General features: G+C 34.5%; 1 long non-coding RNA gene across 1 annotated transcript; it reads right to left on the reverse strand.

Annotated features, from left to right (window-relative positions):
• Positions 1-14,027: 14,027 nt before the first annotated feature.
• Positions 14,028-45,531, reverse strand: LOC123384968. Its single transcript, XR_006596836.1, has 3 exons — positions 45,238-45,531; positions 44,107-44,169; positions 14,028-15,811 (listed from the first exon to the last, which is right to left on the reverse strand). It is a non-coding gene; the product is annotated as an uncharacterized LOC123384968 (long non-coding RNA).
• Between the last annotated feature and the right edge of the window lie 26,558 nt (positions 45,532-72,089).

The following is a 72,089-nucleotide window of genomic DNA, read 5'->3' on the forward strand; positions in this document are numbered from 1 at the left end:
TTTTTGCTTTTACTTTTCTTACTAATGGGAATACGCAGGGTTCACATGAACAAAACCTATGTGGTTGGGAAAAATAATTAACCTATTTTTGCTTCGATGCTGTTTCCATCTGTAGAAACAATCTTGCATGGAACTGAAATTATTGTCTCAATTTGCTAAAAAGCAATCTTAATCACTTTCCAAGCTTTGACTTCTATATTTGCATTTTCATGAATGTATATTAACTTATTGTTGTGTATAAAAGTACATATTTGTGGATTAACTTTATCAAATTTACGTGTTTGTGATGTCCCAGTGAGCATAAAACCTAGTAACTTGGTTGCATCTGTTCACATAATTGATTTCTGTATTCATAGGGATTCTGAAACACTAAGCACATGAGCAGTTATCATTAAGGCAGTCTCACAGACCTCTGAATGTTGTGTTCCAATGACCCATAAACTGTTAAAAGAGAATATGAAGAAAGACTTACCAGCGGCTTTGAATATCATGAATAGCTGTTATTTTTTTTTTTTTCTGTGAGCCATGGAAATGAATCACTGTATATTTGCACCAGAGCATTCACTTCCATTGAAAAATTATGTATTTTATCAAGGGGGAAAATATTATTTGAAGATTTAAAATTCACATTTATTTTAGCAACTGTTCACACACTTCAATAAATGATAGTTTCATTAAGTATAAATATTAAATATATGTATAATTTTTTTTTATAACCCAGCTTTCACCTTTGTATTTATATAATCACACTCATTTGTGCTGGGGCATGGGCAAAGGCAATTTTCTACAAATTATTCTAATAAACCACTGGATTGATATCCACTGGTATCAAATACCAGATGGATAATTGCTTACAGGTGTTTCCTCATAGAATAATTCTACATAGCAATAAAAATATCCATTTCTGTTATTCTATATTTCCCAAAGTGTCTCAAAGTTAGTAGTTATACATTAATAGGAATTTCAGTGATAAAAGTTTTTATGCCCTCATAAATTTTCCAAATTAAAAAAGGATTAAGGCCATATGGAGTGATTCCTGGCTTCAGGCTATTCAAAATTTTCCACTTATTTTTCTGTTCAGATATAGAGGAAGAGAAAGGATGATGGGATTATTTAGGTTGGGCACTGTGTCCTAGATTTCCTGTGACAATCTTTTGGAGATCTTAGAAGAAGACTACTGTTGCCAGTTTTTACTGGAGCCCAAAGCAAGAGAACATTCTTCAGCAGGCCCAGGTAGCAATGCAGAACTCTGTCAAGCTGACTTAATACTCAACAGATACAATGTCCCTTGTATTTTCTGTAGTATGTATGTTTGGTGTGCAGAGCTTCTGGAAAGCTACAATAAAATAGAATTCTCCAGATAACTATTCTCTTCCTGAGAGTCCCACGCTTGATGTTGAGCCAGGTAAAAACTAAGCTTCTGAACTTGTGTTGCCAAAAAGCCATGCAATCTGAGCTTCACCCCATGAACTGACTCATCAAGCTAAAATATGGAGTATATACAGCAGCACTCCAATACTATGTGAAAGTAAAACACAGATTAAAGTAGATTCTGTTGGCATAGTCAAGTGCCTGAAGCACAGATAATACCCACTGCCTTTGCATTGCCACCTTTCCCTCAACCATCCCTATTGGCCTCGTGTGTCTTCCTATGTACAAATGTCTGAGGAATGCTGACACCATGCATGGAACATTATCCCCCTACTCAGTGATGATCCTAAAGCAGAATGAGCAGGACTGTGAAATATATACCTGGTTGTTTATAATTAGAGTTGACCAGAACTATGGATCCACTTAAATCCATGGACAGTCACTAATGTTTAGCCTAGACGGCAAGGGTGTTGGAAGAACAAAACTGAGGGAACAGTGACAATAGACACGGAGAAAGAAGGGTAAAGATGGGCCTTTAGTAATGGGAACAAGGTATAAGGATGACCAGCAAAGGACATGCCCTGCAGATGAGGCTCTTAATAATAATAAGGTGAGAAATATGATTCAAACTCTTTGATATCAGTTGGTCTCTTTCCCCACCCCAGTGTTCCTCAATATGATCATTGACAAAGTGGTGACAGTGGCAGGACTGAAATTGAAATCATGCATGGGCTAACAATACAGGCTTCTGCACATCATGACATCTGGTCCTTTGATTGCTGATGGCCCCACTTTCAAAAAACAGAAACCAAAAGTAATCATCTTGTATGACACAATTTACCAGAGCCTAGCAATAGGCTAATTACATTGGACTCCATCTTGGAGGGTGTTGAAGGAAATGCTTCACAGCATGGCAACTGTTCTTCAAGAATATCTTTCAAGGATATTTTCACAGCAAATACCCTTGAAAGCTAAAGATAGCATTTTCTTCTGGGTCAGAGGGCAGACTTGTTTCCTAGCCAACAAAACAAATATAAAAGACTTCCTCCAGGGCAAATATTGGGCTGTTTTTCTCAGTCCCCTTTAAAGCTCATTGTTCTCTGGATTTAACAAAGATCTCTGTGCATAGCATTCAAGTGGGCTCATTCTGATTCAAATGTGTGAGACTTGAGGGGCAAGGGAAAAGGATATAAACATTAAGCCTTTGCTCCCATTCATGCTAAGAGTAATAAACTGTCTAAATCTATCTAGACTCAGATTGTTTATTGATAGAGTCTCTAGAGGTGTGGCAAGAAAATCTACAATCTCCCTGCTGCTTGGAGATAGTTTCGATAGATAGAGAACATCTTCTCACTGAAATAAACTTTTGTTATGCACTGCTTGCAATTCTTCTCCCAGCACTATTCCTGCAATTACTGAGTCCATCCATTATTTGTCCTCATGCTTCTCTGTGATACTGCTTCTAAAGAGTGTAGCCAAAGAAAGAGGCTCATACGCACCAATGGTCCGTCACCTTTTAAAAAAATGGCAGCTAAAATTATGCAATTAGCTACTACAGATTCAGAAACAGAATTAGTTGAATGACATTTTACCAAAGCACATCCTGGGTACTATAAAAGCCCTAAACTAGCAACCAATATATGGTACTATTTGTCCCATAAAAGCCAGAACACACAGGTCTGGGAACCAAAGGCTTGGAAGAAGACATGGCTTCTTTTCCCTAGTACCCAAAAGTCTCTCTTTTTCATTTTACTCCTAAAAACTTAGGGCTTTGTTGGGTTAGAGGTCCTTTTTACTGAGGAAGAAAAATTTCTACTTCAAGACAAAACATTGTTTGCATTAAACTGAAAATTAAGAATTCCACCTAGGGGCACTTGGGCGACTCATTTGGTTGAGCATCTGACTTTGGCTCAGGTCATGATCTCTTGGTTCCTGAGTTGGAACCCCACAACGAGCTCACTGCTGTCAGTGCAGAGCCCACTTAGAATCCTCTGCCCCCCTCTCTCTGCCCTTCCCCTGCTTGTGTTCTCTCTCAAAAATTAAATATAAACATTTAGGGGTGCCTGGGTGGCTCAGACATTTTAAGTGTTCAACTTCGGCTCAGGGCAGATCTTGCGGTTCCTGAGTTCAAGCCCCATGTCAGGATCTCTGCTGACATCTCAGAGCCTGGAGCTTGCTTTGGATCCTGTGTCTCCCTCTCTCTCTGCCCTTCCCCTGCTCACTCTCTCTCTCTCTCCCTCTCTCCCAATAAATACATAAATACATAAATAAATATATTTTTTTAATTAAAAAAATAATAATTCCACCCAGCCACTTTAAACTAATCTACTGAATCAAGACAAGAACGGGATTTTTTCAGGGGGTGATCATTTCTTAATATTTCATTTCCTAGAGTAAAAATTATAGCAGATTGTATTAACTGCTTATGGCTAGCTTTTATCTTTAGTCACTTCTTCAAAAAGGGAAAAGTGATGAGTGGAATAAATTCTTAGCTTCCACCAAATCAAGAGACTCATGAGGGAATCTCCTCCTTGGACCAGGATTCTTTCAGTGCTTTCTCTGACAGATAGTAGAAGTTGGGCATGTTTTGCTGATCTAAGTCTTCCAGTATTCTTAAATAAGAAGCAATCCTGTTTCTCCATGGTTTATTTATTATTACGGTCTATTTGAAAGAAATTTGGATGTATTTTTTATTGTTTTTTTTTAATTTTTTTTTTTTAACATTTATTCATTTATGAGAGACAGAGAGCGCAAGCAGGGTAGGGGCAGAGAGAGAGGGAGACAGAGAACTGAAGCAGGCTCCAGGCTCCAAGCTGTCAGCACAGAGCCCCACGTGGGGCTCGAACTCACAAGCTGTGAGATCATGACCTGAGCCGAAGTCAGATGCTTAACCGACGGAGCCACCCAGGCGCCCCATAGTTTTTTATTGGTTTAACTGATTTGAATTATTTGGGGTTTCCCCAGGAGAAGACTGCGATATGAGGATTTTCATAAAATTGGTTTATTTATAAGGTGTTCCCAGGAAACATTAGGAGAGAACAGGAGAAATGAAGGAATAGAAGCCAATACAGGGTGCCTTATTAAGCAAGTTACTACCATGAACAAATGCTTTGTTCACAAATCCTGCTTTGAAACTAAGGTACTCCGTTTAGAGCACACAGCTGAGTTAAGTCACGCAAGGGGCCTGTGATATATACTGTCAATTCCTATCAGTCACTGATTGAGAGCTGCTACCAGGGGCATTATAATTCATTGGCACTTCCATGTGACATGGGCATACCAGATTGCAGAGGCAGAGAACACCCTCAGAGAAAGAGGCACTGAAAGGGGGTAGTTTTAAGTCACTCTGAAAAGGACAAAAAAGTGAAATACTGACAGGACATTCGCAGTGCAGAAACAACATCTCCCACACACTTTATTTGCTTAGTGAGACAAAATTTATTAATGCTAACATATACTCTGTTTAATAATTCCAGATCAGAACAAAATGACTGTTTTTTGTTGTTGTTGTTTTGTTTCCTCAAACTTCTTTTCTATCCTCATCATTTATGGTAAAATAGTAAAAAAAAAAAAAATCTAAATTCTCCCATGAAGGTTACAAGAGCTAGATTACTATATCATATCAAATAAGGTCAATGAGATAATTATATGGGAAAGTGCTCTATAATGTTTGAGTGCAATAATGATTTCAGTTAATTAATTCCACAAATTCACTCACATTTAAAGATCAAATAGCACCGAATTTCTTAACAGAAAAGAGCTAGAAAATTAAACAAGTAAACGGATTTATTTTTATATATAATGTTTTAAGATAAAAAGTATTTCTTGAATAAACCCATCCATAATATGGAACATATTTTATTTCATTCTCAAACATATTTAAATTTTTAATACCTCACATTTCACACCAGAATATAAGATAAAACCCATTCTTCCATGTTGAGTGTACCTTATAAATATGTAAGGACATTTAGCAGTGCTTTAAATGTAGTATAAATGTTGCATATTTTAGCCTAAATAAATTGTAAAACTTGAAATGTAATGAAATTTTGTAGAAGAGAAAGTTTTTGCATCATGAAAGAATAATAATGAGGAAATACAGCAGAAGTAAAATTAATTGGCAATGAATACTTATTTAAAAAATATACCTGGTTAATACAAATACATAATAAAATAATTGTAAAAGGTTTAGGTATTATGGATTATCTATAATAGTTGCAGTTTTGCTGAATTATGTCTTTAATAATCAATGTATTTGCTATAACATGGACACCAATGATTATATACAGTAGCAGGACCTATACATTCCAAAGGTTCTATCCTTTCCAATAAATATATATTTCATTCTTATTGTATTAACCTTAATTAAATTAAACTTAATATTAACCATGCCATTTAAAATATGCCTGTTATTTATCTTTGGCCTTTTTACTACTTAAAATATAGTTATAAACTTCAGAGATCAGTGACTACAAACTTATGATGAGAAAAATAATCATGATGAGTACACTGCTCAATCAAATTGAAAAATAGAAAATAGCTTTATGAATTTGTATTGAAAATAAAATACATATTCTGAAAATTGAAACTTTTAATGTAGATTTAGAAACTGGATAACTTATCCCAAATTTTATTTTCTTAAATTTTTTTAATGTTTATTCGTTTTTTAGCGAGAGAGAGAGAGAGAGTAAGCAAGCAGGGAAGGGGCAGGGAGAGAGGAAGACACAGAATCCGAAGCAGGCTCCAGGCTCCACACTGTCAGCACAGAGCCCGATGTGGGGTTCGAACCCACAAACTGTAAGATGATGACCTGAGCTGAAGTTGGATGCTTAATCAACTGAGCCACCCAGGCACCCCCAAAAATTTATTTTCTAAAATTGCAGCTTAAGATATGTGTGTATGACTATATTCAGTTAATATAAATATATTATCTATTATATAAATTATACAAAAATATATCTTTAATAACATCATTAAATCTCCTTGCATGTGAGGCATATGTAAAAGATTGTATGGACATCTTTAAAACAACTTTATGATGGCCAAAATGAAGTTTAAATGCTACAGGGCTATTTTTTTCTTTTTAATGATTGTTTATTTTTGAGAAAGGCAGAGCAGGAGCTGGGGAGGACCAGAGAGAGGGAGACAAAGGATCTGAAGTGGGCTCTATGCTGACAGCAGAAAGCCCAACATGGGGCTTGAACTCAAGAACCGTGAGATCATGACCTGAGCTGAAGTCAGATGCTTAACCAATTATCCACCCAGGCACCTCTACAATGCTTTTTTTTTTTTTTAATGTACATCAAAATAACAAAATATTGATTTTATACTAAATATCTTTATATTTGAATAACTTAATTTTCTAAATATCTCCAATTTCTACATTTTGCATACATTTATATAAAAATATATTGATTATAAAAGTAAATAATTATAAAAAGGATTTTTTGGCATCAAAGTTGAAAACCTTAAAAATTTCATTAAAATACGGGTGCGTGCGTGGCTCAGTTGGATAAGGTCTGACTTCAGCCCAGGTCAAGGTCTCAAGGTTCATAAGTTGGAGCCCCTCACTGGGGCTCTGTGCTGGCAGCTCAGAGCCTGGAGCCTGCTTCAGATTCTGTACCTTCCTCTCTCTCTGCCCCACCCCCATTTGTGTTCTCTTTCTGTCTCTCAAAAATGAATAAACATTAAAATTTTTTCAATTTCACCAAAATATGAAATGTTTTACTATAAATAAAACCTAATGAATTCTAAGTAAAAAATACTTGGCTCTTACCTGCTGCAATTTTTATCATTAATGCATTCCATAAATTCTCAATAACACTGCTCTGTGATATCAGGAATGCTGTTTGGGGAATTCTTATTGAAAAGAGAAAGGATATACAAAAGAAGAAAAATATAAGGGAAAAAATCTATTAATGTTCAAACCAGGTGATGGAGAAATATACCTTCCAAATAATCACAGAAATATTTGCAATATACTGAGCAGTTAAAAAAGGGAGAAAGTGAAAGGTTCCATGGTTAGTGATTCACAGCAAACGAGGGAAAAGCCAAAAGCCAATGTAAGAAAATGTAATTACAAAATCTCAAACAGAACACCTTAATACCCTTCCTCTGCCCCATGCACACCACCACCACCCCTACCAGGTAAGATTGGTTTTAAATAGAGATTAGGGAGAGCTGTGGATGTTTATTTTGTTCCATAATGACCAAAGACATCATATTTTGAACAAGGCTTCAAGCCAAGATCTATTAGGCATATAAAACAAGAGAACATCTGCACTGTACATAAGATAAATTCATGCCACCCTATGCTAATGACATTCACTGGCCAGTAAATGAAACCTTGAAACTCTGATGACCTTCAGTAACAAAGTTTGCTAGTATTAGTGAAAGTGTTTTCACTAGGGAACATCTAGCATTTAAAAAAAAAAACAATCACATGGGGGTACCTGGGTGGCTCAGTTGGTTAAGTTCCAACTATTGGTTTGAGCTTAGGTCATTATCTCATGGTTTGTGAGTTCGAGCCCTACATCAGGCTCCGTGCTCATAGGGCAGAGCCCGCTTGGGACTCTCTGTCTCTCTCTCTCTCTCTCTCTCTCTCTCTCTGCCCCTCCCTCACTCACTTTCTGTCTTTCCCTCAAAGATAAAAACAAAAAACTTAAAAAAAAATTTTTTAATCACCAAATTTTCTAGTCACTAGATAACCTTTAAATCATTCTATGTGTCTCGAATATAGAATAATTACAGATAATATTTCAAAAGTATAAAGTGATGACTTAGCTCAAAAATGTAAAGAACATAAATTGAAAAGCAAGCAATAATTATAAACAAATTTTAAATATTAAAAGGAGTTACTTGGGTTAAAAACAAGTAAGTTTTATAAAAGGAAATCCAATAAAAGTAGTTTAGGGAAGTAAAACCATGGGCTGTGGGGGCTGGTGTCTGGTTCTGAATGTAGGCAGAGGAGCTCTGGAAGGGTGACAAGAACTAACTTTAATCCAATCGGGAAGAGACCAAGAACTGCTACTGGGAAATCAGGTGCTCCTCCACATATGACAGTAACTATAAAAGATAGCTCTCATTTTTGTCTTTCAGAATCTGAGCTACATTCTTATATATTGGGGAAATCTCCAAGGATGACTGTGGAAGATCAAATACCACTTCCTATCCTGGAAGCTGGAAATGCAAAATAATTGGGTTCTCAGTATAGCTTGCAGGTCTGGTAAAGATTTGTTGACCTGGACTCTTCCAATCACACACACTCATGACAGATTTGAGATTAATGTTCAACCTACCTGCATCTTTGCCCATAAATTCTGCTATTTTTTTCTTCCCTGTCTCTATACATGAACTGTTGGCTCTAACCAAGTTCTCACCTTCTATTTTTACACCAGGTCACACACATAGTTGCTAACACAAGAATACTGCTCCAGCAATGCTAACACAGATCCCCCGTGTCACCAATTTTTGTCTCCTACTTGGATCATTATTACATGAAATGAGAGCCTTATTTAATTACGTATCACCTTTTCAAGCTTCAGTCTTGATTCTCGACTACCCTTTAAATGAAGTCGTTGATTTGCTTGAACACAAGGACTATAAATTCTCTCCAATTTCTCTTGACTCGGTTTCAATCAGGATTTTTTTCTCACGCCACTCCACTGAAACCATTCTTGTTCAAGGCCTTTGGATCTCACCTCTAGCTACATTTTCTTACTTGGTTACTTCATTTAGTTCCTTGGCTTTTACATCTACCTACATGCTGTTCTTTCCCAAGCCTGGATCTCCATCCACCCTTTGTGACAGAAATGGGTACACACACTCTTATTATATCTCTCTACTTGTACATCAAATAGGCATCACACATTTAACGAGCACAAGACTGAACCTCTTAAAATCACTCTTCATAATTTAGAGCAACTCCACCTTTCCAGTTGCTCAGGACACATGCTTCAGAATCATCTGACTCTTCAATACAGATATTACACCTCATTCAGCAGCAAATGCTGACAATTCTACCTTCAAAATATATTTTTGACCTGAATACTTCTCTCCCTCTATTGTATTGGAATGGCCACTTCACCACTTTCACTCTTGTTTCCTCTCAGTATTCTTTATTTGGCAGCCAGAGGGATTGTGCTAAACACACAAGTCTTTTCACTCCTCTGATTAAAACCCTCAAATACTGTCTTAGCCCTTTCAAGGAAAGAGCCAAATCTTTAACATGGCCTACAATTCCTCAAGCAGTCTAGACTCTCTACATGGATAACTTCATTTCTCCTTTATTTTCTCATGAAAATTTTATCCAATATCATCTCACGGGAAGACTAAAGTTTTCACTGCAGCAGCCTAACAGCCACACTCCTGGATTTATTTACCTCTATAGCAGTTATCTATGTACCTAAGTTTGCTTATGGTCTATTTCTCCCTTTTAGAATGCAAGTTCCAGAAGATCAGAGGTCGTTGTTTTGATCTGTCATATTCCTAATATTCAAAAACATTCTGTAATATAGTCATTTGTTGATACACTTATATTAAACAAATGAAGGAATGACTGGGATTAAGAATGAAAGCTAAGAACACAAAGATTCTTCCCAGTGTTAATGTGCCTATAGGTTAAGCGGAGTAGCAGGAGTGGTGGCTGTGGTCGTTAAAAGATGTAGTTTTCACCAGAGCAGTGACAGTCCATAATCCATCGGGTAATTGTGAATAGCCTGAGGCCTTGTGGAAGCAAACCTAGGTGGACAAGCTGCGGTCTCTGGTATGCAACCTGGTTTCTATTCCTGCACCTGGATTTTAAACCTCCCTACAATTTTAAGCTACGTGTATATTCTAATATAATTGTGATAGTCCATTTGTCTTGTCAGCTTGTCTAGGCCATGACCCTTAGTTTTTGGTCAAATGCCAATCTGGATGTTGCTGAGAAGGTATTCTTTTTAGATGTGGTGAATGTTTAAATCAGTACACTGAGTCAAGCAGTTTATCCTCCAAATGTGGATGGGTCTCACCCAATCAACTGAAGGCCTTAAGAGCAAAGCCTGAGGCTTCTTGAGGAAGAAGGAATTTTGCCTTCAGACTAGAGCTACATCAGCAGCACCCCTACCTGTATATCCAGTCAGCTTGTTTCCCCTACAGATTTCAGAGTAGCCAGGCAGCACTCACAAATAAGAGAGAGAGTGTGTGTGCATAGATACGCTTTACATTTTATTTGCCTGGAGAGTTCTATGTTTTTGTTTCTCTGCATACTTTTTAAAATTTGTTTTATTTAAATTCACATTAGTTAACATAGAGTGCAGCTCAGTTTCAGGAATAGAACGTAGTGATTCATCTCTTACATATGTTCCCCAGTGCTTACCCCAGAAAGTGCCCTCCTTAAAGCCCATCACCCATTTAACCTATCCCCCTACCCACCTCCCCTCCAGCAACCGTCAGTTTGTTCTCTGTATTTAAGAGTCTCTTATGGCTTGCCTCCCTCTGTGTTTTTATTTTTCCTTCCCTTCTCCTATGTTCTATTCTATTGGTGCTATTTCCCTCAAGAATTCTAATACAATATTCCTTCCCAGAAGTCAGGTAGCATTGGTTTCAGTTGTTCACCTATAAAAGGCTTGATATAAAAATTAGTACAGACAAGTGTCAGGAACTAGAACCAGAGAGAATTCAAGAAGAGGGAATTTGTGATCAAGCAGTTTGATTTGGCTCAAATGCCACGATATTATATGTCTAATTGTGTGTGGGGGGGGATTTTTTTTCAGTAAATGTCATCAAGGAGCTAAACACTTAACTATAATGTCATCAGTGACCACTATTTATGAAATGCCTATTATAGGCACTTTGGGAACCAAGTGACCACTACCAAAGATTACTATCAAGGCCATGAAGAGTTAGAAGACTGTTGCAGGAAAAGAATATTTATAAAAGTGCTTTTGAGTTAAAGAGAATGACAAACTCAGGTGTCTAAACGTTTGCCTCAGGCACTAGTGTTTAAAAGAACATCAAAATAAATTCTCCTCACACCTGGAATACTGAGCCAGAATTTAGCATCAGTTGAATTCACATCATTTAAAACTTTAGGAAATAAAGAATAAGGCAATGATTTAGAAACACCAGAACTCCATAAATTGAGATGGAAATACATGAGGGTATTCAAAAACCAAAGACATACATGATTAAGGAGATTTTCTTACCAGTTTTTTTTTTTTTTTTCTACTGCATAATGATGGTGCCTTAGCCTCAGTAATCATTCTGCCTAATTGTCTATTGAGTGTGTTAGGTTGCAAAAAGTTAAGTTCACCTCCACTACTTCTCATGTATACAGATCTGTAACTAAACTTTGATATCAGCATAGATCAGTGTGTAAATTACAAGTTAAAATTTAATAAAGAAAAAAATTTTACCGAAAAATGAAAACATTTTGGGGCACCCGGGTGGCTCAGTTGGTTAAGCGTCTGACTTCGGCTCAGGTCATGATCTCACAGTTCGTGGGTTTGAGCCCCACAATGGGCTCTGTGCTGACAGGTCAGAGCCTGGAGCCTGTTTCAGATTCTGTGTCTCCCTCTCTCTCTGACCCTGCCCCACTCATGCTCTGTCTCTCTCTGTCTCAAAAATAAATAAACATTAAAAAATTTTTTTTTAAAAATAAAAACACTTGGGGCGCCTGGGTGGCGCAGTCGGTTAAGCGTCCGACTTCAGCCAGGTCACGATCTCACGGTCTGTGAGTTCGAGCCCCGCGTCGGGCTCTGGGCTGATGGCTCAGAGCCTGGAGCCTGTTTCCGATTCTGTGTCTCCCTCTCTCTCTGCCCCTCGCCCGTTCATGCTCTGTCTCTCTCTCTCTCTCTCTCTGTCCCAAAAGTAAATAAACGTTGAAAAAAAAATAAAAAAAAAAAAAATGAAAACACTTAATAAAGAGGAAAAATGTGGGCAACACAACTACAAATTGATTCTGAGACTGAGAACTTAGGAGATAAATACTTTTATCTGTTATATGTACCAGTATGAGTGTACTTTTCTGAAAATTGGAATTTAATATGCTAGTATTGTACGGAAGGCAAGGATTTCGTATTTGCTGGATTAGTTCTGTAAATGTGGACTCAATGACTGCCCCTATACATAAAGTCAACAGAAATTCCTTAGAAATTTGTGAAGGAAGGATGTTAATGCCTCAGGGAGGTTAGGCTGTTACAGTAAATGTATCATTTTAAAATTGCTACAGTACCCTCTACTGTTATCTGCATATAAAGATCTGCAGGGGGTATATGAAAATGTTTCAATTTTTCTGTAAACTTAAAAACATTCAGAAACCATAAAGTATATTAATGTTTTTAAAAACATGAGTTGTCACTACACACCCATCAGAATGGCTAAAGTAAATAGGAACAACATCAAATGCTGGCAAGTTTGTTGACAAAATGGATCCCTCATACATTGCTCTCGGGAATGTAAAATGGTAGAGCTTTCCTGAAAAACAGTTTGGAGTTTCTTTTAAAAAATTAAACTTGCAAATACCATGCATCTCAGTCATTGAGCTCTTAGACATTCATTCTAGAGAAACAAAGTCAGTCACACAAAGTCCTCTACTTGAGTGTTTATAGCAACTTTCTTCATAGTAGCCCCAAGCTGGCAACAGCCAGATATGCTTCTCTGGGTGACTAGTTAAACTGTGGTATATCTACTCATGGAATACTACTCAGTGGTGATACACAAAACAACTTGAATAGGAAAAAGTCAAATCCAAAAGGCTCCTCCATATGTTGCTTCTGGAGACAAATCAAAGAGACATTCATAAAGGCTTTGGAATGCCAAACTGTCCTCTCCTTAGTCCTGATGTCCATGTGGAAGAAGTCATAACAAAATTTCTAAACCTTCCCAAGATAGCTGGGGGTGGTAATGGAAACAAGGTGAAGACCAATTGAATATGGTCTACGTCTACTCCTTACTTATTTAACCTCTCCTCTGTCCCTCAATTCCAACTACACCTGACTCCTCACTGTTTCTCAAACACGCCACTAAAGTCTTAGTTCAGGGTGTTGGCATTTGCCATTTTATTTCGCACCCCTCCCCTACAAGCACAGTCTCATTTCCCACATGGCTTTCTTTCTCACCTCTTCAAGTCTTGCTTTAAATGCCAAATTTTCAGTGAGATCTTCCCTGTACATCTTATTTAAAATTACACCACACGCTCCCTATATTTCTCACCACCTTCTTTGGGTTTGTTTTTTGTTTGTTTGTTTTATTTTCAAAGCATATATAGTAACTTTCTGATACGCTCTGGATTTTACTCTTTTTGAGTTCTTCAAAAGGAACGTGAACTCTATGAGAACAGGTTTTTTTGTCTATTTTGTTCACTATTGAATGTGTCTAGAATAGAGCCTGGCATATAGTAGCATTCAATAAATAATTGATAAATTAATTTTTAAAAATCTAGAGAACATTGAAAATCATACCATGAGATAGCTTCATCATCTCTGATTAGCACTTTGTGGCTGTGAGACTGGTATGGGATAGCCAGTTGAAATGAGCCCTTTTCCGTGAAGATAGCTGAGTTCAGAGTGGCAAAAGTCAGATAGAAACAATGCCATTAGAGAAAAGGTAAAATTACCATAACAGACAGCTCTTTAGTACTATCAGAGTGATTTAATCTACTGATACTACAGGGCAAAAATAGATGGAAGCCAGTTTGTGAACAACAAACAACAAAATTAACAACCATAAACCACTCAAGATAATGTAAACACAGGTTTGACTTGAGCCAATACAATAGATAACCCTGTCCCACCATTTGAATTATTTGCTGAGTTAATCCTCAGTCCCAGAGAGAGCCCAGGTAAAGCTGAAACACTTGAGGAAGGGCCCTATAATAGTAATGTAAAAACAATATGCTGTATGTCACTGCAAAGCTTCAGCCAAATATCCTGAGGCTATTTAGCTAGGTGTTTATGTTTTAACATTAAGGAAACACCCTAATTTTTCAGAGATTATGAAAAAATACTCTTAAATCAATGTTAGTTTCTGGATACTTGAAATTCCTCTGTGATTTACTAGATAGAAGTAACTTTCTAAAAGTGTTAGAGTTTTGACCCAAGTCCATCTCATAGTAGGCTTGGTAGTCTGTAGAAGCCAGTCACAGGATACACCTCCTCTGCAATGTGCGTAGTCAGAGTAGATAGACTTAGGAAGTAGCAAAATCCCTACAATGGTTACCTTCGTACCTAACGATGCTAAGATTTTAAAGTAGGAATCAATCGCTAAGTGGAAACTCCCAGTTCTCCATTACTACCAAAAAGGCAAATCAATGTGATGGAGCCAGTAATTCTGCAAAGATACCAGTGGTGCAAATTATCACATTTCACTGCTCTCCAACTTGGCTCCTACATAACTTATATAAACGATGGAGGGTAAGGGAGGGTTATTTTACTGTGTTCAAGTGTTTACTTTAATCTCATTTTTATTCAAATATTATCTCTGTTATCTTTACTTGAATTGTAAATGCTCAGTCTCACTTGACCACATTCCATCCTATCTCACACACTTTTTTTTTTTTAACTTTTAATGTTTATTTTATTTTTGAGAGAGACAGAGCACTAGCAGTGGAGGGGCAGAGATGGAGACACAGAATCTGAAGCAGTCTCTAAGCTCTGAGCTGTCAGGACAGAGCCGGACATGGTGCTCTAACTCACCAGTCCTGAGATCATGACCTGAGCCGATACTGGACGCCCAACCAACTGAGCCACACAGGTGCCCCTCACACACTGACTTTTTAACCAAGTATTTTACTGAATGTACTTGTCAAGATCAATAATGGACTCTAAGTTGCTAAAAGGAATGGTCACTTTTCAGTAGTTTTGATAATTGTTGATCACTGCAACCTTGAAACATATATTTACTTATTTTTCCTGATACTACAGTTTCTTGATTTTCTACTACCCTATTGGAAATTCTCTTTGTCTCCCCCTAGGCCGCTGAAATTTGGTGTGTTCCTAGAATAAGTCCTCAAACTTCTCTCTATACTTCAATCTAAGTGGCATTATCTACTTTGATTAATTATTCTTGCATATTCTGGTAATTCCTAAATTTGTAATCCCAATTCTAATCTCAAATTAGGCATGTACAAAACTAATTTATAGCAACTCAAAATAAGAAGAAATGAACATTGTTTAGAGATCTTGGAGTTTCAACCACCAGCAGTTTATTAACTTTGGCTCTTCTCTCTTTTGAGAAACAACTAAATGTGATTTTGATTTATGTGATATAATTACATTTGTTGGATAGAAGAATCAAACATGATGTTTAAACAGAAAATGGGTGAGTACGACGCCAGAGAGACAGAGCTCAAGTGTAATGGCCATCATTTTTTTGACCAACAGAGTTTGTTATATTTTTACATCAATTGACTCTTTTTCCTCTGATAAAAAAGATCTTCCAAGCAGTTTTAATATGACACCTAAGGGTGGGAAAGAGAATCACATTACATCCTTAAAATTATTTAATGGTTCAATGGGATATTGATATAAGTGATATAAAGAAAAGCTTTTAAAACCAATTCTGATGTAGTATTCTGAAATTTCTCCAAAATTCTCAGAATGCTGGAGATACTTTTGCTCCTTTTCATTTCAAAAGCAAGCTGTTGTTTTATTTTTTAACCACGTGATCATTTTCGTATATGTTCATGTGTGCTTATTTGTGGGCATTTTTAAAGAAAATATTCTATACAAATACAACATATAATGTGCATAATCGATTGTACAACTTAAACTTTGCTAAAGTCAATACATCCATATCACCAGCACCATTTAGTGACAGAAAATTCCCCAAATCTCAAGAGTTCTCCTTGTGACCACTATAATCATAATGGGTTATGGAGGGGTTCAATAAAGAATTCATCCACTCAGGGTTAACACTTCCCTTGATAAACCATGGGTAAGTTTTCTCTGGTTTTGAAATTTAAATGGAATCATATTACATGTCTGGCTTCTTTGCTCAACATTTTGTGATAGTGAATTTGTTGTACAGTTCTGTTAAACTATTATTGAATTTTTATTACATATTTAACTTTTTCAGTATATTAGTTTCCTATTATGATTGTGAATTTGTCCATTTATTTTATTAACTCTCTAAGTTTTATTTATTTAAAACTGCTATTCAGGGGGTGCCTGGGTGGCTCAGTCAGTTAAGCATCTGACCCTGGATTTTGGCTCAGGTCATGATCTCACAGTTAGTGAGATAGAGCACAGCTTTGGGCTGTGCACTGTCAGCATGGAGCCTGCTTGCAATTCTCTCTCTTCCTCTCTCTCTGCCCCTCCCTCGTTTGTGCTCTCTTTCTCTCAAAATAAACTTAATAAAGTAAAATATTTTTACATATTTAAATATTTAATAAACATGTTTTTAAATATCCCTTATAACAATCCAGTCTTTTAAGTGGTATGTTTAATCCCATTATTTTTATGATTCATTTACTGACAAGTTTGTTTTTATATCCTATTACATCAATTTTTATTTTAATTTTTCAGTATTTTTTTTTTGCTCCTTCATTGCCTTCTTTTGACTTGAGAATATATGTTATGATTTTTCTCCACTAACTTATTAGAGTATTTTACTGTTTTTTCAATGGTGACCTTGGACTTACAACATAAATTTTTGACCTATACAGTATAACAAAAACATTTACTTTTATGACTTCTCTAATACTATTAAAACCATGAACACAAAAATCCAATTGCCTTTCTCTTCCAGTTTATGTTATTGTTTCCATATATGTATGTATTTCTACATACATTTTTAAACCAGCACTTATATATATCACAGGTGTGAGATAATATGTTTAATTATGTATACAGTAATTTTTATCACACATAATTACCTTTTCTTTGTTCTTCATTCTTTGTCTCTCCCTCAATCCTTCTATCATTTTATCTCTTCCTGTAAATTTCTTTTTAGTATAATGTATATGTTTAGTGTTCTGTTGGTCTACTTGTTACAGATTATTTCAAAGTTTGTTTGCATGAAATTATTTCATCTTCCATTTTGAAAGGGATTTTAAAAGATATTTTGAGGACTATAAAAAGGTCACGCTATTTTATTCATATTAATACCTTTCTTGTTTAGATATCAGTCTTACTGTCACCTTTCAGAACATATTATGCATTGCTTCTCCTGCTGTTTTAGAATTTTTCTCTATTTGATCAAATTGGTCTAAGCAATTTCATTAAGAAGTGTTCAAGCATGGGCTATTTTTTATTTTTATTTCAGCCTGGAAAATAATTTCTTCCAATAAATCTTCTAATTATTCTTTCCCTTTCCAGTCTGTGCCTAATTCTGATTCTACTATGTTAGAGCTGTTAAATATATTCTCTATTTTCTGTTTTTTTTTTTTCTTTCCGTTTAGACATTTCTAGCAACCTAAATTCTAGTTTGCTTTCCTGAGACTCTGGTATTCCTAACCCCTTTATTGAGTGATTCAACTGCAGTTATTTTTCAGTTTTAAAGATTTTTATTTCCATTCTTATTTCTAGAATCCAATTCTCTGGTAAAATTATCCTTTTGCCTATTTTCTACAAATTTTCCTATATTATCCTGAAAGTGTTAATCAAAGTTATATAAAGTTTTTATCTGCTTATGCAAATGTCTACATCACCTCTAGGTCTACTTCTATTATAAGTTTTTACTTGAGGGGCACCTACCTGGGTGGCTCAGTTGGTTACACATCTGACTTCAGCTCAGGTCATGATCTCTCAGTTCACGAGTTCAAGCCCTGCGTCAGTCTCTGTGATGACTGATCAGGGCCTGCAGCTTGCTTTGGATTCTGTCTCCCTCTCTCTTCCCCTCCCCTGCTAGCACTCTGTCTCTGTCTCAAAACTGAATAAGCATTATTTTTTTTTTAATAAAAAATTTAAAAAAATAGGTTTTCACTTGGAATTGCATAATCCTGTCTTTGGCATAGCTAGTGAGTTTTGACTGAACAGCTTGAATAATGGAAGTCATACATACAAAGTGTTAAGGATCTAGATAATGATCTTTAAAAAGGAGTAACACTGGCAGAAATACTGGGTGTTGTTTAACTTAATCCTATCAGAGATGGATGGGATTCAGAACAGCTTTATCAGGGTAGAGTCTGTATTTCATTTATACTTCTAAGTGTAAGCCCTGCAAAAATTTTGACTCTTTTCCACATATATTTTTCTTGCACATCACCCTCAGTTTGCAAATCTTCGATCTATTTGAATCAACAAAACAAAACTACTAAAACTCTTTTTCTTTACAGAGGCTGTTTGGCTTATCCCAGGACCTCCTTCAGGAAAAGCAACTTTAGAAGATATTTCAACTCTCTATAGGTCTTTTCTTTCTAAAATATTGGCCTTTCTATTCCCCCTTTGTTTCTGAAACTCCTAGCTGTCTTTATATATTAAATCTGTATTTTAGATGGGGCACCTGGGTAGCCTAGTCAGTTAGGCATCTGACTCTTGCTTTTGGCTCAGGTCATGATCTCATGGTTTGATCCCCCTCATTGGGCTCTGCGCTGACATCATGGAGGGTGCTTGGGATTCTCTTTCTCTCTGTCTCTCTCCTCTCTCCCTCCCACCCTCTCCCTGTACCTCCCCCACTCATGCACATGCACCATCTCTCTCAAAATAAACTTAAAAAAAAAATAAGTCTATACTATATAATATAGATTTTATATACTATATATTTATTTTTCCAAATATAATGAAATTGAATTTGGTTTCTCTTTCCAAATACATGAAAGGTTGATTGTCTTTTCTAAAATATTTGCTAATAATACTGTCCACTGTTTACTGGGCTCTTATTGTTGACTGTGTAAATAATATTAATATTCATAACACTGAATTTGATCTCTTATTACTTTTGTGAGGAAACTGAGCCTTGGAGAGATTAAATAATCTCTCTGGAGTTTAATAATGATTACATTTCAAAGGGGCGGCTAGAAAATCCTGGCAAGAGGCTTTTAAAAAGATTTGTTACTTTTCTTTTTAAGATTTACATTTCAAAAGGACAGAGAAAAAAATGTATAATTATAAGTTTTATAAAATAAATGCTGTAAGAAACAAGAAGGAGTCCTAGAGTCAGGAAGGAGCATGGTTGTAATTCAACCAGGTTGAGGGGGATTTAAGGTCACCTTACTCAGAGCCTTCCCTAGCACTGCTGTCCCTTCCCCAGTGATATAGTATGGGTTTTGTCTGTTTGTTTTGTTGTTTTTTGTTGTTTTTGTTTTTTGTCTCCTGCCCCCTTTTATTTCCCTTGCTGTAGCATTTCCAGTCTATTTCCTTGAAGCCATTCCTTGTTGATTAGGTGCTTTTCCACTCTAAGTGAGACATGGAGGCTATAGGGATAATGTGTGAAGGATTCCACTTTCTAAGCACAAAGTCCTTCCCTTGGAATTGTGGAGGAAAAAAAACAAAACAAAACAAACAAACAAACAAAAACAAGAAAAACCAAGATGCTTCACAGCGGTCTCTCTTCCATTCTCCTTGCCAGAGCCCTGAAGGACCCTTTCTTGGATGCTCACTGTGAGGAGCTTGGTAGAGTTCTTGGAGGCAAAGTCCGTAAAAGTTCGTGACTCCTCTCAGTCTGTGGCTCCAGGGATATCTCCATCTCCTGTTGAACTGTAATGAGCCTCCAGAAATTTGTCAATTTAAGTGTTCCATTTTGTGATTTGTTGCAACTTCTGTTCCAGGTAAGCAGGTCTTTGTCTCTCTGGATGTGCAATTCTCTCCAGATTTTAGGGTGGTAGTTTGCTCTATGTTTACTTTTCTATGGAGTCCTAGTTATTAATTTTCGATTTGTTCATCCTTTTCTATTCTAATGATTCCCAAGTTGTTTATATGTCTAAATTACAATCAGAAGCCCTGCAATATTTTCCTGATTATAAAATTATCACTGAAGAAAATTTATAAAATACAGGAAAAAGATGATTTATTTGAAAACAACAATAAGACAAACAACAAAAAAACTTTCAGTGGTTTCCAGTTGGAATGAAAATAAAAGTCAAATATTTTATAAGGCTCTTTTAAGGCCATGCATGGTTCAACTGTATCCCATGTCATGCCTTCCCCAATGACCTTGCTATAGCCACACCAGTCACAAAGCCTTTAGATAGGTTATTTCTGAATGAAATGCCTTTTCCTATTCTCATAGCCATTTCTCACTTTTGTCCTTAAAATTTCATTTTAAACAGTTCTGCTTAGAGACACATCTCTTATCTCCTTAATCACACTATGTCAAATAAACCCCCACCTAAAATGTTATATATCCTGACTTACAATCAACTTCTTTAGTACTACCTATGGCAACTTTTTGCTTGGTTTTGTCTGATGCCCCATCAGAATGCAGGCTCCACGAGTGAGGTAACCATATTTTATCATATTCATCACTATACTCTAACGACTAGCACCTTGTTTGAACACAGCAGGTCAATCTTTCCTTATCAATAATTCAAACAGACTCTTCTTAAAGCCAATGATTAAAATATTCAAGCAGAATGTAAACTTAAAATAGAAATGATCCTCATAGACTCTGGTGCTTAAATTTCAATAAGTACTGCTTCCTGTGTGTTAGTGGACAGCATATAGTTCTTTCCTTGTATGAATTTCCTTATCTGTAAAATGCTGCTGCTAATAGTGTCTGTTTTATAGAATTTTAATGAAAAACCTAAGAGAACAAATGAAAAACCTTAGAAGAATCCACAGGATATGTTTAAAAAATATTTTCAAATAAAAATTAAACGTGAATAATGACCGTGTATGTCACAAAAGGAAATGTACTTAATAGTGTGTACTATTTTCTAACATTTCTTTGAAGTGTTTCAAAGCATTATAAAAGCATAGTCCAATGTATTTCCATAACAATCTCACAACTTCTACAGCACTGTTAGTAGCCAATTGCTTTGTAGAGTCGAAGTCAAAGACCTAACAAGAGCACTTATCTTTCACAAGGTCAAAAAATGTATTTTTCAGGATAAAGTTTGAGATGAACTGATCTGATTAAGAAAACATGTTTCTATTATAGTTTCTCTTCACCCTAATCCCATTCAGGGCTAACACTGCATAAATTGTATGTAAACTTGTAATATTGCAGAGTAGCTTAGTAAAAGTGCCTCATGTTACAGAAAGAGAACTATAGAGAGAAAAAAAAAAAAATTCCAGAAGCCATAATTTGGCCACCCCGAACAGGCATTCATAGCACCGCTCTTCTTTCTCTCACATAAAGTGGCAAATGGGTCCAAATTTCCAAAGTCACTTTGTGAGGTGTTAGTATTTCAAACACATGGTTTCTGGTCTTCAAGTCTACCATTCTTTCTACACTATCCTATTGATTGAAGCTTATTGCAAGCATTTATAACATTCTTTGTTAAGTATCAAACACATTTGTCAGCTTGGGGCAAGTGGAGTGAATATACATCACTCTTCCCTGCTGTTCTTACCCAACTTGGGGCACTGTGATATATTCTGATTAACTCACCAAAAGAACACCCTTACATAAATGTATCCAGAAAAAAGCAAATGGAACATTGAAAAGACATGAAATTCTATAATAATGTAAAATATATGAAGGTACAAAGAGTTATAAATGTGACAAAAGAGAGCCTAATACTACATTTTATTCATTTTTGAATAACTGAAACACTCATGAATAAAGATCACATTTGACATTGTGCCCACTTGTCTGATACTTCTTCCATTCTATATTTTAGTGCAACTCAAATAGTTTACTAGTTCTTTTTTTTTAATTTTCACTTAAAAAAATTCCTTTAGCTGAGTAGTTATAAAAATTAGCTTAATATTGCACATTGGGATCATTTGAGGGACAATTAAAAAGTTATTCATGCCTAATTTCTAAAAAGAGATTCAGATTTAATTGATCTTAGTTGCTATCTGGACAGTAGAGTTTTCAAAACTCTCCCAAGTAATTCTAATATTCATCCAAGGTTGAAAATTACAACTTTAAGTTGTAATTGTTGTTTCTTCCCCACCCCCACCCCCACCCCCACACATTTTACCTTCCTCAACTAATTATAACTCATTTATTTATATCTCAACTGAATTGTCATTTTCTCAGAGTAGCCTAATCCAGTATCCCTAGATAGGCTTAATTTATACTCAAATACTATCTTGATATCTCCTTGATCAAAACATTCATAAAGTTTTATTGACAGAATATGTTTAAAGTTTGTCTTTAGTGTTTTGTTTGTTTTATTTTTTCATTTATTTACTTTTTTTTTTTTTTTTTTGCTAGAAAGGGCCTGAGAACAGGAGGAATTTATTCATGTTTTCATTCTGATATTCTAAGTTCTTTTCTTCTTCAAGCACTCACTGGTCCCCCAAAAACAGAAGAATTCAGACCAAAAGATAGGAGTTTAACATTAATAGGTTTCATATTATCATATACACTATAATTTAATTATCTATAATTTAATGAACACTCAGGACATTGCAAGGGATTTACAAGCAATAGCTGTAATTCTCAATAGCCTTTTTAGATATGATACAAATGAAACAATAAATTAAAGAGGTTAATAAAATCTCCCAAGGTCACAAGCTAGGCAATAGAAGAACTTGAACTAAACTCAGTTGGGTTGACAATACTACCCGTATATCTTCCACCATATAATATTTTACCTCAATAATGTAAGAAAACAATGCTCTGAAGTTATTAGATACATCCCAGAGTAAGTGAGGTTATGTCAACTTTCAAGTTTTTATCATTGGTAGTATTCAGGTGGATTCTTTATAGAGAGAACTTCAACACAAATGGTATATATCCCTGTATCATCAATCTCAGGATTGTTTTTTTGAGGTTCTTCTATACCTTCTCATCCTTCTATGCAGTGTGTGAGAGAATGTAATTTGGAGGTATAGCTTTGGTATCTTGATGATGAAGGTTTTAAAAAAATTATAATAAAAATTTAAAGATAACAAATTAGGAAGCTTTCTTGTACAATTTATATAAATACATATATATGTATATGTATATGTATATGAATATAGTGGATTGCCTTTTATTTTTATCTGAAGCATCAGTATCAGTGGTCATTTATGAGACACAAGTGGATCTTCTACTAGGCATAGAGTACAGAATACAGATTACAGCATGCCTACGTTCGTTAAGAGTACTATATAATAATGCAAATTTAAAGGTTTTTTTTTCACTTTTCCAGGCTAGACTATTAAGCTCACAATAATTTATAATATTTAATACTTAATATATTTCCCCTGCAAACATACAGAATGGATAAATATATGTACAATAACTGCCTATAGAAATGTATTCTCATCCCCATGACTTATTCTCAGTATCAAAAACAAATACAATGTTTACATTTCCAGGATAGAGAAATATGTTAAAAACCAAAGGAAAATGAATGTTCAATATTAGCAGAGAATAACTTAGCTGGCAAAATGACCTTTCTATACGAATGTACTATTCCATCCTTTTTTGAAATCAGGTTTACGGAGTCTTTATCATATTGATCACAATGCATGTTTTCAGGTTAGAGCTAACTCATAGATAAATTTATTAAAAAGTTTTTGTAATCATTTGATTTATACATTTTCTAAAAGATACTGCCACAATGGGAACATTTTCATTAGCTGTCAGGACTATAAAGCTTTTATGCTGTGGTCATTTTGACTTTAAGGTATGTCAGAAATTGTTCATCAGGATTTCCCCCACCCCGCCCAAATTTAGACTTTCACATTCTATATATGAGAGAAACCAAACATGATAAATCAGTTGTTCAATAGTAAACCCTGATTTTAAAGTTGACTTTACCACATTCAAAATGGCTTTTTTGGCTAAAGTTTTGTTGCTATAATGCCCTTTAAGCTCGGGGAAGATTGACAGAAAACAAAAGGCAGGGTAATTATATTTGATCATGCAATTGTCATTTGTTGCTGATTTTAAACAATCTGTGAGCTATATTTTTCTTGTTATCAATTAGATTTGAGAATATTGAAATTATACAAAACAAATTTATTTGAAACTTGGGATATGGAAATGAAGTGTAGCAGGTCTAACTGCCAATTCTACCATTGTAAACTCATGTAGAAATGGAGTTCTTCATGGATGTTATCCACTGGGAAAAATTTCATCTAAAAATTTTTACTTGAGCACTTGTATTAGCATACATAATTGATTTTCCTTGTGATCAGTTCAATATCTGCTTTGGTTTGAGTGTAAAAATTCAATCTAGAATGTTTAAATAATGAAACAAAATTATCATCAATAAGAATAAAATGTGAATTATGATTTCAACTCTGTCTAAATGGCTAAATTACTTTGGTAAGGCAATTTAATATTTCCAACTACCAATTTCTGTTATTTTGATAACTAGACTAGAAAGTCTTTTAGACCCAAATGTCTACATTCATGAAAATGGATATATCTCATCACATAAAAATACTCCGTTCTCACTGATGCTTGAACTTGTTCCCCTGAAAAAGTTGACAAACCAATATAGTATTTATTAGGTCCCTTCATGAATACTGTTTCATTGATCTCAACTTCATGTCACTACTATTTTATTCTAAATTTCTGGATTTTAACACTATGTCTGAGGCTCTTTGGTCCCAGTATTTTTTCTAGTTATTAAAATAAATTGTATTTTGTTCTCCATAATAGACTATAAAGCACTGCTTGTAAAACTTGCATTATGATTCAGACAATGTGATCTGTATTTTTGGTATGTTACCAAATATATCTCCAAAAATCTGCAAATAGTTATTATTCCAAATCTGCAGGTGTCATAAATTTTAAATATTCAATTTCAGAATTTCAACTTTAGAAAAGAAAATGATTTAAATGATTTTACTAATCTTTCTTTGTTAAAAGATTTCTACCATCCACTGGTTGCTACAGCTAGATTTTTTTGTTGTTTGACAATTCCTATATGCATCCAGTTTAAAGGATTCATATAGCTATTCAAATACACTGATTTATTTAATCTGCTCCCATATTTTTGACTACAAGCTTTATTAATGCTCTAAATGCAGTGACATAGATGAGATCTAAAATCTAGGTCATGGTGTAGATATTCTATTTATACTTTGCCAGAGTAGTCCACAATGCACTCTCTCCTCTGGTTATGACTACCACTTGAAGTTCCACAACACTGTGACCATGTTCAGTGCAACAAAAGTTAATGTAGGACCCTTAGAAGACATGATAAGAGTTTGAAATAATCCTACACATACCTATATATCAGTCTACTGATTCTGAAATTGAAAAAGTGGAAAATCATTCACAGTAAATTTTATCTGGTAATTCAGACTTTTATCTATCATCTTCAAAGTCTATCATATTAAAACAGGAAAAAAAGAAAGGTTTGCAGATTTACTATAAAGTTCATTAGGAAAAAATTTTTTTTTTTTTGGAGACAGGGACACTGGGTCAATAGGCATAGTGATCATTCTTTAAAAGAAATATGAATGTTCATCATATATACCCAGAAATTCCGTTGATAAAAGCATCATGCTTTTCATTCAAAATCACAGAATAAGCTACATTCTGTCACCTTTTACCCTTAAAAATTCAGATACACAGATAAATATAATGACATGTCTAACCAACTTAAGCTTGTTTTTTTGTGAATAAATTGGGGAAAAAAATCCTCTGGCAAATTGAATATAATATTTTGCAGTTTATCTTATGAAGAGATGAAATTTTTTCCACCTCTTGAATTTGGTCTTGCCAGTGTGACTTGTTTTGTCTCACAGTCCTTAGCAATTATGAAGCTAGCAGAGATGTGACAAGTGCTTACGTCCTAGGGCTTGCTCTTTTTTCCTATTCTACACCCTTCTACCACCATGTGAATAATCCAGGGATGACCTGTTTTGGATAATATCTGCCAACCTGGTGCAGTCCCAAGTTAATACACACTGGATCCCAGCCTATAGCCCTGCCCTAAATGCTGAACATAGCCTGTGGCCTTGACCAGGCAGGGGACCCAGAGACTAACCCCATTTGACAATGGAGAACAGTATCTAGCCCCACACAATTGTGGGATAAATGTAAAGGTCCCTTCCAACCAGAGTCCAACCAGTAACCTTTCTAACAGTGGAACACAGACAGCAAAATGATTGATTGTGAGGCCCATCCTTTGACCTTCAGAGTACTTCCTTCACCCTGACCAGAAGAGCTCTCCTATGGCCCTACCTGAACACACAAAGTCCAGCCAGTGGTACCATCTGGTCAGGGAGCAAAGCATGAATGCTGCTTAACAAGGAATGATTGCATGCCCCAGCCTGTGACCCTACCAAATCATAGATTCCAATCAGTGTCACCTCTCTACTCTGGAACACAGTTTGCAAAATTACCTGACCAGAAATGATTGCAGAGTACAGCCAATGTCTCCACCTGACTGTCAGCCATAGCCAGCAGCCATATTTGGCCAGGGAGTTCGTCTAGTGATTCTACTTGAACATTCTTCCAAGCCAATGGCACCCTCATGATCTGAGAGCATGGGCAGTGACTTTGCTGAACTAGGAATCCCGATAGCAGCCTCTACCTGCTCATGGAATCTATCGACTAACCCATCTATTACCCTTCAAATGAGTTGACTTGTGAGGGTCTTCCCTGCCCAAGTGAAACTGTAAAGTCTGCAGGAAGAGACCACTTTTCCACGTGTTCAAAATCAATGTAAGGAATCAAGGTTCACAAAGAAACAAGTAAATATAACATTACCAAAAGAAACTAATAAAGTTCCAGTAACCCCGCAGAAGTGGAAATCTATCAACTACCAAAGAATTCAGAATAATCTTCTTAAAGAATTTCAATGAAATATAAGGAACAGATGACTAAAAATTAGTAAAACAATACATTGGAAAATGAGTTCAAAAAACAAATAGAAATCAAAATAAATCCTGGAGCTGAAGAATATGACTAAACCAAAGAATCAATATAGTCAGAGATTCAGATTCAACAATTCTGACCCAACAGAAGAAAAATCAATGAACTAGAAGATAGGTCATTTGAAATTACCCAGTCACAGGAACAAGAATGAAAAAGAATTGGGGGGGGGGGGGGGCGGGGGGAGGAAAGCTCATGAGACTTATGGGAAATGATATACACATGGGAATCCAATAAAGAAAAAGGGAAAGTTTTATTAAAGCAATAATAGTTGAAAATTTCCTAATCTTGGGCAGAGAAATAAGCATCCAGATTCATGAGGACAAAAAGAAGCCAAAATAGCTTGAACCTAAAAAGGACTACACCAAGACACGTTATAATTAAATAGAACACCTGAAATAGGGAAAAGCTCCTCAACATTGTTCTTGGCAGCATTTTTTTTCTTCTTTTTTCTTTCTTTCTTTTTTTTTTTTTTTTTTTGATATGGCACCAAAAGCACAAACAACAAAAGCAAAAACAAATACCCAAATGAAATGACATTGATCTAAAACATTTGGGACAAAGAAATATCATCAAAATAAAAAGACAACCTATAAAATGGGAGAAAATATTTGCAAAGCCCATATCTGATAAAAGGTTAACATCTAAAATATATTAAAAAATTCGTACAACTCAATAGCAAAACAAAAAACACACATACACAAAATAATCCTATTAAAAAGGATCAAGAATCTAAATAGACATTTTTCCAAAGAAAATATTCAGATAGTATCTTTTCTGTTTATGATCTGCACTTTTAAAACTTGCCTATCATGAAAAAAAAATTAAAAAAAAAAAAGGGTGCCTGGGTGGCGCAGTCGGTTAAGCGTCCGACTTCACCAGGTCACGATCTCGCGGTCCATGAGTTTGAGCCCTGCGTCAGGATCTGGGCTGCTGGCTCAGAGCCTGGAGCCTGTTTCCGATTCTGTGTCTCCCTCTCTCTCTGCCCCTCCCCGTTCATGCTCTGTCTCTCTCTGTCCCCAAAAAAATAAATAAAAAAACATTGAAAAAAAAATTAAAAAAAAAAAACTTGCCTATCAATTGAAATATCAACTTTTATATAAAAATATTTTTTACTAATAGGCTTTAAAGTTATTGTCATTAAGTCTTATTTAATGCAATTTTAATATTCATTTTTACATGCTTCTATAATTTTTGGTAGGGATTCTGGAAATTTCTTTTTTTTTTTTAATATGAAATTTGTTGTCAAATTGGTTTCCATACAACACCCAGTGCTCATCCCAACGGGTGCCCTCCTCAATACCCATCACCCACTCTCTCCTCCCTCCCACACCCCATCAACCCTCAGTTTGTTCTCAGTTTTTAACAGTCTCTTATGCTATGGCTCCTTCCCTCTCTAACCGTTTTTTTTCTTCCCCTCCCCCATGGTCTTCTGTTAAGTTTTTCAGAATCCACATAAGAGTGACGACATATGATATCTTTCTCTGTATGACTTATTTCACTCAGCATAACACTCTCCAGTTTCATCCACATTGCTACAAAAGGCCATATTTCATTCTTTATCATTGCCACATAATTGTGCCACATAATTGCCATAATTTGGCTATTGTTGAGAGTGCTGCTATCAACATTGGGGTACAAGTGCCCCTATGCATCAGCACTCCTGTATCCCTTGGCTAAATTCCTAGCAGTGCTACTGCTGGGTCATAGGGTAGGTCTATTTTTAATTTTTTGAGGAACCTCCACACTGTTTTCCAAAGCAGCTGCACCAGTTTGCATTCCCACCAACAGTGCAAGAGGGTTCCCGTTTCTCCACATCTTCTCCAGCATCTATAGTCTCCTGATTTGTTCATTTTGGCCACTCTGACTGGCGTGAGGTGATATCTGAGTGTGGTTTTGATTTGTATTTCCCTGATAAGGAGCGACATTGAGCATCTCTTCATGTGCCTGTTGGCCATCTGGGTGTCTTCTTTAGAAAAGTGTCTATTCATGTTTTCTGCCCATTTCTTCACTGGATTATTTGTTTTTCAGGTGTGGAGTTTGGTGGGCTCTTTATAGATTTTGGATACTAGCCCTTTGTCCGAAATGTCATTTGCAAATATCTTTTCCCATTCGTTTGGCTGCCTTTTAGTTTTGTTGATTGTTTCCTTTGCTGTGCAGAAGCTTTTTATCTTCATGAGATCCCAATAGTTCATTTTTGTTTTTAATTCCCTTGCCTTTGGGGATGTGACAAGTAAGAAATTGCTATGGCTGAGGTCAGAGAGGATTTTTTTCCTGCTTTCTCCTCAAGGATTTTGATGGTTTCCTGTCTCACATTCAGGTCCTTTATCCATTTTGAGTTTGCTTTTGTGAATGGTGTAAGAAAGTGGTCTAGTTTCAACCTTCTGCATGTTGCTGTCCAGTTCTCTCAGCACTATTTGTTAAACAGACCATCTTTTTTCCATTGGATATTCTTTCCTGCTTTGTCAAAGATTAGTTGGCTATACTTTTGTGGGTCTAGTTCTGGGGTTTCTATTCTATTCCATTGGTCTGTGTGTCTGTTTTTGTGCCAATACCATGCTGTCTTGATGATGACAGCTTTGTAGTAGAGGCTAAAGTCTGGGACTGTGGTGCCTCCTGCTTTGGTCTTCTTCAAAATTACTTTGGCTATCCGGGGTCTTTTGTGGTTCTATACAAACTTTAGGATTACTTGTTCTAGCTTCGAGAAGAATGCTGGTGCAATTTTGATTGGGATTCCATTGAATGTGTGGATAGCTTTGGTTAGTATTGACATTTTGACAATATTTATTCTTCCAGTCCATGAGCACAGAATATTTTTCCATTTCTTTATATCTTCTTCAATTTCCTTCATAGGCTTTCTATAGTTTTCAGCATACAGATCTTTTATATCTTTGGTTAGGTTTATTCCTAGGTATTTTCTGCTTCTTGGTGCAATTGTGAATGGGATCAGTTTCTTTATTTGTCTTTCTGTTGCTTCATTATTAGTGTATAAGAATGCAACTGATTTCTGTACATTGATTTTGTATCCTGCAACTTTGCTGAATTCATGTATCAGTTCTAGCAGACTTTTGGTGGAGTCTATTGGGTTTTCCATGTATAATATCATGTCATCTGCAAAAAGTGAAAGCATGACTTCATCTTTGCCAATTTTGATGCCTTTGATTTCCTTTTGTTTTCTGATTGCTGATGCTAGCACTTCCAACACTATGTTAAACAACAGCAGTGAGAGTGGACATCCCTGTCATGTTCCTGATCTCAGGGGAAAGCTCTCAATTTTTCCCCATTGGGGATGATGTTAGCTATGGGCTTTTCATAAATGGCTTTTGTGATGTTTAAGTATGTTCCTTTTATCCCGACTTTCTTGAGGGTTTTTATTAAGAAACGATGCTGAATTTTGTCAAATGCTTTTTTCTGCATCGATTGACAGGATCATATGGTTATCTTTTTTTTTTTATTAATGTGATGTATCACATTGATTTGCAAATGTTGAACCAGACTTGCAGCCCAGGAATGAGGGATTCTGGAAATTTTTGAAATATTTTTCACTAATAGGCTTAGGTTATTGTCATTGTCTTATTTAAAGTGATTATAATATTCATTTTTACATACTTTTATAATTTTTGGTAGGGATTCTGGAAATTTCTGGAACATACATAGTTAATCACCATGCTAGCAATGTCATAACAAGAAAAGTTGACACAAATCTTAAAGTTCATAAAGGAATGTTTCACATTATTAGTCATTAGGGAACTGTGAATCAAAACCACAGTTAGATGGTATCTGAGACACTATCTGCTAGTATGGCTACAATATTTAAGAAAAGAAAATAAAAGAAGTTGGAGAAGGTATAGACATGTTGAAACTCTTTGTGCATTGATGGTTGGAACATGAAATGGTATAGCTGCCATGGAAATTTGGTAGCTTCTAAAAAAGTTAAACACCAGATTATCATGTGACTCAACAATTTCACTTCTAGGTATATACCCAAAATAACTGAATACAGGTATTCAAATATATACATGCATGTGCAATAGCACTGTTCACAATATCCAAAAAGTAAAAGCAATCCAAATGTCCATTAACAAATTGGATAAAGAAAATATGATATATATGCAGAATGGAATACTATTTAAAGAAGAAATGAGGTAGTGACACATAGTACAAAGAAGACAAACTTAAAAACATGCCAAGTGAAAAACTCCAGACAAAGGCCACTTATTTATGATGCCATTTATAGGAAATATCTAGGATAATTAAATCCATAGAGGCAGAAAACAAAATGGTGGTTGGTATGGACTATGGGGATAAGAGAATGGGACTGATTGCGTAATAGCTACTGGATTTTCTTCTGGGGTGGTTAAAATGTTTTGAAACTAAATATCTTGAATGTACTAACTGTAAATAAGCATATACTTTAAAATAGTGAATTTTATCTTTTGTGAATTTTACATCAATTTAACAATTTTGTTTATAAATTTATGTCACAGATAGGTGGTTGCCAAAAAATTCCTAATAAAAATTGACCTGAAAATATGACTTAATATATGGTGTACATTTTTGTACTAGTATATGATGTGAGGTCATATTTTTAATTGGTTGATACCATGATTTGTTTTAATGGTTTGTCAATAATGTTTTAGCACATAAGAAATCAGAGTTGAATCTAGTAATGCTATGGAGTTTTAAAAATTTAGCTTTAATTATATGTTGATATATTATGTGTAATGGTCTGTACTATATTCCCAAATACATTTTAAGTGGTTTTATATAATTTTATATCTTCAGATAGTTGGTAAATATTTTACTAATTGTCAGCAAAATTACAGATATGCTTTTAATATATTACTTTAAAATATATAATATTTGTAATCTTTAAAATCTTTAAAAATATTTAATCTACATTATTTAAGAATACCTGTAACTAATTTTGAAGATTATCTTTTTAACTTTCAGATTTAATTACCCCTATATCCCCTGTGAATCTCACTTTGAGGTCAGGTGATTTTGATGCTTCACCTCAGTATTTAAGAAAGTGCCTGGATAAAATGTAAGCTTTGAACTTTAAATGAATTTGCCCTTGGTTATCTAATAAGATAGCTGAGCCTTCCTGACTTTGGTATTTCAAGGTCCAAAATATATGGCTTACTTTTTAAGAACTACACAGTTCTCATTATTTCAATGGTTGTTTCCTGCTTTTATTCTGCTCTATGTAATTATACTCAAAATTACTATCATCAGGTTTAAAATGGCAACTACATGACTGTACCAAATGGATCCCCTCTCTGAATTCTCAACTAAGTTACCCATGAAGCCACACACAAAGTACATGATGCAGAAATTACATCGTTTGATGTATGATTTTTTTTTTTTTTTTAATCTCAGCTCTGGAATTGGAGGCATGGACAAAATTCTATCAATTTTTAAGTCAATGGATCTTTGCAGGGGCATGTTAGGAGAGGAAAAGTGGGATTTCCTTTAAATATTGGCACATTATGTGCTCTCTTATCTAATGAGCAAAAAAATAATAATGTTAAAATATTAAAAAGAAACCAAAAATCATCAGCAACACCCAAAGGACGTAACTACAGTGATCAGAGGAGCCTGACTGTATTGATTTAATTTGGTTCTGAAAAGGATAATCTTTTGCAAAGTTTAAAAGTTGAAAGTTCAAATAAGCAAAAGACAAATATTAGTTATAAGGTCCTTTCAACAGAGTTTGTTCATTTCCCACATGACATAAATTGTAATCAGAAACAGCCCATTTTCTTTTTCTCAGGCTTCAGGTAGGAGTAACCTTTTGTACAGTATGAAAAGCTAAAGGTTCTTTTTGTCAAAGAGATTTTAAACATATATACAAAACCTCACCACTGTTTCTGTACCTTATAAGTGACTGGCTTCAGTTTTTTATACCTATGATGACTGACTATGAAGATAGCCAAATGCATCTTATTTCTCTCATTTGGAACACTGAGTGGTAGGAATCCATTATTTTCTCATAATTTATATTAATATATTGTGCACTATGTAAAGACTGACAACAATTTATACTTTGGCTTTCTTACTTCATGCTAGCATTGATTTGTACCAGCAAATAGCTAGCTGTGTGACTATGTTGCTTAAATTAGCTGTGTTCCATTCCCCTTATCTAAGATGGACATCAAAAGAGTATTCTTCTTATATATGGTTCATGAGATTAAATAAGTTCATAGATTTAAATGACCTGAATAAATGACTGTATAAGAACTACAAAATTATTGCATTATTATTTCATGGGAATAAACTATTCTTAGTTTTGTTGCTTCTTGTTCTTCTACTAAAAATTCATCAAAAGTTTTGGAAATGAACCCCATATAAATTACCCAAAGATCTGGCTTTCCAAGGGTAAGGGTTGTATAAGACTTTGGAATGTGCAAACTTCCAAAAGAATCTTTGATGATGGTACCAAATTTTTTTTCTATTTTAGGGTTTTATTTAGAATACCTTACTCTTATGCTAGAATTTTTTATATGAGGCTGCTTTTTTGTTTAAGTGGAAGAACTAGCATTAGGACCAGAATATTTCAAAAAAAATTATTCTTGAGTTTTAGCAATTTCACATTGTTATTTTGATAAAGAAAATAGAATACATTCCAGACTTTTTATCCCCATGCACATTGTGCTTCTCTAAAATATCCTGTAGGTCATTTTCCAAACTAAAGAAAATAGTTGGAAAGAATATGACAGGTTTCAATTTAGTGGTGATGACTCTGCACCCAACCCTACTTGTAGGCCTAGACCTGCATGGATACAAGATGCAGTTCTCAGGCAAGGCTCGTAATTCCAACACTGAGAACAAATGAACTCACCTTCAAGGTGAGATCTTGAAGGTAAGGCATTCCCCTGTACCTATTCATAATGAGATTGAGTCAGTAGAACTCAGACAGTGGCTTATGATTTTAGGTAGAATGAGTCACATAGAACCAGCCTTTACACCAATTTTCCTACACTGTGAAAGTTACAGGAATGATCCAAATTTTTAGACAGGCCAGAGAAGAAACAAAATTGTTTGAAAAACACAGCAGATCCATGATTGCCCCCGTGTCTAGAAGAGAGTAATTTGGTCAACCTAGACCATTAGAGACAATAATGAGACCACAGAAAATCTCAGTGAATAAAGTCAGGGCTAGAAGGAGATGATGCATAGTGAGGAGTTAACAAAGAGACTAGGTGTCTACTCCTGAATCTGTGGTGCTACATTTACCCAAGACATGAGATGCGCTCAGAGGTTGGGGACCATATCCATTATCATTCAACCATGCGAATGTTTAAATGAAAAGGAATTATAATAAGTATTGCATATAATAGGTTTACAATAGCAGCTGTTCTAGAATAATAACCAAATATATATGATCATTCAGTCCACAGGAAAAAAGAAGTAGAGGGTGTTTTCTGAATTGACTAACTGTAAATCTTAAGTGAATAAGTAATCTAGTTTAAGAAAAGGTTTTCTGACCTTATGTAGAATTATTGGAAATGGCATTCAAATTGATCTGTGTGTGTGTGTGTGTGTGTGTGTGTGTGTGTGTGTGTGTGACATATTTTGGTATGCAGTAATTTGTATTTGAAAAAAAAAAAAAACAGTCCTAATGAAAATTAAACAAAATTTTGAAATGTATATTCTTTATACAGACATATATGTGTATAATTCTGATATACAAATGCACATAATTATATGTGTATAATTCTGATATAAATAAGTATATACACACCCATGCATATGTAATTCTGGTAGGTGTATACACAGTGTCATATTTAACCCACCCTCTAAAATTAGCACTGCTGATCTGTTAAAAACTTAGAGTAATAACCTCTAATTGGATTATAAATTAAATGAGAAGGGATTCCTGAACTTTTTTAAAGAGATAAAACAAGAATCTTTAAAAAAAGAAAAAAAGGATACTTAAATTACAGAAACTCTCCCGCTTTGATAAACAGAACCACTGCTCCATTATCAAATAGAAATTCACCTCAGAGTGGAAGATGTCAAATTCAAAACATAGGCAATGAGTGTTCTCTCAGTCTTTCATAGTATAAATCATATCTGATCAATGGGGCATAACTTAATCATGATGTATATAAGGACTGAGATCATGACAAATGTAAAAATATACTAACTTTAAGCTAAAAACAGTAACAAGAGATGATTAGGTCTTACATAATGATAACGGAATCAATCCAGCAAGAAGATATATCATAAATACACATGCACCCAATATCACAGCACCTAAATATATTAAGCAAATACTAACAGATGTGAAGGGAGAAATAGACAATAATACAGTAATAGTAGAGGACTTTAATACCCCACTTTCATCAAAGGATTAATCTAAATAAAAACAAGAAATGGACTTGAACCACACATTAGACTAAAGGGACTTAACATTCTTCTCTAGAGCATATGGAACATTCTAAAATATAGATCAAATTATAGGGCACCAAACAATCTTAGCAAATTTAAGGAGATTAAAATTGCATCAAGTATCTTTTGTGACCATACTGGTATCAAACTAGAAATCAACTACATGAGGAAAAATGGAATATCTACAAATATGTAGAAACTAAACAACATACTCCTGAGCAACCAGTAGATCAAGAAAGAAATCAAAATGGAATCAAAGATTATCGTGAAATCAAGGAAAATGGAATCACAACATACTAAAACTTATAGGATGCTGCAAAAACAGGTTTCAGAGGGAAATTTATAGCAATCAAGGCACATATTATATTAAAAAAATCTCAAAGAACCCAACTTTAAATCTCAAGAAACTAGGAAAAAACAAAAATAAAAACAAAAACAAAAATACATTAAGCCCAAAGTTAGCATATATAAAGAAATCAAGATCAGGGTGAAAATAAGTGAAATCAACATCAGAAAAGTAATAGAAAAGATCAACAAAACTAACAACTGGTTTTTCAAAAAGAAAAAAAAAACAAATTGTAAATGCTAGTGACACTCAAATAGATTCAAATCAGAAAGGAAAGAAATTACAACTGACCCTACTGAAAAACAAAAACAAATTCTATCATCTAGAAGAAATAGCTAATTGCTTGGAATCATACAACCTATTAAGACTGAGCCAGGAACAAATATGAACTCTAACAGACCAATTACTAGTAAGGACTTGAATCAGTCATAAAAACCTCCTCAACAAAAGTCCAGGACCAGATCATTGGCGAATTCTACCAAAAATTCAAAGAATACCAATCCTTTGTAAACTCTTCCAAAACAATTGAAGAGGAGGGAACCCTTTCAAATTCACTTTAAAAGGCTAGCATTATACTGATACTAAAATAAACAAGGACACTATCAGAAAAATTACAGTTCATACTTGATGAACATAGATGCAAATATTCTTTTTTTTTTTTTTTTAATTTTTTTTTTCAACGTTTATTTATTTTTGGGACAGAGAGAGACAGAGCATGAACGGGGGAGGGGCAGAGAGAGAGGGAGACACAGAATCAGAAACAGGCTCCAGGCTTTGAGCCATCAGCCCAGAGCCCGACGCGGGGCTCGAACTCACGTACCGCGAGATCGTGACCTGGCTGAAGTCGGACGCTTAACCGACTGCGCCACCCAGGCGCCCCGATGCAAATATTCTTAACAAAATATTAGCAAATCAAATTCAAGAACTCATTAAAAGTATCATACAACATGATCAAGTGGAATTCATCTGAGATGCAAAAAATTGTTGAACATACACACACATGTTTACACAAAAATCAACACAATATGCCATGTTAACAAAATGAAGGTTAAGAATTATATGAGCATTTCAATAGATTATTTTTCTGCATATGACAAAATTCAACATAATTTTCATGATAAAAACACAACAGACTGGACATAGAGGGAATGTATGTCAACATAATAAAGGTCATACATATCACAAACTGACAGCTAGCATTATATACTCAGAGAGAAAAATTGAAAGCTTTTCATATAAGATCAGGAATAAGACAGAGATACATACTCTCACCACTTTTATTTAATATAGTACTGAGGTCCTAACCACAGAAATAAAGCATTACAAAGAAATAAAAGATATCCAAATTAGGAAGTAAAATGGTCATTATTTTCAGATGATATGATCTTGTATAATGACCATTCCAAAGAAACTAAAAAACTGTTGCATATAATCAATGAAGTCAGTAAAGTTGCAGGTTATAAAGTCAAAACACTGAATTCAGTTGCATTTCTATATACTAGCAATAAAATATGTGGAAAAAAAACATGCTGTTCCCAATAGTATCAAAAACAAAAGGTGCCTGTGAATAAATTTAACTAAGCAAAGAATCTGTACAATGAAAACTACAAAACTTTGAAAGAAATTGAAGACATGCACAAATGGAAGGACATCCTTTGTTCATGGATTGACAGTTAATATTTTTTTAATGTCCATACTACTCAAAACCATCCTCAGATTCAACACAATTCTTACCAACATTCCAATGGCATTTCTAATAGAAATAGAAAAACAATTCTAAAATTTGTAGGGAACCACAAAAGACTCTAAATACCTAACACAATCATAAGAAAGAACAAAAACAGAAGCATCACACTTCCTGATTTCAAACTATACTACAAAGCTATAATAATAAAAGTATACTATTTTATACTGGTATAAGAAAGGCACATAAAACAATAAAATATAGATCCCAGAATAAAATCCCACATATGCTGTCATACAATATTTGATAAAAGAGCCATGAAACTTCACCAGGGAAAGGATAGTTTCAACAAATGATGTTGAGAACTGTTGTTGAGAAAACTACATGCAGAAGAATGAAACTGGACCCCCATCTTATACCCCTCACAAATATTAACTTGAAATGGATCAAAAAATTAAACTAAGACCTGATACCATGAAACTCTATAAGAAAATATAGGAAAGAAGCTCCTCAACATAGATCTTAACAATGATTTTTTTGATATGACACCAAAAACACAAACAACAACAACAAAAGTGGAACTACCTCAAACTTAAAAACCTCTGCACTGCAAAAGAAATAATTAAGAAGATGAAAAGGTGGGGCACCTGGGTGGCTTAGTTACTTTAAGCACCTAACTCTTGATTTGGGCTCTGGTCATGATCTGATGGTCATGAGATCGGGCTCTGTGCTGGGTGTGGAGCCTGTTTAAGATATTCTCTCTCTCTCTCTCTCTCTCTCTCTCTCTCTCTCTCTCTCTCTCTCTCTCTCTGTCTCTCTCTGTCTCTGTCTCTCTCTGTCTCTGTCTCTGTCTCTCTGTCTCTGTCTCTCTGTCTCTGTCTCTCTGTCTCTGTCTCTCTGTCTCTGTCTCTCTGTCTCTGTCTGTCTCTGTCTCTGTCTCTCTGTCTCTCTGTCTCTGTCTCTGCCCATCCCCTGCTCATGCTCTCTCTCAAAAACAAAACAAACAAACAAACAAAAAGGTTGAAAAGGCAATGTATGGAACAGAAGATATTTGCATGCTATGCATTAGACAAAGCGTTAATATCTAAAATTTATAAAGAACTCCTACAACTCAATAAGAACAACCCAATTTTAAAAGATGAGCAGAGGCACTAAACTTTTTTCCCCAAAAGACATACAGATGGACACAGGTACATAAAAAGATGCCCAACTCCACAAATTATCAGGGAAATGCAAATACAAATAAAAACTACAAGAATATCACTTCATATCTGTAAGAATGGCTATCATGGAGAATATGAGAGATAAGTGTTGGCAAAGATAGGAAAAAAGGGAACCCTTTTGCACTGTTCGTGGGATTGTAAACTGGTTCAGCCACAATGGAAAACAATTTGGAGGTTCTTCAAAAGATTTAAATAGAACTACCATATGATCAGCAATCCCCTTCTACATATATACTCAAAGGCTATTGAAGAAATATATCGACTCCCATGTTTATTGCAAAATTATTTTCAGTAACTACAATATGGTAACAACCTATGTCCACCAATGGATAAAGAAGATGAATGATGAGTGGAATACTATTCAGCCATGAGAAATACTATTCTGCCATTTGTGACATGGATGGACCTTGAGGACGTTATCCTAAGTGACATATGTCAGAGAAATACAAATACTGTATGATCTCTCTCACATATAGAATCTAAAAAACCTAAACCTGACAAAATTTAGTGGAAGGGTGGTTACCAGGAGCTGGGTGGTAGGGAAATCAGAGAGATGTTTAAGGGCACATACTTGGATCCAGGAGATAAATAAGTTCTGCAGATATAATACAAAGTACAGTGAGTAGAGACAACAAAACTGTATTAGAAACATTAGACTTGCTAGGAGACTAGATCTTCATTGTTTCCATCACTAGAAAAACTGATAATTGTGTGACACAATAGAGGTGTAGCTAATGCTACAATGGCATCATATAGATGTATCAATATGCTGTACACTTTAAACTTACAAAGTTATATGCCAATTATATATAAAAAATAAAGTAATTAAAAAAGATTTACTGCGGATGAGAGTAAGGGGAATTAGTCAGTTGAAGAACACGAGAAAGACTCTACACTTGCAAAAAACAAAAACCAAGCAGTATGTACAACATGAAGTTATACGTGTGAATATTTGTATACCTAACATCCCAGCAGTTATTTTGAAATTAAACTGAGATAACCTGTAAAATCACTTTAATTAAAACATTGTACAAATAGATGAGATTATTGTGCTGGTTAATATTTCCATAACAGTATTTTACATTAATATTTTAATAACTCCATTACCCAGAAGATAAACTGAGGATTCTTTAGAAATATAGATATCCTAATGTAAATTTGTTCTATAATGAAAAATATTTTGTGAAAGAAACTGATTTAATAGTAAGATAATGTTTGAAATTGTCCTATAACTCACTATGAAAATTACTCCTTCCTGGAGTGAGGGTATGAACTCTTTTTGTTTTAAATTGTACATTTCACTATTAACATCTTTGAAAAGTCATAATCACTCAGGATAGTTACTTTTGGAGATAACATTAACTGGGTAGATTTTTCAACCCCCCATTTGTTTTCTTCAAGTGTAGAGCACAATAGCCACGTCAAAAATTAACTACTTGAGGTTATATTATTTTGCATATGAAATACATGTATGGCAATGAATATCTTAAGTGGTATGTGTGCTCATGAAGGAAGAATAGGAGGAGGATAAAAAAGAATATTCAAATGTAATCCTTTTAGCCCTCAAAGTGGTATTTTGGAAATAGATCAGGATAGAATAATTGTCTCTTTTAAACATCATTTGTACAGTGATAGTCAAGATTATACTTATCCTAAATATAGGGTGTTTGATTCTTCTTTTAAAAAATATATTCTTGGGTACAAAAGGGAGATGAGCTTTAATTTACACTATCTCTTTCCTGGTCCTATATTCCATATAAATAATATTCCACACAAGAATCCAGCCATGGAAACCTTGTTTTTAATTTTCCATTGTCCAGTTACTTTAAAAAGTTTTAGGGGCACTTGGGTGGCTCAGTCTGTTAAGCGTCCGACTTCAGCTCAGGTCATGATCTCCTGGTTCATGATTTCAAGTCCCGCGTCAGGCTCTGTGCTGACAGCTCAGAGCCCTGCAGCCTGCTTCGGATTCTGTGTCTCCCTCCACCCCTACCCCACTCACACTCTATCTCCCTCTCAAAAATAAATAAACATTAAATTTTTTTTTTAAGTTTTAGAAAATTTTGTTTTGTTTTGTTTGTTTTAAACAAACGTGGTTATAATCAGTTGCACAGATAAGTACCTGTGATACTTTTGTTCCTGCTGGAAAATTTATATATAGTTCCCTCTTTAATAGCACAGATTACCAAGTAAGATTTGTGGAATATTGCATGGGGCCACATTAAGTGTCTTATGACTCCCAAAATGAAATAGACTCTCAAAATGAATAGTACATAGACTCTATTCCAACCCAGGCATGATATATGCTTCAGTTTACTATTACTTGACATTTGTTCCTGATTATAGACAATACTTTATACTCTTTTTAGTGGAAATATTACACAATGAAAATGCAAGTTTACTCAAATTTCCATTTAATATAGTAACAAGTACAAAAGATTAAACGTGGAAATATTTGATGTTGCTATATTCTCACTTTTTAATGTTTTTATTTTTGCTTAATCTTACTCATCTTAAAAAAAGCACAAATACATAACATTTATCATATTTTAAATCATTATGATCTGAAGACAATGATCCCTATGCTAAATAACTCATTTGAAGACTTGAATGGCCCTGTTTATCTTTCCCTGACTGAATTTAGAATTATTTTTAACTTCCTGACTTCAATATATATGTTTTACAGTGAAGGCTGTATTTTTAAAGTTAAAATCTAGTATAGTTTGACCTTTCATTTTGACATTCAGTCGTCTGCAATTGAAGAAATCTGGCTTGATGATTGTTTTACTGAGGACATGCCTCATGGATTTCCAGATCAATTTAAATGTGATGTTATCCTGCATTTAATCACTTCAAATCTATTAAAGATATCAGCATAGTTCCTTAGATTGTCATTAAAATACTCTAAGATAGCTCATTACTGCAATATCTTCACATTGCTCTAGATAAACATTAAGCAACCATTACATTAAGCTTTGCCCATTAGATGAATATAGAATATGCTTCAAAGAGATCATTTATCTGCTCACCAGAGTTCATAAAAATCCTTGCTTTAACTTTGATATTTGCTCTGTTTACTTTGCACTGTCTCCTACACCATTTCTCTCTCACCATTGACATTTCTTAATAATAAACAGAAGAGAATACAAAAGAATCATGCTCTTAACTTTTAAGTACTTTTAAAATAAACACAGATAAACAAAATGTTTAAGTTCTCAGAAGAACTTTTCATTTGGCAAACATTTTTCATATTACTTTATTTTCTATCTAAATACTTTGCCACTTCTAAAATTATTCAATTATGTTCTCAGGTTATTCTAAATGTCAGTCTATTTCAATCCCAATTAGCATAAAGAAATTTTTTTTATATCTAGTTCAGAAGAAACAGCTACCCTCCTCAGCACACACCCATGCACCCACTGTCTCACCCCCCCACCCTACCCCGCCCATGACATTGGGCTGCCCAAGCTGTTCCTCTCTGCTACAGTAAACTTTTAACCAGACTTCTGACTATAGGTCCCTGACCTCCCTTTTCTCAAAGCAAGTACTTTAGAAAACTTTTAACTGTAAATTCTTTCTGTGCTCCTTTGAGATGTAAATCTCCCAGACTTGGTCAGTTTTTAAAACCTAGGGAATGTCTTTCTTAAGGATCTGGGAGCCATCCCTTTGAAATGTAATAATCAAAGGAGATTGTGCCCTTATCTCCTGATTTCCCTGGAGCCTAACAGCAAAAAGTGACAAGTAGCAAACACAAATGGCCTAATCATATGGACCAACCTTCCCAGTAACAAGTTCCAGTGCTTGTCACTTAAGCCACCACAGCTTTAAATGCTTTGTTTCATCAAAGCCCAATCTTTCTCCCCTACTTTAAAGGCAAGTATTCCTTGCCTGTTTAACTCTATCCTGTGCTATTTTTTTTGACAGGGCTTTACAAGATTTATATTTATTCCTGAAAAAGTGTGCAAGCTAAAACCTGAAACCATTTGACATGGGTGGGAGTCTACTAATAAAACAACACCAAAATTTACTGAGCAATTACTATATGCAGAGTATCATTATATGCATTGATTCACTGAATCATTAAACCAACACACACAATACATGTCTTAACATATGGAAAAATTAACATATGAAATAATTAACATAATTATATATAATTATTGTGAAATTATTAACATTGGAATTATTAATATATGAAATTAGTTAACATATGGTATAAATACCATACTCATCAATATAGAAAAATAATACATATTAGTATTTAAACAATTCTTATCAATTCTCTTGTCCAATCCCATTATTCAATTTTCCACATAAGTAGCATAAAACAAATATTACTAAACTGGCAATTTTAAGATACTTCTATTTTTTCAGAAAATTCCACCTCTAATCAGAATTCTAATTCTACAAATGGAAAACACAGTAAATCCCATGACCTGGTGGGTGACTATGGAATAACATATGCTGATGCAGAGAGCCCTCAAGCCTTTCTTATGCCAATGGAGGGAAATGGGGTTCTCTCATGTAAATACAGTCTTAATAATCTGCAAAAGAGGATTCAACTCACCCATGCTCTCTGGTCATTTTCCAATACACACTCTTTTATCCACTCATTTCTCAAGAATCAGCTCTCAGGCTTTGGCCCTAACTAATAATTCCCACTATTTTTCTTCCAACACCTTCTTTACCTTTTCACCAAAGACAATGAAATGCTGTTTTTATTTCATAATATACCCAGAGTCAAAATATGTTTAATGTGTTTTTTAAGGGCCGAAAGGCTCAAAATCCAATATTCCAACAAGCAAGATGAAAGACCAAGCCTACTCTTCTCCCATCCCCCCAAATCAAACATAAGCAAATAAAATTAATGTTTCCACACTTACCATATTTAAAATGACAGGAACATTCATATTTTGCTACACATGTATTATGCACTGCTAATTTTATGCCAAACATAGGAGATACAATCTTTTATAATAATGATTAGGTCCCTTTGGTATTATATATTTTCCCATTTTGCTTTTCTTTCTTAATATAAGATAAATAAGATTGTATATCATTCTAAAATAGTCATGAAATTGCTTAAATAAGGAAATGTTCGCTACATAGGACATTTAGAATTTTTAAAACTCAGGAATGTTTTTCGACCATGTTCACAACACTGAATTATTGCCTCTGATGTAACATCACATTTGCTTAAAACACAAGTTTATAACGCAAATCTCACTTACATGCTTTGGAAGATCTTTGAGGGCAGGGTGTGGTTCGATTTCTGTTTCAATTACTCATTGAGCCTAGAATAAAAATGGAAAGAAAATCTGAGATCTATAAAATTCAGTAAGAATGAAAGTTTTCTTAAAAATAAGTTACATCTTTTTAAGTATTTTGTTTTTGTCTCTCAAATTTATTCACAGCTAACCTTCTACTAAAATATAAGCACTTTCTGAATGTAAATACTCTTTATTTAAATATTTTAATATTTATTATATAAAACATGGTGAACACTGAGTACGAAACAAATGGAATTTGACACACACACACACCGCCCCCCCCCCACAACCTACGCCAAAAGGAGCAAAAGAAATAAGAACATAGACAAATAGAACAACAACAACAAAAAAAAACACAAAGCACACATTGCCAGACTTGGTGAGGAAACTGCATCACATTTGCCCTAATTAAGCCAGGGAAAATTAAAAGCACTTGAAGACCTATCAGGTTGCTATTACTACTAGGCTCCAGCGAGGTAGCAGATGCAAATAGATTTCTGAAAAAAAGATTAAACTACTCCACCTCAAGTTTTCTGTGCATTATATCTATGAAATAAAAGCTTTAAAGAGAATTAGTAAACTTATATTTGAGCCTGAAATAATGAAGCAGAATTCTATATAGAAATAAAAATGTGAAAATAGGGACATGTAAAGCGATGTGGAGAACAGAACGAGTTCTAATAAATGCCTAAGTGTGGTCCTAGAAAAACATATACAGAAAATAGGGTAAAGGAATTATTTGTCAGTGGCTGAGTGTTTTTTAAAACTAATAAAAACAAATGAACCAGAGAAATAGAAAGCACACTAGAAAAAATAAGTCGGGGAGGGAATTGTAGCCCCCCCTCCAAAAAAAAAAAGCAGAACATAAATCAAAGTGAAGATCTTAAAATCAGCCAGAGCAAAAGCACTTTTGTCCTGAACAGTCAGTAGGCTACTATTTATATTTAAAGAGAAAGCTATATTCAGAGAACAGAGAGAAAGTATTTGTCAAGTTAAGGGTTTATACCAAGCCGAAATATTTCTATTGGTTTTCTATTGCTGCTGTGACAAGTTACCACAAATGCAGTAGCTTAAGTAGCACAAATTAATCACCTTACAGTTCTGTAGTTCAGAAGTGTAACACGGCTTCATGGAGCTGAAATCCGAATGTCCATAGGGGTGCACTTCTTTCTGTAGACTCAAGAAGAGGATCTGTTACACTGCTTTTTCCTACTTCTAGACTTCTTGTGTTCTTTGGCTCATGCTTCATTTGCCTTCATCTTTAAAGCCAGTAACAGAGCACTAACTCTGCTTCCATCTTTACAACTCTTTCTCTGACTCTCCTCTTGTTCTCCCTCCTTCTCTTAGAAAGACCCTAATGATTACATTGGGCCTACCTGGAAAATCCAGGTTGCTGTCCCTAGTTTATGGTCAGCTGGTTAGCAAAATTGATGTCACCTGCAAGCTTAATTGCCTTTTCCCTGTAAACTAATCTAGTCATAGTTTTCAGGGAACAGGACATAGATAGCTTTGGAGGGCATTACTGTGCCAGGAAGAGTGACAATTTATCATTTTTAAATAAAAAATGAAAAATATTACCAACAACATGCATTCCATGAATTAATAAGGTAACTATTTCAAGAAGAAAGAAATAATCCAATAACAAAGATCTTTGAAATAAAGAACATTGAAGAAAGTGTTTGAACCAAATAAAATTTGAGGGGAAAAAAAAACAAAAACAATTTGTTTAAAATAATGATCACATTAGTGTTTATTTGGTGAAATTAATAATAAGCAAAATAAAATAATAGGCAACAATAGTAATTTTATAATAAATGATTAAAATATTTAGATTATTTATATTTTTGTGAGACTGGGTTAAGATAATACTTTAGACTTGTTATATTATTTATGCATGTTAAAAGACGAAGCATATCCATAAAATAATAAAGAAATTGAATATAGTTCTCAAACTAGTGCAGCAAAGATTGGGAGAAAACAAATGAAAGACAACCTTGCAACAATAACATATATAAATAAAGAACCACCCCCTGCAAAAACAAAACAAAACAAAAACAAAAAACAAAAAAACCCTACAGTTAAATCATAGATGAATAGAAAGTAAGTGAAAGGTAGTTAAATAAAATAGGGCAATAATTACAACAAACATAAATTTAAAAGGTATTCAATTATTTTTTTAATTTTTTTAACGTTTATTTATTTTTGAGACAGAGAGAGACAGAGCATGAACGGGGGAGGGGCAGAGAGAGAGGGAGACACAGAATCGGAAACAGGCTCCAGACTCTGAGCCATCAGCCCAGCGCCCGACGCGGGGCTCGAACTCATGGACCTCGAGATTGTGGCCTGAGCTGAAGTCGGACGCTTAACTGACCGAGCCACCCAGGCGCCCCAAAAGGTGTTCAATTTAAAAGATGGTGGATTTTCTTTCAGATGTTCAAAAATTGGGGTATAATGTGTGCCTGGAATTGAAAAACACACCAAAACTCCAGGTCACACAATATATCATCAGTTTTTTGTGAGTCAAACAGTGGTTTAAAAACTAATAAAATAAATGGTGGGAATATTAACTTTTCATACGGTGATGATCATTTCACAATATATACACATATCAAATCATTACACTCTACACCTGAAATGAATATGATGTTATATATCAGTTACACCTCAATTTAAAAAAGAAAGAGAAAAGAAAAATGTCAACCACTTATACCTAAAAAATGGAAATGTATGAAGGAATGTTAAGGTTTGAATTGTGTTCCCCCAGAAATTATATGCTTATTAAGTCCTTCACCCAGTATCTTAGAATGTGATCTTGTCTGGAAATAAGTTCAACTCAGATGTAATTAATTAAGACAAGTTCATACTGGAGTAGGGTGGACCTCAATCTAATATGACTAGTGTTCTTATAGAAAGAGGAAATTTAGAGACAAACACAGAAAATAAAAGCAGAGATTAAGGTGATATATCTACAAGCCAAGATTCCAGATTGCCAGAAAGCTACCAGGAGCTGTGAGAGCCATGTAGTATATTTTTTTTTGTGCAGCCCTCAGAAGTAAACAACACGTCTGCCACCCTGATCTTAGACTTCTAACCTCCAAAACTATAAGACAGTCAATTTCTATTGTTTAGTACTCAACTTATGGGATTTTGCTACAGAGTCCCCTTAATATAAGGATCAAGTTCTAAAACTCTATAATTTCAAACTCAAATTCAAGGAACAATATAAATTTGGTAATAGTCTCTGGTAAATAAAAAAAAAATAATAATCCTTAATTAATTTTCTTGTCAAAACACTAGGCCAAGATGATTTCTTAAGCTGAATCACACTTCTAAGGAATAAAACATTTCCAAAGATACACAAAACCATACTGGAAATAACAAAAGAAAGAATCCTCTCCAACTTAAGTTATAAGGTGTCAAATTATGAAGTCTCAAAAACAGTGTTGTGATTGTGGAATTAAAACATTAACAAAACAAACTTCCTTTCATAAAGCCCAGGGGCAGTGAAAGAATAAACATATGGGTCAGTGGAATAGAACAGAGAGCCCAGAGATAGACTCACACAAATATAGTTAACTGATATTTGACAAAGGGCTAAAGTCAATTAAGTAGAGAAAAAATAGGTATGTCCATATGCAACAACAACAACAGCAAAAGTTTCAAAGACCTTACACAAAATGGACTGAAATGGATCGTAAACCTTAATATAAAATGCAAAACTATAGACTTTCTAAAAGACAAGATAGGAAAAAAAACAATCTATATGCTTTGGGGATACATGACGAGGTTTTAAGATACCACACCCAAAGCATGATTCATGAAAACAATTAATAAGTTGAACTTGCCTAAAATTAAATGTGTTTTGTTAAAGACATTATTTTTTTAACTTTATTTTGAGACAGAAAGAGAGAGAGAGAGATCATACTGAAGTGGGGGAGGGGCAGAGAGAGAGGAAGAGAGAGAATCCCAAGCAGGTACTTGAGCAGGCAAGTCTCAAACTCACAAACCATGAGATCATGACCCCAGCTGAAATCAAGAGTCAGACACTCACCCAGTTGAGCCACCAAGGTACCCCCAATCATCAGTTATTTTATAAAGGTCATAATGAAGTAATTAAAATGTACTAGGAAGAAAGAAAGAAAGAAAGAAAGAAAGAAAGAAAGAAAGAAAGAAAGAAAGAAAGAAAGAAAAAAAGAAAGAAAGAAAAAAAGAAAGAAAGAACCACTACACAACTACTAACCTGGATAAAATCCAAAACCTGATGACACCAAACATTTGAGAGTATGTGGAGCAACAGAAATTCTCATTCATTGTGTATGGGAATATAAAAATGGTATATAAATTTGGAATTTGGTACTTTCTTACAAAACTATATATAGTTGTACATTTTGATTCAGCAGTCACTCTTCTAGACATTTATCAAATGAATTGAAAGACTAGGTCCATCCAAAAATCTCCATGTGAGCATTTATAGCATCTTCACTCATAATCTCCAAAAATTGCAAGCAACAAAAATGACCTTCAAAAGGTGAATGGATAAACAAAGTCTGGTATAGCCATACACTGGAACACTATTCACTCATATATAATGAGCTATCAAGCAATGCAAAAACATTGATGAAATTTAAATCCATATTGCTAAGTGAAAAAAGCTACTCCAAAATGCTATAGTCTGTTTGCTATCATTACATGATACTAGCAAAGGCAAGCTTAGTGAGATGATAAATAGATCAATGGTTTGGGGATTATGGTAAATTTAATTAAGTCTATCAGAGAGCCGATTTCAGGAGGTGAAATTATTCTGTGTGATACTCTAACAGTAGTTATATGATACTATATGTTTTTTGAAACCCATTGAAACTTCCAGCACAAAGAGTGAACCTATAATACGTAAATTAAAAAAAAAAAAAATTAGGAGGTTGGGGCATCTCAGGATGGAATACACAATGTGAAAAAAGAATCTAACCATATTAGGAATGTGTGAAATGATCTCACTGAGGAAGGTAGGAGAAAAGTTACCAGCTTAAATATTTCGGAAACAAGTGAAGAATGTAAAACTCACAAAAGAAACTGTACAGGAGCAGTTTACTATAGTTGAAAAAATTGTTTCACATAAAAGCAAATGCTAAATTGTCATCAGTTCATGTGTATATGTGTACTATATTTATTTTGTATTTATTTTTATTGAGATATAATTTGCATAAAACATGATAGTTTTAGATGTACAACATAATGGTTTGGTATATGTATATATTGCAAACTGATCACACAGTAAGTCAAGTTAACATCCATCACCAGCATAGTTACAATTTTTTCTTGTGAGGAGAACTTTAAAAAAATTTTTTTTAATGTTTATTTATTTTTGAGAGAGAGAGAGAGACATAGAGCAAGCAGGGGAGGGACAGAGACAGAGGGAGACACAGAATCCGAAGTAGGGTCTAGGCTCCGAGCTGTCAGCACAGAGCCTGACATGGGGCTCAGACTCACGAACTGTGAGATGCCTCTGAGCCAAAGTCAGATGCTTAACCGAATGAGCCACCCAGGCACCCCAAAATTATTGCCATATTGTTAAGTAGGTAAAAATTTAAGAGTAACTAACTAAATTCTTATTCATTATGGTATGACAAAAGAACATCCAATGGTATACCATAATAAAACGTAATATAAATAAGCAAGTCAATAAATAAATAAAATTAAAATACTTGCTTTGATAATAAATACAATACATACAAATGATAGAGACAATTTATTTTAACAAAATGAAATGTTATATAAAGCCATGATTTTTCTATGAATTTTGAAGTTAATATTTGGGCAGTAGTAATTTTAAAATATAGACAACATAGTTTCTTTTTTTTTTTTTAATTTTTTTTCAACGTTTTTTATTTATTTTTGGGACAGAGAGAGACAGAGCATGAACGGGGGAGGGGCAGAGAGAGAGGGAGACACAGAATCGGAAACAGGCTCCAGGCTCCGAGCCATCAGCCCAGAGCCTGATGCGGGGCTCGAACTCACGGACCGCGAGATCGTGACCTGGCTGAAGTCGGACGCTTAACTGACTGCGCCACCCAGGCGCCCCTAGACAACATAGTTTCTAATTTGTTTAATTTGGAGAAGTATAAAGTGAATCAGTAAATACAGTTCCTTTTTTCACATTGTCAAGATGATCAGTCAGTTGTGTTAGTAAGAAATTGTTAGAGTTCCATCTTTTTGTTATTTTTAAAAATCACAATCAATAAAGCTAATATTGGTATATCCATGAGATTTCTAAACTAATCGAATTAAACTGCAGAGACAAAATTAACTTTATAGGTGAATAAAGGTCTAAGCCTTTACATAGCAGTAAGAATAAACAAGAAACAACTGTGTTTGAAAGAAACACTGACACCTATGATGCTTGACATAGACTTTAATGATACATAAGAACAATGGATCCAGAAAACATATATAAAATATTTACATCAACATGTTTTTAAACAGTTACAGTTTGATTGTTAAGGCACAGACATAGACTACTTGCTCTATTGGATAGATCTTGTTTAACATCTCTTTTTTCTACATGTAAATGTAACTTCTATTTATCTACCCCTAACTCCACCACCACAAAGGATAGCTAGTTCAAACTGTACTATGTAAGAAATAAACATCGTTCAAAGGAAAATTCTGTTTTATCCTTACAAAAGGAGAAAGAAAATTTTGCTTGAAATTTCATACTAAATTTGTCAATATAAAAATGATTCCTAGAATTTTAATTACAGAGACAAAATGTCACTAACAACATATTTTAGATTTTAATCTTCCCTATTGAAGTAAATAACTCATTACTAAATTTCAACTGGTAGAAACATGATAAAATATACAAATTCCCTAAAGAAAGTCATCAAGATAACATAACCATGACTTAGTATAGAAATACATTGTTTTGTGAATATTCCAGATCCTGACTTCACAGAAATATCAAAATGATTTGAAAATGTTTCTAACATTATAGAGCAAACAATAGAGGGAACTTTAATTTGAAACTTGAGTATAGAATATTCATTATAAAATGCCTTATTAAAGAAAGAATAATTTATTTATTTTTAATGCTTATTTATTTTTGAGAGAGGGAGAGAGAGAGAGTGAGCCAGGAAGGGGCAGAGAGAGAGGGAGACACAGAATCTGAAGCAGACTCTTCGTTCCAGACTCTGAGCTGTCAGCACAGAGCCCTATGTGGGGATGGAACTCATGAATCCAGACATCATGTCCTGGGCAGAAGTCGGACACTTGACTAACTGAGCCACCCAGGCACCCCAGGAAAGAATAATTTAAATCAATATCAACCAGACATTTGTGTGGCTGAGTTCAAATATATGCAACATATATTCATATTCATTTGCACAAGCTTGAACATAATTTTTAAATAATGTAATTAACAATACTATTTTAAATTTCTCCTTATATAAAGGTATTTATTCACAATTTAATTGTCATATATATTGTTAACTGCAATCTCTATTAGTAGAGAAAAATAAACTAAGTATGTAATTAATTAAATTTATACTTTCACTTTAATACAACAAAATGTTAAGAAGTCCCAATTAAGCTTCCTCTCATTCCGTGAAACCTATTCTCAACCATCTCAAAAACTATAACTTTTAAAAGTAATCTACACATTCTTTATTTAAAGGCATTCTGGGTAGGCAAAACAATTGTCATAGTTTTAGAAGTTTCTTTTTCAATCTTTCTTTGATTTTTTATCATATTTTTAGTTGTTTCTCCTGTCCTAATGGGATATATATTTACTAGCAGACTTTCATATTTTTTTTTAATTTTTTTTTCAACGTTTATTTATTTATAGGGCAGAGAGAGACAGATCATGAACGGGGGAGGGGCAGAGAGAGAGGGAGACACAGAATCGGAAACAGGCTCCAGGCTCTGAGCCATCAGCCCAGAGCCTGACGCGGGGCTCGAACTCCTGGACCGCGAGATCGTGACCTGGCTGAAGTCGGACGCTTAACCGACTGCGCCACCCAGGCGCCCCATTTTTTTAATATATATTTTTTTTAATTTTTTTTCAACGTTTATTTATTTATAGGGCAGAGAGAGACAGATCATGAACGGGGGAGGGGCAGAGAGAGAGAGGGAGACACAGAATCGGAAACATATATTTTTACTGTTTCAGATAGTTTTACTAAAATACTATGATTCTATTTCATTTTTAAAGATTTATTTTTCCAATATAAATTCCTGGTAACACCTTTTGAAAATCCATACCTATAGTAAAAATGTTAAATTGCTTATAAAAATTTATATGAGGACGTATGGGATTTTTTTTAATGGCTCCTTCGTTGCTTATCTTTGGGAATCTGCACTTCCTTTGTTTCTATAGTTAAGAAACCAATAAAACAAAAAAAATTATCTTACCATTTTGTTATAATATATTACATATATCATCACTGCTTTGCTATGTAACTATTTCTTCCAATATCATGAGTCCTCTCAGACTGATAGATGTTATTTGTTCTCCTTAAAATTTCTTTTGATATTATTTTTTAAATATTTTGTATGTCTTTCTTATTTTTCCATTTGTGTGTTTGATGTTGTCGTGCACTCAGTGTTTTAAATATAAACCACTTCACATTGGTTATTTTAAGCTTATATTCCCATACTGCCAGATAGCTTTTCCTTTTGATTTAATTAAAATATTTTAATGTTTATTTATTTTTGAGACAGAGAGAGACCTAGCATGAGCAAGGGAGGGGCAGAGAGAGAGAGACACACACACAGAATCCCAACCAGGCTCCAGGCTCCGAGCTGTCATCACAGAGCCTGGTGAAGGGCTCAAAGCCATGGATTGTGAGATCATGACCTGAGCCGAGGCCGGACGCTTAAACGACTGAGCCACCTAGGTACCCCATGATTTAATTTCTTAAATGAGATTGTGACTCTTTGCTTATATTAGTTTCTTCTTCAAAATAATTACAAATATTAATCATATGTATGAGTTTGTATATGTCTGCTTTTGTGTCCAATTGTTGTTTTATCTCACCAGAATGCAAGCTCTGGGAAGATAATGTGCTTATCTGTTTTATTTGAATGACTAATGACTATGGTTTTATAAACCATTTCACATAACACATGAACCCATTAATCATGTTTCAAAACCTATTCTTGGCATCTCCCCATACGTTTTGGTGCAACCAAGCTTATCTTTTTAATCTTTTATCCTATTTCAAAGATACACAATTTTCTGTGGTTTTTCATAGAATGGTTTGCCATATTTTCTACCTTGAACGTTTTATTTCAGAAGAATCAATGTAATGTTTTGTGAGGTAAAATTTATTGGTGGTATTAGTCTTAGCCAGTTTCTCACAAATGGTGTTCTTTGATGTAGTTGAAGCATTTTTAAAAAATTTTTAATGTTTATTTCTGAGAGAGAGAGACGGAGTGTGTGCGGGGGAAGGACAGAGAGAGAGAGGGAGACACAGAATCCAAAGCAGGCTCCAGGCTCTGAGCTGTCAGCACAGAGCTCCACATGGGTTTCAAACTCACAAACTGTGAGATCATAACCAGAGCCGAAGTAGGACTTAACTGACTGAGCCACCCAGGCCTCCCAGTGTAGTTGAAGCATTTAATCCAGTTTCTTATTTTAATATGTCTGTTTTGTTGGGCACCAACTCTTAAATGGTTCTAGGAGTACCTAGGTTGTTCCTTTGTTGAAGCATATGACTCTTGATTTCAGCTCAGGTCATTATCTTTCAAACCATGAAATGGAGCCCTGAACTGGGCTCTGTGTTGACAGTGTGGAACCTGCTTGGGATTCTCTGTCTCCCTCTCTCCCTGCCCCTCCCCTGCTTGCACTCTCTCTTTCTCAAAATAAATAAACTTTAAAAAAGAACCATTTATCTTTTTTTTAAGTTTATTTATTTATTTTGAGAAAGAGCTAGAGAGCAAGCAGGGGAGGGGCAGGGAGAGAGAGAGAGACAGAGAATCCTAAGCAGGCTGTTAGGTTAGAACCTGACACAGGGCTCAGACTCAAAGACCATGAGATCATGACCTGAGCTGAAACCAAGAGTCAGACGCCTAACCGATTGAGCCACCACAGGTGCCCCAAAATAAATGAATCTACATGAGGAAAATATGAACACAACACTCATTGGTAAACCAAATTTGCCTCTATTATGCAGCAGCAATCCTATCTCCACATGATAATTATGGTCAAGCTTCCTGACAGCACAGTAACTTTGTTTTCTTTTTTTCTTTAATTTGTTGTTAGAAATTTTAAGTCTTTATAGAGGGATTCTTCTGAAAACATATTTCAGTAATGTTTCTTTGTCCTGTTCCTCCCCCCCACCCCCAACAACCTTGGATAAAAAGGTGGCTTTAAGAGAATTTTGCAATTTCATAGAAAGTTCCTCTGTGACTTGATTCTATGAAAACTTCCAGGAGTAACTTCTTACAATGGTTTTGGTGAAATTAAGTGTAGTAGAAATTTGTCTATAAATGTAAATATATAAATATATATTTATAAATATATAAATATGTATACATATGTGTATGTATGTATGTATATGTATATAGTCTGGATTGCAGAATATTAACACTTTGTTAGGATGTCATTAAAGATGGTATTTGTAACAACTTCATATGATGAAAAAAGTGCATATATAGTGGATGTGTTTCCAAATGCTTCAGTTCGGCTACATAAGATGCTTTCAATCAATTGTGTGTGAAGCCTTTATTCTACATTTGATATGGTGGTAAGTTGAAGGCAAACACATAAATGTAGACAGATATAAAACTACTAGAAATAACTGCATTCTATACGTAGGTGCATAGACATCTATAAGCATGTCTATGTAGCTACAGTGTAGAATAAACAGTGCTGTATGTTATATTTCTTCCTTCTTTACCTTTGTATTGGATCTTCAATTTCAGCATCATCATTATGGTTTTCATATTCCATGTCCTTGCCTTTGGAAACTAAAAGAAACATAAATTATGTCAAATTTTCCATTAATAAAGTCCTCACAAAATTTGAATTTTATCCTGTAGATTTGTATATTGTGGGATATTTTGTTCTGCCGACACATCTTATTATCACTGCATGGTTGTTGAATATTGATCATTTGAATTTAGATAGGTAGGTAGGTAGATAAATTTTATCAAGTACCGTCAGCATTCTTCTTTTTTAAATATATATTCCATAAGGCCTGGTAAATACTTTGCTATTTCCATGCATTGGTTGATTTTTTATTGCTTTATCACTAAATGTGTTTCAGGTTTTGTAATAGTGTATGATGTCAGTATGTAACTTGAATGGGGCACGGGTATTTTACCAAATTAAGATGTATAAAGTTTATGTTAAGTTTATCCCAGTTTTTAGGTACCTAGTTGGTATTGCCGAGATATCATAATGAAAAATTTTGAGGTATTATTTTATTTGAAGAAGGGTAGTGTCTTTGTCTCATGTATATTTTAATCACCCAGTATCTATATATTTATTGAGTCCTTTATATTTAAATATTTGTTTGACTTTGTACTCTTAATGGACTCTTCCTAATTCTGTGACATAATATTCCAATTTAATGGTGGGTCAATATCTACACTATCGTTATGCCACATTTCTTTCACTGCATTTCCTTATCTGTGTTTAGAATTTACTATCCTAATATGACACATCAGTTCCTTAAATATGATGCTGTGTTTATAATCAGATAGGACTCTCTCATGATCACATCCAGTGTATTTAGATTTGTCAAGTAAATATTTGTCATGCAAATATCAAATCTGTCATTCCTCTTTCCTCTTAATAAACCACTAATGGTTGTCTTTCTAAAGGTGTATGGTCCGCAAAATGGTGGAATCAGGATTACCTGAGAACCTGTTCGAAATGCAGAATTTTGGCTCCACAGACCATTTGAATCTGAAATTCGGGACATGAAGCCCCACAAACAGCTTTATCAAGTTCTACAGGTGATTTTTATGAAAAACGTTTATGGATCACTGCTTCATCATAGCTTCTCCCATCTTTATGATACGTCACTCTGATTTATCTCATAGTCACAATATTTATTGCATAGAAAGTTGGACATCAGCCTTAAACATCAAGGAGGATTTTCTTAATGTTTTTATTTTTGAGACAGAGAGAGACAGAGCATGAGCAGGGGAGGGGCAGAGAGAGAGGGAGACACAGAATCTGAAGCAGGCTCCAGGCTCTGAGCACAGAGCCTAAGGCGGGGCTTGAACTCACAGACTGTGAGATCATGACCTGAGCTGAAGTTGGACGCCCAACTGACTGAGCCACCCAGGTGCCCCAAATATCAAGGAGTTTTAAGGAATGCCAGAACACAGTTACACTAGTAAAATTGTCTGTGAGGGATCCAACCCTTATCCATCTTGGGTTGGGTCACTCAAAAACAGATTATGAGAATGAGAGTTGTGTGTAGGTGGTTTAATTATGACATGGACTGAGGAACAACACCTGGGGGAAGCAGGATTGGGTGAGAAGAAATCCAACAGAGTAGTCACAGCTGTGCTCAAAGACAATCCCGGCAAAGCCCTGGAGATGAGATGATCCTTCCAGAGGTATATTAATTAGAAGCAAGAGGCTCAGTCCTTTCAATACTCTCCCACTCCAATCAGCTATTGAATGCCAGTTTTCCTCCCAAAAGACCAAAATATTGACAAGACAGGTCCCTTCATTTGAATCCTGTAAAGGAATTTAGCTACAAGCTGTGCAGCCATTCCCACAGCTGGAGATCTGGTTAGGGAGCCAGGGTCCATGGCATACATCTCACTTCCTAAGTTGTTGCAAGAATATACGTTCCCTGTATACACACATGTTCCTTTCGGTTTTGTTTTTATTACAAAACAATTTTCTAAACATAATAGAAAAGGAAAACATATTTAGATGAGCAACTGGACAATTTAAATATTTATAAAATGATTGAGATGTTTATAATGTTTATTAAGTTCAATTTAATCCCAATTATATACCTACATATACATATGTATATATACATATATATACATATGTATATATACATATTTATACAAAAATGCTTACAGTTTTCAATCATAAATAATATAAAACAAGATGAAATAAAAACTATTAGCTAAAACTAATACCACTATTAACAAATATTTATATGAAGCTTATTGACAGATTCTATCCATAAAAACATGATTCTGATAGATGTCTCAGATTGTAGTGCTGGTTACTTGGATTAAAAAAAATAAAATAAAAATAGAAAATGTGATCAAGTTGAGAAGCAACTCTTTCCTAGAAAATATTAGAAAAATGGAACACTTCTTACATATGTAATCTATTTTGTTAAGTACAGAGATAGCATTAAGTGACAATATTATATTTTGAACAATTTATTATTTTAGCATTTTACTAATGACATCTCTAATTGCATTCAGGATCTCTAATAAACTTTAACTTCCGATGCTTTCCACCTCTTCCTGGAATTTTAAGTTTCAATATTTTAATGAAGGATTGCTTTCTCGCACAATAACTTCAGCATATATTACATCTATATGTCAGTATAAAACAATATACAATGAAGATAAACCCAGCCACCTGGTAAGGTAGAATTAACATATATCAATGATTTGAATTATCACTAATTGAACCAAATCAATTTGTGACTTCAGTCCTGAGAAACTAGAACAAGATCAATAAATCAGGCATCTATCTCTGAACAACAGAATATTTAGCTTTCACAGCAAATATGGGGCATATCTTGTTGAATCATTGTAAAAGTCTCTTTGTTTCAAGTTGTGTGGGTCTCAAAGGTATATTTACTACACAAGAATGCTACCAAATCAAGTGACAAGAGAGATGTCACTAAAATGCTATAATGGTATTATATAATACACAGATGACAACTGAATTCCCAATCTTTATTTCACATTTATTATGGTGCTTCTGGGGCAAAAATGCCATTTTCAAGAAGATCTATCTACATAATTACTTTGGAATAGGTACAATAGCTTTATAATGAGGTGAAAACCAATTTGTGATACAATTGATGAATATCAAAACTATTTTAATTGTAACATGAGAAATATCCCATTAGTAAAGTTCTTTTTTTTTTATTTATTTTTTTATGTTTATTCATTGTTGAAAGACGGAGAGAGACAGAGCACAAGCAGGGGTAGGGCAGAGAGAGGGGGACACAGAATCTGAAGCAGGCTCCAGGCTCCGAGCTGTCAGCACAGAGCCCAATGTGGGGCTCAAACTCACAAACCGCGAGATCATGACCTGAGCTGAAGTCGGATGCTCAACTGAGTGAGCCACCCAGGCACCCTTACATTAGTAAAGTTCTTAAAGAGGAACATGGTTTTCATTTCCTTTGTTTATTTCTTTATTATAACTTTCTATCATCATATAATTTGAAATTAAAGGAAAGTCTTAAGTACAAATTCCATAAACACATTAATACAGATTAACAATTGTTTACCTTTTGCTTCTCTCCCCTCTCCTAATACACATTTGTTCACACAAATGTGTGCATGCTCACACCAACACACACACCGAGAAGGCTCTTGCTTTATAGTTTTCATGAGAATAAATTTCAGTTACCATGTTTTAATTAAATATTACCAGTCCCTGCACAAGGCAGATCAGAGCAAGGGTGATGGTGAGATATCAACTTTCTGTAATTACACAAAATATAAACTTTGCTGCGAGCTCTCCAGTCCACACTAGGTAAATAACACATGCACATCATCATAAGTGACCAATCAAGTCATTTCTTCCAAGTCTGTCAGTATTTGTGGCTGTGTATCTGTTACGCAGTTGATTCACAAAAAGAAAAATGGGAAATTGTTTCACTTTCTTATCTCCCAAGGACAAATCCATGTGACATTTTATAAACATGGATTTTCAAAAGAGGGAATTGAAAGTTGAAAGTGCAACAAATAAATGAAACATGATAATGCTAGAGTGAAGTTCAAATTGAACATGAATGGAGTGATAGAGGAAGTAGCTGACCATGGGATGTTGACTCAACCAACAATTGACAGTCTAGATATGCAGCCATAGGAAGTCAGTGAAGGCAAACTTACAGATATAAAGGAGACAAATGGTTGTGAGAAAAAGGATGATGATATTCCAGAAGGGATGCTGGTTAAAAAAAAAAAAGTCACATTAAAGGAACTCTCAGATTACTTCACAATATCAAAAGGGCAAAGGATAAAAAAATTAGAATCTAGTCCTAACTTAGAAAGTAGAATAACAATTTGTAAAGGCATAAAAAAGTGCTCGCATGTATTGTAAATCACATGATGAGAAAAAGGCAAGCACCATTCAAATTTCTCTTATTTTTAATTGCCTGCCTCTATTTTTATTTATTTTTTATTGCAGTAGGAGTTGACACGCAATGTTACACTAGCTTCAGATGTACAACATAGTGATTCCACAACTCTATATACTATGCTGTGCTCACCACGAAGGTAACTACCATCTGTCACCATACGTGCTATTACAGTATCATTGACTGTATTCCCTATGCTGTACCTTTCATCTCTTGATAAGTTTTAAACAAATAAATAAAATGATGTCATTGTAAATATTTCTAATAGTTTAAATTGCAGTACCTGAAATTAATATTAGTTTTACTAACTTTTATTTTCTTACATTGAGAATAAAATGATTTTTAATGTCTTGACAAAAATGTTTAATGGCCACAGAACATTAGTAACTTTTCTTGTTGATTGTTAAGGTTGCTTTGCATGCTTTCAGTTTACAAAGTCATCTTTATAAACTGGCACAACTCAGCAAAGGGAAAAATGACCTAAGAATAGGTTGGGAACATGCCATTTACCCCTAAATACTTGGCGTGTGTGGCCTCTTTTTTTTTCCCCCAAAAGCAAGAACATTGGTCCAAATAGGCAATGCACTTATCACAGCACAGTTATAAAAATCAGAAAGTTTGACAATGATATGATCGAATCTATACCACATTTTAATTGTAACTGTCTCAAGTAAAATATAGAACTTTTAAATTTTTTTCCTCAAAGATCCATTCTTAGCTCATGAATTGTGTGTAGTTGCTATATACTTGTAATCTCCTTTGATCTAAAACACTTCCTCGGCTTTCACTTTTTCTGATCTTGGCAATAATTTTAGAAAATGTACCTTTATGCTTAATTCAGTTTATTTATACACATTTTACAAAAATGAGATTGTCTTTCTTGGTTCATCATATAAGGAAGAATGATATTTGGTTTATCCCATTATTGGTGATATTTAATTTAGCTTTTTGATTAAGGTATTATTCTCAGGGTTTTTCCACTGTCATGAAATTATTAAGCTCTTTGTAGTTAATAACCACGATTGGGGAATTCGCTTTGAAACTATGGAAATATACTGTTTCTCATCAATCTTTCACCCACTGGTTTTAGATTTTTTTTGATTATATAGTTAGCATTCTACCTTAAAAGATGTTTTCACTGACATTTATCGCTGAAAGTATTTATCACTGACATATTTATATAAGTAAAAAGGGCTTTTCTTTTGGTTCAGTGGATTGCAGTCTCATTCTGTCATTATATATTTTGATATTCAAATTACCTCAGATTAGGTCAGAGGAAGTCTGTTCAAGATGGTTTCTTTGTGCTTTTGACTTTTGAGCATTTCACTGCTTTCTAGAGCAAAAGGATGCTGCAGGTGCGCCTTGAACTTTTTTTTTCCAGTTCTGTGTTGGAGGAGTTCTTTATGAATTCTGAATGTGTCCGTCGTGTGTTTCACAAATATTCAGCATTTGTTTTTTTCTACCTTATTCATGCATTTGGTAGTGTCTTTGATTAGCAGAAGTTTATTTTTTTAATTAATATACTTTCATATTTTAAAAGCAGTTTTAGATTCAAAGACAAATTGAGTAGAAAGTCGTCCCCCAACACCTCTCCCTACACCTCACACAAAGCCTCTCACCATCAACATCTTCCATCAGTGTGGGACATTTATCATATTCCTGCACTAACACGGACACCTCATTATCAACCCAAATCTATAATTTACATTAGGATTCATTCTTTGTGCTATATACATTCTATGGGTTTGGAAAAGTGTATAATGACTTCAATTCACCATTGTAGTATCATGCAAAATAGTTTCACTGCCCTAAAAATCCTCTGTGATCTGCCTGTCCATTCCTTCCTCTCTCCCCGTTAAATTCCTGGCAAACAGGAATAGTGTCCACAGTTTTGCTTTTACAGAATGTCATATAGTTAAAATTGTACAGAATATACCCTTTTCAAATTCATTTCTTTCACTTAGCAATATGCGTTTCACATTCCTCCATGACTTTTCCTGGTTTGATAGCTCATTTCTTCTTGGTGCTGAATAATATTACACTGTCTGAATGTACTCCAGTTTATTTTTTTACTCACCTATTGAAAGACATCTTGTTTACTTCTAAGTTTTGATAATTACAAATAAAGCTGCAATAAACATTTATGCTCAGGTTTTTGTGTGGAAAACAAAACAAATCTTTTGTGTGGAAGATTTCAAATCATTTAGGGTCCAATTGCTGGATTGTAAGTGTATGTTTAGTTTTGTAATTTTTTTTTAATTTTTTTTCAACGTTTATTTATTTTTGGGACAGAGAGAGACAGAGCATGAACGGGCGAGGGGCAGAGAGAGAGGGAGACACAGAATCGGAAACAGGCTCCAGGCTCTGAGCCATCAGCCCAGAGCCCGACGCGGGGCTCGAACTCACGGACCGCGAGATCGTGACCTGGCTGAAGTCGGACGCTTAACCGACTGCGCCACCCAGGCGCCCCAGTTTTGTAATTTTTAATATTGCTGCTTTCTGGGTTCAGTTTCAAAACTGTGTCTAATCAGAGGCTTAAAAAAGAATCTCTACTTTCTTATAGAAGCTGCATCATTTTTTTTTAAATGTTTCTTTATTTTTGAGAGAGAGACACACACAGTGCAAACAGGAGAGAGGCAGAGAGAGAGGGAAACACAGAATCTGAACTGGGCTTCAGGCTCTGAGCTGTCAGCACAGAGCTTGACATGGGGCTTGAACTCACGGAAATTATCCTTTTCTTATACCACACACAAATATTAATTTGAGCAAATACATAAACCTAAATTAAGAGTTTAAAATTATGCAGCTTCTAGGGGTGACTGGGTGGCTCAGTTGGTTGAGTCTGACTTCAGCTCAGGTCTTGATCTCATGATTTCTAAACTATTCTTTCACATTAGCAATTTTTCATTGTCATAAAAATGTAGCATGTCAGTTTGCTAGAAAGTTTTTACATGCCGTAGTATAAGTCCTCCAACTTTATACTTCATGTGTATTTTAGAAGCTACCTCTAGAAATTCTAGGACTTATGATTTTAATATAAATGTAAGAAAATTATTTATTTCCATAAGAAAGACAAATTCAGTAATCAAAAACACTGATCATTCAGGGGAGAATGGATTTCTTAACTATATTAAATGTCCAATCCATGGACATGGTATAATTTCCCATTTATTTATGTCTTCATTAATTTCTCTCAGTAAGGCTTTGTAGTCTTGGTAATCTTGAAAATATTTTGTAAGATATGTTTTTTTTAATATCCTATGCTTTCTGATACTATTTTCAAGAGATTTAGAAAATGTTTTTGATTTTAAATTGTTTAAAGCTAGTATATATAAATAAAATACATGTTTGTATAAGTTGACCTTTTACCTGGAAAATTTCTAAATCACTAATTCGTTTTAATAATTTTCTTGAAAGTCTTTGGGTATTTCTATGTGAGCAATCATTTCATTTTTGAAAAGAGAGTTTTACTTTGTCCACATATATGTATATATCTTTCATTTATTTTCCTTGCTTTTATGCCATGAATAATTGCTCCAGTACAATGTTGAAAAGAAATGAACTGACATGATCGATTTGATGACTTTATTAGGGGAAACATTTAACATTTCACCATGCAAAATTATAACTGTAGGTGCTTCTGTTTTGTTTTGTTTTGGGGGTTTTTATTTGTTTTGTTTTGCTTTGAGAGAGACAGACAGAATCTCAATCAGGCTCCACCTCAGCTTGGAGACCAACATAGGACTTGATCCCACAACCCTGGGAACATGACCTGAGCTGAAACCAAGAGTTGGATGCTCTACCAGTTGAGCCTCCCAGGTGCCCCAGCTGTAGGTTTTTAATAGATGCATTTTATTGGATTGAAGAAGTTCATTTTCTTTCTAATTTGCTTAGAATTTTTTTTATCATGAATAGGTGGTAAGTTTTATCAAATTCATCTTCTCCTATTGAGATAATCATACTATTTAAAATTTTTTATTCATATGGCAAAATACATTAAGTATTTTTTAATGTTAATCCAAATTTATGTTCCTAGGAAAAAGAGCATTTAGCTATGACGTATTATCCTGTTTAATTATTGCTTAATTTGATTTGTCTATAATTTGTTAAGAATTTACGCTTGTATTTGTGAAGGTAATTGATTATAAATAGTGTATACTGCTTTTATCTATTGTTTGTACAAAGTTAATGCAGACCTCATGAATGTAGTTAGTATGTGTTCCCTCCTTTCCTGGGACATTTTCCATATTATTTATTTTGGTAATTTATCAGGCAAACTATTCATCATGCCTATAGATTTTTGTGGGAATGTTTTTGATAATGAATTAAGTTTTCTTTGGCAAATGTAGGGTTTTTAAATTTTCTGTTTTATCTTAAATTCATATTCACTAAGTTGTGAAATGTGTTTGTCACAAAGTGGTCCATTTATTCCTCTCTTTCTCTTCTTCTCAGAACTGTTGGCAGTTTATCATTTTCGTTGATCTTTTCAAGGAACCACCTTTTGTCTTTGTTAATTTTCTTTACCACTTGTCTATTATCTATTTCTGCTCAATCTTCATTATTATGCTAATTATTGCTTATTATTTACTCAGTTGGCATGGCTGAAACCATGAGAATAGTTGGTGCCATTTTTCTGGAGTGGGATACTTATTGTCAAACTGGTTTTCTGGTATTAGGCTACCTTTTTTTTTTTTTTTTTTAGTAACTTCGATAGAGCACAGATGCTGTTACAAAGATGTTTTTCTCTTTTTGGCTGTCTTTTTTATTTCAAGGATGAAGGTGACTACAGAGCTTGTCGGCAGTATATGAAAGACATTAAGGAAACCTGGGAACCCTTTGCCATGTCTTTCTTCAAGTCCTGAGGTCCCTAGGCTGTCTACCTTCGTCTCTCCAACTTTCAGAGTCTTTCTATACTTGTTGCATTTTTGGTTATAAGAGGGAGGATCTGGAAGCAATGGGGCTACTTCATGTAGTGAAGCCACAGTCCCCTAACTTCTTTATATTTCCACATTTACTCTAATGTTCTATTATGAAAATTGTCAAACAAAAAGCAAAGATAAAAGAATTTAGAATGAACATCCAATCACTTTTTACTAATCTTTACTATATTTGTTTTATCACATTTTTATTGATCATCTTGCTATTCATTTTCCACTTCATCTTTCTATTCTGGTATTTTTCTAATAATTTTCAGAGAGTCATTAAATTTTTAGCATGCACAGTATTAAATACAATTCAATATTATTCCATAGAATTTTAAGTGAAATTTATATATAATGTCATGCACAAATCTTAAGGATACATCTTCACAGTTGCATATGCCTTTATAACTTAAATCCCTGACACAATAAAATAATATATCACCTGGATAGTGTTATGCTAAGTGAAATAAGTCATACAGAGAAAGAGATACCATATGTTTTCACCTTTATGTGGATCCTGAGAAACTTAACAGAAGACCATGGGGGAGGGGAAGGGGAAAAATAAAGTTGCAGAGAGGGAAGGAAGCAAACCAAAAGAGACTCTTAAAAACTGAGAATAAACTGAGGGTTGATGGGGGGTGGGAGGAAGGGGAAAGTTGGTGATGGACATTGAGGAGGGCACGTTTTGGGATGAGCACTGGGTGTTGTATGGAAACCAATTTGACAATAAATTTCATATTTAAAAAAATAATATATCACCTAAGAAAGCTTCTTAATGTCTCTTTCCACTGAGTTACCATACTCAGTCCCCTTGAAACAATCATTATTTTGATTGTTTCTGCCATAGATGACTTTTGCTTGATTTCAAACCAATTGCTTCCCTATTAAAGATTTTGTTTGCAGAACCAAGAAAAAAATAATATATAGTTTATTCCTTTCTATTTTTATTTTATTGTAAAAATATAGCACACCACAGGTTTAATTTATCCTTTTATGGATGGACAATTATCCAATCTCTAGGTTGGGATTTTATGAGTTATGCTGGTATTTTGGTCATTATTTTTGTTTCTGATTTTTGTATGCATATTTTTATTTATCTTTATGAAAGTCTAGGAGTAAAATTGCTGGCTTATGGTGTTGTTGTATATTCAGTTTTACATATATTAAAAAAATTGCCAGAACTTTTTCCAAAGTGACTACAACATCTCATATCCTCAACAACAAGTACGAAGTACCTCAGTTACTTCCTACATTTACCAGCATTTTATCTGTTTATCATTTTTAGTATTTTAAATTTGAACCATTATGGTGGCTGTGGTAACATTTAATTGTGGTTTCAATGTATAATGTTATAAAACTAAGAAGTTTAAGTGCTTTTTCATGTTTATTGGATATTAGTAAAATCCTTATGGATGTTATTTAAAATTGTTTCCCATGTGTTTTATTAGAAGTTTTTGTTACTCTTTAATTTTTATTCATACGAGCTTTTTTTTATGTTTGTGAACATTTATTCCCAACTTATGGCATGCTTATTTGCTTTCTTGCTGGTATATTTTGATTAACAGAAGTTTTTTTAATTATAAAGTCTAATTTATATTTTTTATAAATGTATACACATTGCTCACAAAACAAATATTTCAGGAATACATGATCACAAGTAATGAAGTGGGCAGAAAAACATAAATAAATAAGAAGCATCCTTACATTCAAATATGGATATACCAAATAACATATAATTATTAAAATCTACTATGTAGCAGGCAGTATGTTTAGTTATTAAAAAAAAATTAGGGGCACCTGAGTGGCTCAGTAAGTTAAGCATCCAATTTCGGCTCAGGTCATGATCTCATGGTTTCTGGGTCTGAGCCCCGCATTAGGCTCTGTGTAGACAGCTCAGAGGCTGGAGCCTCCTTCTGATTCTGTGTCTTCCTCTCTCTTTGCCCTCTCCCTCTTGTCCTCTACTCTCTCTCTCAAAAATAAATAAACATTAAAATTTTTTTAAAAAGCTTTTTAGATAAAAATTGAATTAGAAATGCACTTTCTGGCAGCAAAATTTTAAAAATGGCAACATTCGTTTTCTTTGAAATGTGTATTTGTTTTTGAGAGAGGGGAGGGACAGGAGAGAGGAAGACAGAGGATCCAAAGCTGGCTCTGCAGTAACAGCAGAGAGCCCAATGCAGTGTTCAAACTCATGAACATGAGATCATGACCGAGCCCAAGTCGGAGGCTCAACCAACTAAGCCACCTAGGAAGACCATGAGCCTATTCTTTAAAAAAGAAAAAAAAAAGGATAAATATGAAAGAGCTAAGGGTAAAAACAGTAGTTTTCTGGGTGCCTGGGTAGCTGAGTCAGTTAAGCTTCCAACTCACGATTTTGGCTCAAGTCATGATCTCATGGTTCGTGGGTTGGAGCCCTGCATCTGTCTCCACACAATGCAGAGCCTGCTTAGGAGTCTCTCTCTCTCTCTCTCTCTCTCTCTCTCTCTCTCTCTCTCTCTCTTGCCACTGCCATGCACAATTTCTCTCTCAAAATAAATAAATAAACTTAAGAAACAACCTGTTCTACTTTAAAAAAATATCATTTGCTATTGAACGGCTAATGTCTCTAGATTTTGGTTTGATCAAAGTTATTGAAGATGATATCCCTCAAATATTACTAAGTTATTAATGAAGACTGCAAAGTACTGATAAAATGAATTAATTTTATCCAAGTATAACTTAACATGAAACATAGTTTTAACCTGAAAAATACTATGAAATGAAAATGTTTTATTCAAATCCATTGTTAAAATATATATTTTCACATATTCCTAGAAAATATTAAAACATTCAAATAAAAGATTATGAATATCATAAACAATGGAAATTAAACCACTCATTTATGAATACATGGTTTATGTATAAACCATGTATTTATAAATTATATAAACTATGTAAACCATGATTTTCTCCACCTAACAGGTTACTGCTGAGTTGTACTGAAATGTTCCTTGAAATTTCTGTCATTCTTGAGGATGTTGTAAACCAGAAGAAAAATTTGCCATACGAAATATCTTTCCTCAAACATCTGCTGCCAAGAAAGTTTGTTTGGAGCCTGTGATGATGGATGAATTTTTGACAGGTAATTGCAATTCAGATCAGATGCAGACAGATTTAGTACCTAAAAGCTTCTAGTTTATTAAAATCACCATTGATTTATTTAGCACCCCTTCTCCCCTCCAAACTGTCTTGCATTTTAACACTCTTTGGGAATTAATAATTTATCTATGATACCTAAAATTTATACAGTTGATTGAAACATTTTAGATTTTTTTTGGTTCTGCAAACAAAATCTTAAATAGGAAAGTACTTAAAAAATTAAACAATGTTCTTGCATTGTTATAAAAACAAAAAATCATGGCATATTTAAAACTGTACTTATCAATAATTCCTCATTAAACATTTCCAATTTGTTATACAATGTTTCATCTAACAATTAAGTTTGTATTAACAGATAGTATAAGCATTAGCCATCACTCTCTTTTTCTCCTGTGATATTCTGGAAAATTGACACTGAAGTAGAAACTTGCATGCAGGAGATTTATTGGAGAGTGCCCTATGGATTAACTCCTGAGGGAAGAGAAGGAACTCTGGAACTATAATGACTTTCAGCAAAGGGGTCAAGGGCACCTGGGTGGCTCAGTCAGTTAAGCATCTGACTTCAGCTCAGGTCATGATCTTGCTGTTCATGGGTTCAAGTCCTGCATTGGGCTCTGGGCTGGCCGCTCAGAGCCTGGAGCCTGCTTGGGATTCTGTGTCTCCCTCTCTCCCTGCCCCTCCCCTGCTCTTGCTCTCTCTCTCTCTCTCTCTCTCTCTCTCTCAAAAATAAATAAAACATTAAAAAAATTAATAAAAATTTAAAAAAAAGCAAAGGGGCCAGATCCTTATACAATTTCCCTTTCTTCTTCATTGACCAGTCAGTGAACATGATTCCCTTTGAGTAAAAAAGACATGTCCTTGTGTGGAGTAGCTACACAGAGAGCCACCCAACTAAGAGCCATCAGTCACACACTTACTCTGCTAGTGCAGCTCATGAAAAGAGTACCTCAGTCCTAAAGGAGGGAATCTGGACAGCAGTATACAGCAATACATATATTCATAATACAATTCATATATATATTTATAGTGTGTGTGCATCTTCAATTAATTTATAAAATTAACATTTTATATGCCATTTGTACAAAAGTAAAAACATATATTCCATGTAAAATAATAGTAAAATTAATGGACCTGTATCCACTATATTACCAACACTTTAGAAACCATCTCTGTGTTCACATGACCTCTTCAAACATATCACCTACCATTTTTCTCCAAAACAAACAATTTCCTATATTTCACTAACCACCTCTTATTATGGTACCAATAGCAATTTTTTCATGATACCAGAAAAGCAAACTATATTGGGAATATTTTCCCGTCGAAGTAAACACTAATTGAAAATTTTTCAGTTGTATGGGATTTGATGTAATCAGCTTGCCACCAATGTTCTAGTTGATCTCCTTGAGAGATGGAATTATACTCTGGTTCAACACTGATCTCTGCTACTGATATATAAATACTCCGCAGCAGTAATTAAATAGCCCTTGTTGAGAGGAAGCTTATGGTGTTGCACACATGCACAGTTATCTCTACCACCATGACTATGAAGATCTACTGCCATGCAAGGAGATCCACTACTATGCAAGGAAATATGTTAACTCATTGTGCAAAAACTAGAGTGGTTTAATACAGAGGCTGCTGAACATCTACTGGACCAATCAATTTGTTCCCCTGGTTGATGTTTTCTGCAGGGGATGTCTTCTTTTCTTTTCCTTTTTTTAAAAAATATTTTTATTTATGTTTGAGAGATAGAGAGACAGAGAGACAGTGCAAGCAGGGGAGGTGCAAAGAGAGAGGGAGACACAGAATCCGAAGCAGGCTCCAGGCTCCGAGTTGTCAGCAAAGAGCCCCACACAGAGCTTAAACCCACAAACTCCGAGATAATGACCTGAGCTGATTTTCAAGGCTTAAGTGACTGAGCCACCCAGGTGCCCCTTCAGGGAGGGATGTTTTCTAATGGCCATTAATGAGACATGCACAATGATTCTCATATAACACTTTATGACCACTCCTAATGTTCATTATCATACTTCTTCTCCATGTCCTCCATACATCTCATCAAAATCTATCAATCTTTTTTTTTCAAGCCCTAACCAAAGAGTCACACCATTCATCACAGTATAGGAGTCCATATGTAACCTAAACTCAAGTAATTCTTCCCCCACACGCAGTGGATTACCATTGCTGCACACTGGAAGAATTTACCCTGATCACATTCTTTTAGAGCCACCAGTGTGTGAGGCCGTAGCACAAAAGAAGTTGACTGTCAACTTGTACAAACATGGAACTGATCTACACGTGAATCAGACTTGGTTTATCTTTCTTCTCTAACACCTGGTCATTTGTATTCTCCATGAAATCATAGTTATAAATTGGTGGAAAGATAACTTTACCTACCACCGAGTTCTCCAGTAACATAAAATCATATCAAGTCATATTGACATAGAGTAGGACTGCTTATAGCATAGCCAGGATCTGCTAGAGATCCATCTATTCGTCTCATACCTACTCAAAAATGGCATTCTTTTACTCAATCTGTTAAGTACACTAGGATAGTAGTCTCAAGTGCAATACACCAGCGCGTCCGTAAGCCAAAGAGACCTGCCAATCATTGTTTATTCTTAGAGGTAAAAGATGTAAGGTACAATAACTTGTCCCATAAGAACATCCCATGCATTAGTCCTGATCCTCTGTGAAGTAGATACCAAGATGATATTAGAAGAATAAGAGATTTACTGGGGAAAAAGCTAACAAGAAAAAGATGGAGGGAAGAGAATTAGAGGAGCCTATAAGAGCCCTCATATTGAAAAAATGATTTGACCCCTGGTGCAGGTGAGGAGCAAGAAAGGGAAGGAAAAGAGGAAATAAATAAAAAAGTGAATCAAACTACAACAAAAATTTAGTAGCAGCTCAGCAACAGGTTGTATAATACCCTAATATAAAAGTACAGGAACATCAACTGGTATTATAACATCTAGTTTTTAATTGGTGATTGAGAGGAAGTAACTACCTAACACCTTTCAGAGAGACCTTCTCTCATTAAACAGAAACTTATAAATTAAGTGCCCAGAAAAAATAATCTGATATTAAGAAAGCCAGTGATGCAACTAAATAATCACTACATGAGTTCAACCTAGATTAATTAATTATAGATTAATTAATTGCATGTAACAACAATTTTAAAAGAAATTCCTTTAAGGTGACCAAAAAATAAGAAATAATGAAAAAGCCTTCATGAAATAAAAACAAGTAAAAGTAAGAACAGTTATCTATGAAAAATAACTCATTGGAAACATTAGAAGATATAATTATATATTTATTCATGTTTATGTACTTGTTAATAATTATACTTATGTTTCTATCTTATCTATATATTTTGCAAATTTAAAAATATGCACACACAACTTAAATAGACACAAACACAAATTTAGAGATTATACATTTCAAAGGACATATAGACATAGAGTCCATTAGAAACATGGAAGACTTGGGGCGCCTGGGTGGCGCAGTCGGTTAAGCGTCCGACTTCAGCCAGGTCACGACCTCGTGGTCCGTGAGTTCGAGCCCCGCGTCAGGCTCTAGGCTGATGGCTTGGAGCCTGTTTCCGATTCTGTGCCTCCCTCTCTCTCTGCCCCTCCCCCGTTCATGCTCTGTCTCTCTCTGTCCCAAAAATAAATAAAAAACGTTGAAAAAAAATTAAAAAAAAAAAAGAAACATGGAAGATAGCTTAAGTTGTTCTAATTACTTGTCTTTTGAAAATGAAAAGAAGATGAACAAAGTACAAAGAGACTTTAAACACTTTGCCTCTGGTCTTAGGGCTACTAAATGATCAAGCCAGTCTTAGTGTAGACACGTGTTTTAAATATGACTGTCACATCTAATGTTGTTCATTTTAAAACCCTCAAAATAAAATATTAACTGTATCTTTTGGTTTAAAGGAAACATAAATATTGAGAAGACACCTGAGATACTAGCAGCAAGCAATAGGGCACCCACTAATCGTTAAAACTGATCTGTTTTTTAATATTAATTAATTATAAAAGAAACTATGAAATTGTTAGATATTTAGAGTTAAATATTTGTTTTAAAATTTAAGGATAATCAATAAAATAGAAATATAACCAATGATTCCAATGCAGTAAAGGAATTAATGAAATCATCAAAACTTCCATTCCAATAGAAATCAGGATGGGAGAAAAAAATATATATATTTTAAAAATATAGGGGCACCTGGGTGGCGCAGTCGGTTAAGCGTCCGACTTCAGCCAGGTCACGATCTCGCAGTCTGTGGGTTCAAGCCCCGCGTCGGGCTCTGGGCTGATGGCTCAGAGCCTGGAGCCTGTTTCCGATTCTGTGTCTCCCTCTTTCTCTGCCCCTCCCCCATTCATGCTCTGTCTCTCTCTGTCCCAAAAATAAATAAACGTTGAAAAAAAAATTTAAAAAAATATTTAAGTGATTTTAACCAGAAAATATAAATAAGTTGGTAAAAGTAAGTCCCTTCTCTGCCTAATTCTTAATTTTTAATACTTACATATTTTAAGTCATCTAGTTAATTATTTTAAGTTTATATGAT

The sequence above is a fragment of the Felis catus genome, chromosome B1 (genome assembly GCF_018350175.1).
Source record: "Felis catus isolate Fca126 chromosome B1, F.catus_Fca126_mat1.0, whole genome shotgun sequence".
NCBI lineage: Eukaryota > Metazoa > Chordata > Mammalia > Carnivora > Felidae > Felis > Felis catus.